This window comes from Anomalospiza imberbis, chromosome 28, assembly GCF_031753505.1.
Source record: "Anomalospiza imberbis isolate Cuckoo-Finch-1a 21T00152 chromosome 28, ASM3175350v1, whole genome shotgun sequence".
Classification (NCBI taxonomy): Eukaryota; Metazoa; Chordata; class Aves; order Passeriformes; family Viduidae; genus Anomalospiza; species Anomalospiza imberbis.
In genome coordinates this window covers 2,283,597-2,354,016 of record NC_089708.1, presented here as the reverse complement: position 1 = coordinate 2,354,016, position 70,420 = coordinate 2,283,597, and the positions used below count along the sequence as shown (strand labels likewise).

Below are 70,420 nucleotides of genomic sequence, written 5' to 3'. Positions count from 1 at the left end.
TTTATGTTTTTATTGCAGCCAAGAAGAATTTGAGCCAGAGGTCCCTTTGCATTTTCAGAGCTGAAATCAGTTTGGAAGGACTTTTTTTCCCCTCTCTGGTCTGAGCCCCTGAGCAGAGAGCTCTGGTAGCTCAAAACTTCTGAAATGGTTTTGAAAATGAGGCCAGAATTAACACGAAGCAGCAAAACCCCCGGGAGGAAAATGTGACATTAATTTGTGCTTGCATCACACTCTGATTTCATCACTGCAGGGTTTGGAAGGGGTTGGGAGTTAAAATGAAATAGTGGATGTAAAACTTGGCCTCTGCATCGGGGATTCAAGGGCAAGATCAAATCATCTCCCAGCCACTGCCACTTCCAGGCCTGTGGCTGTCACATGGGAGGCAAATCAACCTGAGCTCCATTCAGCCCTAAATAAATTTTCTATTTGAAAGGCTTAGCCAAAGTCTGGGGAGATCTGGGGTTGTCTGGGCTGGTGCTTTCAGTTTAATACTTGTCAAATCCTAAAGTTAATCAGGCTACTGAGAAGGTTTACGTGGTTCTGACCCCTGAACCCCATCCCTGCTCACAAGTATCTCTGTACCGAGGGTGTCTTTGCCATGGCAGCCGGGTGGATTGATGGGAAACGGGTTAAATTAAAAATCAAAATGAAAAATAGTGCATCAAAATAAAATAATCATAAAATTCCAGGGTGGTTTGGGTGGGAAGGGAACTTAAATCCCACCCAGTGCCACCCCTGCCATGGCAGGGACACCTCCCACTGTCCCAGGCTGCTCCAGCCTGGCCTTGGGCACTGCCGGGGATCCAGGGGCAGCCACAGCTGCTCTGGGAATTCCATCCCAGCCCCTCCCAGTCAGGAATTCCATCCCAATATCCCACCTAACCCTGCCCTTCCATGTTTAAACCCATTCTCCCTTTTCCTGTCCCTCCATCCCATGTCCATAGTCTCTGTCCATCTTTCCTGTTGCTCCTTCAGGCCACAATTATGTCACCTCCAACTTTCTCTTCTCCAGGCTGAACATTCCCAATCCATCCTCCGGATGAAGCATTTGGAATGGTTCCCAATTCCCTCTGACTTTGAGTCAAAGAGAGAATGGGGATTGGGGATGATTCCTCTGAAACAGGGATTGTCAGAACTCCCTGTGCAACCCCCCTGAGCTACTGACTGAGCAGCTGAATTGATGATTTTTTTTTTCCTTCTGACAGATTTTTCCCATTTTTCTCAGCCAAGCTGATGTAGCTACTCTCTTTAGCAGGACCCAGGACATGGATTTGTTACCCCAGGCTGGGCCAAGGCTGTGGAACTAGAGCTCCAGGGTGTAAATCAGCACGGCTGGGGACCTGGGCCAGGTTTTGGGAGGGCAGCCCTGGCCCAGGGTGTCTGTCCCAGACCCAGAGGGTTCAGGAGCCCTGACCTTCAGCCTCTCCTCAGGGGTTCCAGAGCAAAGGAACCCAGGCTTCTGGAACTCTGGCTCCTTGCACACAAATACTATCTCATTAGGGAAGTGGGTGCTTGTGCCATTCACATTCTCTGGACAGAGGGACAGAATTCTGTCTCTCAGGAGAAGCACAGAGAGAAGCAGAGAAAACAATCTTTGTCTCTGCTCCTTTGATTTTCCCCATGTGGGATGTGGTGTGGAGATTGTTCACCTGCAGTGATGGCTGGGTTGGATTCTGGTGAAGGTTGTCACGCTGTTCTTTTAGAAGTTTCAAAGTTCTTCTAAAAGTTTTGTATACCTTCTGATGTTTACATATTTCTACTGAAGTTCTCACACATGTTCATGTAAATAATGATTTTTTTGCATTCTTCTTTGCGAGTAGAGAGAATTAATAGACTGTTGGTTTAACCAGTGTAGTTAGAGAGGTGGCAATTTCATCCTCCAATCCACTGTCACTTTTAGAAGTCTATGTATTGCAGAGTCAGAGAATAAAACTCTCTTTTAGTTCTTTTCCTCCCTCTTTGGCATCTAACGTGCGTGTGTGAGTTATTTCGTGTTGTGGTGTGACAGAAGGTCGGTTGGGGTCAGTGACCAGTGGGATCCAGATGTGCTGGACTCTCAGCAGAGTCACGAGTTGTTAGTTGATAGGTAAGTAAGAGTAAGTATGTAGAATAGTACAGTATCTCTTTAAATAGTATATTAATGTAATATAGCACTGTTTGAATAAAGCAATCCTTCAGCCTTCTGAGCTGGAGCCAGACATCATCATCTCTTCCCTGTATCCGGGGTTCACTGCATTTTTGACTATAGGTGCTGATAACATCTCCAAGCTCCAGCCAGGCCTGGTCTTTGAACCAGCTCCTAGCCCCGACTCCTTTTCCTGACAAGCTTGGAAAAGCTCCAGAAACAATTAATTGGCTTCCTCGGGATCTGCAGGGTTCCTCTGTGTCCTGAGCTGAGCTTCTCTCTGGAGCAGCAATAACGTCCTGAAGGGACATTTCCTTCCCCCAGGGGCTGCGGCAGCGCTGTGACCTCCTGCTTCATTTCTTCAGGCCTTGTTCAGACTCGAAGACGCCGTGGGCATTAGAAGAAGAAGATGACATATTCCAGACAGAGTTTCTTATTTTAAATAGAATGTATGCATAACCATGATGTATGTATGAATATGCAACAGTGTATGGTTTTTAAGGTTATCCCTTTGTTCACAAGACATGCTTATCGGGCTTAAGTGCCCGAGAGCATTCGGACGTCCGTAATTCTTTGCTTTTTATTGTCTTGTAATTGTCCTAACTCTAAATTTTTATTACCCTCATTCCATTACTATTTTTATAACTATTTTATTATTATTAAACTTTTAAAATTTTAAAAACCAAGTGATTGGCGTTTTTCACACCACCATTTTTAATGGCCTGATATTGGTGGTACCAGCATCGAGAACAGGACGTGCCCTGGCTTGTCTGGCCCCTGCTGCTGGACCAAATAGCGGCCACTGTGGTGTTCCACCCCAGAGACACTTTTGGCTAGCTGGATGTCGCAGCTGGGCACGTGGAGACGAGTCCGGGCAAGCTGGAGCTCCAGTGGCCACGGGATGGAGCTTCCTTTCGCCCAGGGTCCGCTCCTCAGGTTTCCCGCTGTCGCGAAATAGAGATTTTTGGAATTCACTTAATTAACAAAATGAATTAAGCATTTATATTTTAGCTTGTAGGGTTATGTGTTGAATTTTAACCTTTTACTGAAGGAACCTCTACCATGGTTCAAAGGGCATAAGAAAATGCAAATTTCTGAAGCTTCTTGCATAAAAGAACAATACCCAGGGATGCAAAGAACCCAGGTAAAGAAGCCCCTCTGTCTCCAAGCCTATCAAGACTGACAGATGTTCACAGATAAGCACTGAGGGACCGAAAGCGCACGGGCAGAGAGGAAAAGTTCAGAAGTTCAGTCATGAGGAAAACTAAAATCTTCAGCCTCAGAAGACCCCCAAAACCCCCGTGCGACCACCACAGCAAACCACACGTGCCCAGAAGGGCGTGGACCTATTTAGCATGAGAGGCGAGGACAGGCGGGGCCAGGGGTTGAATACGCATGGGAAGCAGGAGTGATTCCCACCAGGAATTACAAATCCACGCACTCCTCATTTAGCCCTGGCATCGCTAAGTGGGGGAGGAACGGGAATTTGTCACCTTTCAACTCCTCATCGTCCAAAGGAGATGCGGAAGGGCCTCCACAAGGGCTGAGCAACACCAGGGAGCTCCAAGCCATGTTGGCTCAGATTATCGCAGCAATTTTATGGCCCAGTGGAACCAAAAGGTCCTCATTCCTCATCCCTGCTGCTCCTCGGAGTAAATCAATAAATAACTAACAGCTGGCAATTGAACTCCGTCCCTAATGGATCGCTGTCCTCTTATTAAATGGGTACAAATTGAAAATCAGCAGCAGCTGATCATCAAAAAAAAAAAAAAAATCATCTTGTCTAAGGGTTGGTTGACACTGTTGAGCCAGGGACGGGCAAAATGACTTGTACGATTTCAGAGCGTTTATTCAAAGTACTTCTCTCTTTTATAGAGAGCATCGTGACCGTTAATTCCATTGGTCTTAAAGTAAAAACATTTCACCTGATTGGTACGCGGGACTCGGGTCAGTGTGGCAGAACGTATCTATAAAAAATATGAACGGAAAGCAAGAGAATAGATTTTTTACTTCCTCTTGGACTTTTCCACAGTTTTTTTTTGGCTTAGCCTGGCAGAAATCTTTCTCTTTTCTCTCTGACTGAACTGAGAATATCCACAGTTGGTGGGCCCAGAACTGCTGGGAAATCCAAAATGTAATTGGATTATTGTATTGGATTATTGTTTGGTGTAAATGTTTTGGGATGGATTTTTTTTTTTTCTCCAATGGATTTGTTTCAAGGAGCTTCTGGATGTGGAACTCGAGGCTCTGGTCTGGTTAAAAAGGTAGGATTTTGGCAAAGGTTGGGTTTGATCTTGGAGGTTTTTTCCAGCCTTCGTGATTCTGTGAAATCCAAGCATCAGTGGGAAGAGTTTTAATGCAAGATAAGGAGTTTTAATGCAAGAGAAGGGTTTCTAATAATGAAAAAGTAAAGCTGTGGGAGGGTGTCTGGAGCCAGGAGAAGGGAAGGAAAAGGGTTCTTGGGGTGTCCAAGGAGACACCAGGATAAAAAGCAAAAAAACCAATTTCAGGTCTAAAAGCTGAAGTCCATCAGTGCTGCAATAATTTGGGGAAATATAATCCTGGTAAAATAAGAAATAATTTACTTTAATTCCTGGCTATAATTTGATTTTCAGCATTTCCATCCAGAAACTTCTGTGTTCAGCTGCTCCTGCCAGGGTTTGATTCTCTGTTCTCCCCTTTGCCCTGTAAATACACAGAAATACACCGAGTCTTTGTTTGGAACATGCTTTATAAATATCTCTATGGATTCACCAGCATTTCCAGGAGGCTCAAATTAGCAGGGGCTGGATCAATGGATGCAGAGCTGAAATTCTGCTGTGTTGTCTCAGAGTTCAGAGCTGGCAGCAAAACCTGCCAGCCAAGTTTGGGACTGGGGGGATATTTCAGAGGAACTGCCCCGTTTGGGGGATTTCAGCTGGAGCAGGAACAGAGCTCAGGTCAAATATCCTCCACTGCAGGGAATTTGTTCTTTCCAAATTTCTTTTGGAATGAAAAATGCTGGGGGAAGTTGTCTAATTTGTCCACCTCTCCAAATCCTGCTGTTTCTTCATGCAAACAAAGCCTGGCTTTGTACTTTTGTCTCTTCCAGAGGAACTGCTCAATCTCTTTAATGAAAAAATAAGGGGAAAAGAGCCAACAAAGTGACAAAATTCCCAGTGATTTCTGTGGCTCACTGCCACCAGCACTTGCACCAATCCATCCCAAAGGCTCAGCTCATCCTTGAGGCTCGCTCTCCATCCCCCTGCCACGCAGGAATGATTTTCCCCTGCTTTTCTGCAGACAAAGGGGTTGTTGTCTGTGCAGCAGATTTGGGATGGCAGAGCTGGCATTGGGAAAATGGGAATTTTGGATGCATGTGGCTTCTCCAGACTGTTGTGTTTGGTGACACCCATTTTAATTTCATTAACATTTGATTGTAAGGGGGGAGGTGAACATGATTTCACAGGCTGAGCATGTGGTGGGTCAGCTTTGCCTGGGGATTGGACAAATCCACAGATGGGCTGTGAAGAGAGGGGAGAACTCTTGGAGAACGGCTCCGAGTGTTGGACAGCAGCTGCTTGTCTTGGCTTGTGAGCTGTGGTCTGGGGGTGTGTGTTCTGTTGCCATCTGTCAGGGGTGGGGCAGTTGTCTCCTGTTCATTGGGCAGTTTTTTCTTTATCTCTTCCACAGGCAATCCTCCCTCCAGGAGATCTCTTCTGTTCATGGTCCATTAATTATTAATTATCTTCTGTTCATGGGCCAGTGAGTGTCCCTGCATGGCTGAGAAAATTCCATCATCCCACTGGGAGATGCTCCGCCCAGGGGAAGAGCCAAGCATTCCTACCTGGATACAATCTGACCTTGGAACACCACAGCAGCCTTTGCCCACTGCATTCCCAGAGGAGCAGCTTTCTTCCCCACTGCATTCCCAGAGGAAGCCCAGGCCCATCCACACCAGCCCTGGAGCTTCAGAGGAAAACTCCACCTTTGTCCAGGATCCCTGCTCCAGCAGAAGCACAGCTGGCACTGCAGGAGGGCTGAGCATATGATTCCCATATCTTTGCCTGAAAGCCCCTTAATTTCAAAATTACAATAATTCAGAGGGAGGGGGTTTGCATTTTCCATTTCAGGGGAGGGTCCTGCCTTCCTTAGCAGACACCTGTCTGTCCAAACCAAGACATTGTTGGACTCCTCCTAAGCCCATCCCCTCCTCTGAGCACAGCTGCTGTCACACAGCTCTCCTCAGCCCTCAAAACCTGTCAGGAACACCCAAAATTAGGGCAGAGCTGTGTGCTGTCCTACTAATGCGCTGCAACTTTTGGGTTCCCTTCCCTGCCAGTCTCAATCCTGTAAAAACATCTCTGCGGGGTGGCAGCCCAGATTCCTGCAGATTGAGGAACTTGGGAGGAAAAGTCATCGCCTGGGGTTGTCCCAGGTTATTTTGGTTGAAAACTGGAGGTTCCTGGGTGTGAGAGGGAAAATCTCTCCAGAGGGTTTGGTGTGGCTCTGACCTTGCTGTGGTTTATGAGTGAGGAATTGAATAATTGCAGCTCGTTAATAAATGAAGTTTATCACTCATGACTCCTGCTGGTTTGGAGACCCTGATTTCCTGAATTAGCAGGAGAAATCTAGGAAATTGAGAAGATTTTCCAAGTTTCCTGATGAGAACCATGTAGGAAAAGTGGTGACATCCCCTCCCTTTCCAGGTATATCGGGTGCCATCAGCCCCATCCAGACAATTTCCATAATGAGCTTTCTTTCCTCCTCTGTTTTTCCCACTTTTCCTCCCAAGCTTTCCCATCTCTTCAGAACTGTCATTTTTAATCCAGTCCCCTGGAGCGTTTATTTTCAGCGTGGTGAATATTTGTGTAAATATGATGCACACAAGGAAGCTGCAACAGGAAAGGAGCCTGAACTGGGGGAAATATTTAGGTGAGGACTGGATGTGTAAAGATTTAATGAACACACAAAATTTGGAATAATTTCTTTCACAGTAAGAGAAATTCAAGTGCACAGTCAGTTCAAAACACTTTATCTGGTAGGACCCCAGCCTGCTCAAAGGGAAAATGAAGTTCAGTCCTTACTTAGAGCATTTCAAAGGTAAATGTTGATTTTTGCCCCGCAGGCCTTGCTGTTATTTCTGGAATTTATCACACAGCTGATTCATGAAATTTAAAATACTTTTGTGTGTATTTGAGAATTAATATTTGGCTGTTGGTGGCTGACTCCTAATTAAAATGTTGTCTCTAAATGCCATTAAGAATATTAATAATTAAAGGAACAGCTGGAGTTGCAGTGTAATGAGTAACAGCAAGGACTCAGCTGCAATGCAGAAGGAATAAAATTCAGTGGAGGGGGATCCCTGATGGATATTTTATTCAGAATCCACTTCATCTCTATGCACAAAGCGGAGTATTTCAGTTCATACACCTTTGACATCAGGAGGGATTTCCCCCTGTTTTGGGAGAAGGAAATGCGGGTTTTATTTGAGAATAAAAAGTGGTTTAGAAGGTCAGGCTGTGACAATGTGATGCCATTTGTCCTTTGGGTGGGGGACACAGGTGCTGATGCGCTGCTGTCCCTGCAGGGCTGCCAGGGAGGGGGGCAGGGGATGTGGGGGAGATAAAACTGGGCTTAATTAAAGGCTTAGTCCATGCTGAGCCCCTGCTCCGACTGAGAAATTTCAATTTAAACCTGAAAAACCTCAGGCTGTGCTCAAGGGCAGGCGTGGTCAGGGGAGAGAAGCCTAAGCCTGAGCCTGAGCCCAGGGAAGATCAACTGGGAGAGGAATCACAGAACCCCCGGAGGGTTTGGGATGGAGGGCACCTTAAAGATCACCAAGTTCCTATCCCCAGATTCAAACCAAATCTGATTTTCAGGCAGTTTTAGGGAACTGGAATAATATTTGCTTCCAGTGGTTTGGATTTATGAACCTTTGTCTCCACCAGCAGAGAGTGATGCTAAATGGGATATTTCTCATGGGATAATTCTCATTTTCCAGCCAAGGAAAAGTGCTTGAAATTCAGGAATTGGCTGATTTCCACTCACAATCACAGATGCCATGGACACACGTGGAATTCTGCATCAGGGCTCATCCATTCCCTGAGTTTTCCCTCCCTGTGCCCAGTGCCTGGAGGCTCTGGCAGAACACAGGTACCTGTCTGGGGGGAAAACGGGGTCCCACCTCAAATGCTGAGCCCAGGGGGCAGCTCTGGGGTGTGGGAAGCAATTCCAGCCCGTTCCCATCCCACAGGCTGCCCTTCCATCAGGCAAAGGATGTGACTGTGACTGTGCCTGGCTGGGCGGGGTTTGCAGCCAAATCGCTGCCAATTAACCGGCCCTGTTAAATGGGAGTGTTGGGAAACGTTTCCATTTGTTGCCTCGGTGTCCACCTGCCTTTGATTAATGCAGAAAACAAAGCAAATATTAGGGCAGAACGTTCCTGCTGGGTTTGCCTGGCTGGTTTTTCATCCATCTCCCCTGGAATCGAGTGCCATAAATTTTCCAAGGCGGTAATTGGAGTGTGCTTCCATTTAATCCTGCCATGATTTTTAACCTTGACATGAAGTTTCTTGATGATGCTTCCCCCCCACACCCTTTTTTTTTTTTTTTTTTCCTGTTGGTTTTTCTTAATTGCTTGTCTTGGCAGCAGGACATTTCAGCTGTCCCAGTGTAATCTCCAATTCCCTCTGGGAACGTTCCAGCAGAGCTTTCTGCACAGTCAGCCTTTCTGAAAATAAAGCAGATCCCGAGGTTAACACGAGAGGAGCGTGCTTGGAGGTCACATTGGAAGAGCTTTTTTTTGTTCTCAGCATGTAGGAAGGACAAGATTGCCTTGAAATCCCTGTGCACCTTGAAAAGAAAATTATCTTAAAGAATTGCTTGGTTGTTTGAATCTATTTTTTGTTTCTAAAGTTATAATGGGGGATAGTAATAATAATAGTGATAGATAATGGAATAATCAAAGGCTTCACCTTAAATCCTGAGTTTATGTGAAGAAGAAATGCTTTTATCCTATTTGGACACATTAATTTACTCTTTCTTGTAAAAATAATCCAGTTATAAAGGTGAGCTGTGTTTAAAAAGGAATGAGGGTGACCCAGCTCTGACACCAAACACGATAAAATTCACAAAGATGAATGCTTTGAGATGAAGCAGCTGCTATGCCAGGGTTCTCTTCAGCCAGGCTGCTTTGAGACGTTAATAAAGAGATTGGAGGGGTTGGATTTTAGCTGGGAATCTTCTGTGGGAGACGTGGAACGGCCCTAGGTGTGGGCAGGGCCCTTCTCCCTGCAGGCAAGTCCTGCTGGGCAGATTCAGGGAACAGCCCTCGTCTGTTTGTCCCAGAGGCACCTGAGAGGGAAGAGGAGCTATCCCCTCTGTCCCAGAGCATTGGGAATTAACTCCAGCCTGTCCCCACTCCTGCCTCAGGGCTGTTGAACCCTTGGGCTGGGGGAGTTCTTGGACATCAACCCTCCTCCCACTTGCCACAAGACTCTGTGGAGATCAAGAGCTGCAGTGGGATGGGCATTTATTGTCAATAATGAGCATTGTTCAGTGTGGGAGAGGCAATTGCACCTTCCAGGGCCTGAGGGAGCCCACAGGAAAGGTGGAGAGGGAATACTGGAAGGGATGGAGGGACAGGACATGGGAGAAGGACTTCAGATGGGGAGAGGGGAAGATTAGATGGGATATTGGGAAGGAATTCCTGGCTGTGAGGGAGGGGAGGGACTGGGATGGAATTCCCAGAGCAGCTGTGGCTGCCCCTGGATCCCTGGAAGTGCCCAAGGCCGGGTTGGAGCAGCCTGGGACAGTGGGAGGTGTTCCTGCCATGGCAGAGGTGGCACTGGGTGATTTTGTGAGAAATGCTACTCACTTCCAAAAATTTTAAAAGGTTTATTAAAACCCTATCAAAAATACAGCAGAAGACGGAATAGAGCAAATATTACAGCACCGGGAGTAGAGGACTTTTCCCACCATGTTCTCACCCACACGATGGAGGTTTCACCTTTTTACCCCTTAGCCCTCCCAAAGTTCTGTCCATCGACTCCTTCGCTGTCCAGGGGTGGAGGTCTCTTCCTGACACCTCGATTGGAGGTCAGCTGTTGCCATGGTAATGAGCCGACCCTCCCAAATGTCCCAAACCCAGGCCAGCCCATAATAACAACGTGAGGGGGGTAAAAGATGAGTATAAATCTATAAAACTTCTCCTAACACATATACTCTTGGGATCTGGGTGTCGAGGTGACCCCAAGAGTGTAAAAGTCCTCGTTCCCCAGCCCGTGCAGCCAAAGGAGGAGTCTGAGTGTGCAGGGTCGGCTTCTCAAGGTTGTTTATTTTCCCTTATCTAGAACATTCTCTCTCTGCCCTGCTGAGCTCTGTCCAGCAGGTCGGCCATGGCATTCTGTCTGCCCTCAGGGCGGTGTTCACATTTTATACCCAAAACTCCGTGTGCCATGGTTACAGTAACGTGCCAATAGCTGTCATTTCTGTTGGGCAGTGTGTCTGTACCTGAAACCAACAGAAAAGTGTCACCATCACAGCAAGACATGGAGGGCAAGGAGAAAGAAGAGAAGGTCAGGACACGCCCAAATCCCTCCATCTTCTCCCCTTGAACCCCGTTCTAAAAACCCCCAAATTCCATTCTTTTTCACCCTGTGTTAATTCAGCAACCACACTGCTCAAACCCTTGTGGCTTGTAATTCCTCACACAAAGTTGGCAGTTTTTTCCACAGGCTAAAATCAAACCCACAGGTGTTTTTGACTCCGTGCCAAGGTCTGTGAGCCCCCTGCCAGGGTCTGGAGCCAGCCAGGGCAGCCAGAGGGATGGCCTGGACCCTGACAATATACATGAAATTTGCCTTTTAATTGTGGGAGTCAGCCGTGGCATTACTCATCTGTCACAATTTCAAGGTCTCTCCCAGCCCAGGACTCTGTGGCTCCCAGAGTTAAAGCACCACAGGAACATCCCAGGCTGGATAATTCGCTGGATGTGGTGGCTGCCACCCTCCTGCCAGTGACAGTGACACCGCTGTGTCACAGGGTGGGTGGAGCAGGGTGCCAGCCACAGCAGGGATTGAAATTCCCCAGCGGGGAGCTGGAGACTCACGGCGTAGATAAAACATTTGTGTTTTCTGGGGTGTGACTGGCCAGGCTGGGCATGATGAAGGAATGCTTCAGGAAGCTGAATCATTCCTTGCAGTGGAGTGATCCCTCATCATCCCCTGCCCAGCTCTGCAGAGGTTTTTGAGGAGCAGATTGAACATTTCCCTCGGAATGTCCTGATCTTTGCAGGATTTTTGGCTTCAGGCTCCTTCGAGGACTGTGACTGGCCCAAGGCTGACAAACCCGATATTTCCAACCCATCTGCTCGGAGCCTTTCCCTCCCTACAGAGCCTGGTGTGCTCCACCTGCCAGGGAAGGTGTGAGGCTTCCCAGGAAATCTCTGATCCAGGTGTCTTCCTGCTGGAGCAGCCCCCCACTCCCAGGAATGTTCAGCTGCTCCTTCCCCTTGTTCTCACAACGTAACCAGCAAAAACATGCAAGGGAGTTTATGAAATTGAGCTTGGGTGAGCTGGGAAATCAATTCTGGGGTTAAATGAGACATGTTATTAAAATGAAGTTGGTGTGTGCAGCCCTGGATGGGAATAAATTCAATCAAAAATTTAAACAACAGCATTTTTGCGGTGGGAGACAACTGGGAACAGCAGAGCTGCTGCTGCTTTGACACTGGGCAGTGTTTGGGAGGATCCAGTCCTGCACAGGCTGTCAGACCTGGACTGGAGTAATCCAATCAGTCATTTAAACAATGGGATTTGGGGGCATCAGGGACAATCAGGAACGATGGAGCTGCTGCTGGTTTGATGCTGGGCTTTTTGGGAGGATCTCACCCTGCACAGGCTGTCAGACCTGACTGGAATAATGCAGTAAATAATTTGAAAAATGGGATTTTGTGGGGTCAGAGACAACTGGGCGCACTGGAGCTGCTGCTGCTCTGACACGGGGAGGATCCAGTCCTGCACAGGCTGTTCCTGGGGACGATCCCCGTCTGGAATGAGCAGGGAAGAGCAGATAAAGCTGAGCTCAGGCTTGGGCATCCCTCAGTCATCAGCAGAGCTCTTCAGCAGCGATTTATCCCCTGAGCCGAGCCCATCCTGACAAGGTGAGGTCACCACGGGGTCCCTCTGAGCTGGGTTTGAAGCACCCAGGGCTGGCTCCCTGTAGGGGAGGATAATTCCCTCCTGTGGGGATGATTCCCTGCCTGGGCCAGATGGTGAAACTCACAGCTTTGGTTTGCCAGGATTTCCCTCTGCAGGCTCCCCTTGCTGCAGATCAAAAGGACTCCTCGTTGTGTGTTTTAATTTAAATACAGTAATAATAAAATCATTATTGAACTCACAATATTTACTGGTGCCTGCAGATACGATCAGCACCCAATATCTCCCTGACATCATACCAAATAAATCCACCCTTGCAGCTCCCTGGGGTCTCTGGTTGAAAACAAAGCTCGTGCTGGGGCTCCTTCCCTTCCCCTTCCCCTTCCCCTTCCCCTTCCCCTTCCCCTTCCCCTTCCCCTTCCCCTTCCCCTTCCCCTTCCCCTTCCCCTTCCCCTTTCCCTTCCCCTTCCCCTTCCCCTTCCCCTTCCCCGTCCCCTTCCCCGTCCCTTTCCCCTTCCCCGTCCCTTCCCCTTACCCATTTATTTCCCTTTCCCCTTTTCTTCCCCCAGTCAAAAACTCACTGCAGCTTTTGGGTGGATTTTAGGCATTTTTGGAGCAGCTTCCCAAACCTTTGCAGACATTTCTGGTGTCCCAGAGCTGCTGGTACTGAAATCCCCCTTTCCTGCCAGCAGCAGCAGCAGCTCGGGGGTTGTGCAGGGGATGGCTGGAAAGGTCACCCAGGGCCCTGCTGCAGGTCAGCAATTCCCAGAAAAGCTGAGCTTATGGAAAAACCCTCCCGTCCTGGGCTTGCAGGTGAACACAACATCAGGCACAGCCCAGCTCGGCACTTCCAGGCAAAGGGATTTTACAAAGGTTAATGGGAACAGCTCTGAATCAAACCTAGAGAGCAGCGAGCACCTTCCCTGCTCCCGCCCTGATGCCAGCTTCCCTCACAATCCTAAAATTCATGTACAACCCCAAGTTCACACACAACCCTAAATTCACATGCAATCCCAAATTCACACACATTCCCAAGTTCACACATAATCCCAAATTCACACACAATCCCAAATTCACACACATTTCGAAATTCACACACATTTCGAAATTCACACACATCCCAAATTCACACACAGTTCCAAATTCACACAGTCCCAAATTCACACACATTCCAAATTCACACACAATCCCAAATTCACACACATCCCAAATTCATGCACAATCCCAATTCACATGCAATCCCAAATTTGTGAGTTATCCGAAATTCACACAACATTCCCAAATTCACACACATTCCCAAATTCACGTACAATTGCAAATTCATGCACAATCCCAATATATGTGCAATCACAAATTCATGCACAATCCCAATTCACGTGCACTCCCAAATTTGTGAGTTATCCCAAATTCACACACAGTCCCAAACTCACACGGAACCCCAAGTTCATGAGCAATCCCAAATTCACACACAATCCCAGATTCTCTCCTTTCCTGTCCTCAGTTTAAACCCTCCAAATGTGAGTTTAGTTTAAATACACATTTTTAATTTAAAACTCCCTGAGAAAGCCATGTGGCCCTGGGATGTGCCTTGGTGGGTGGTACAAACCCAAACTGAACCCTCCTCACTGTGGTCAGGTACTCAAAAACACCTAAATGATTGAATACCATCATAAATATTCTGATTCATCTAAACTCCTTTGATTTGGTTTTTGTAAGACTTTAGTATTTGGTTTTTCAGCTAAAATAGGACATTTCTTCTTATTGCTCACAAAATAATCCCCATACACTTTGAATTATTAATTCCTCTTTGTGTCCTTTCAAGTTCCTTTCTCAAGAAGGGTTGAATATATTTATTTTCAGGAGGTTCTGTCCCCACCTGCTCAGGGGTTTGATACAAATTCCCTGCCTGTCCTTGCAGATTGCATTAAGCAGTCTGGGGCTGATGGACTCTTTAATAAAGTGAATATCAGAGGCAGATTTGATAAAAGACATGCCACTGCTAACGATGCTTAATGAAAATAAAAGCTTTGGGGTTTGGTGTCCTGCCCATCTACTTAAGTGGGATTGTACTTATTGGCCATCAGGCAGCTCCACACCAGCTCGGGCAGAAAATGGAATTTTAGTGTTCCAGTAAAAATAGAAAACAAGCTGGGGCTGGGGGACAAACAGGGATTGTCAAGAGCACATAAATCCATGGAATTATTGCACTGGCTCCAGCAGGGATGTGCTGGGGGTGATGTGGCTGGGCAAGGAACAAGTGGATGCTGGAAATATTCCTGCTGCTGGCTGAAGGTTTGATGTGTAACAGAATCCTGGTGTTTTCCCCAGTGCTTCTTACCTGATTCTGGGGAAATGGGGATGCTGGACATGGGTTTTCCCTCTTCTCATGAGGTTTTCCTGACTGGGCAGTCTCCGTGTCTGTGGCAGTTCCAGCTGTGTGACACAGGTACCTCCTGCACCCGCTTCATCTGCCCCACCCAAGTATTCCAGAAACCCCAGAGCTTTCTTTGTGTGCTCTGCACATTTCCCTGCACAAACAGGAATTAAATCCATGTCAATCCATAAAGCACCTCTAAATCTTTCAAGCCCTGGGGCTCTCCAGAACACAGCAATACTTATGACTTCCAAGAGAAATGTGTTATTCCGTGACTTTATTCCTTGAGCAGAGACAGCAGAATTCCTTCCCAATATCCCATCCATCCCTGCCCTCTGGTAGTGGAAGCCATTCCCTGTGTCCTGTCCCTCCATCCCTTGTACCAATCCCTCTCCAGCTCTCCTGGAGCCCCTTCAGGCTCTGAGCTCTCCCTGGAGCCTTCTCCTCTCCAGGTGAACATTCCCAGCTCTCCCATCTCAGCTCCAGAGGGCTCCAGCCCTTCCAGACAGGAATTTGGGTCAGGTGGGACCTGCTCCCAGGGTGGGTGGATTTGCAGAGCAGAGCCTGGCTGGAGGAGCCGGAGGTGTCCTCAGTGAGAGCCACAGCTCCCGGGAAAATGAGCAGTGCCAGCTGGGATGGCTCCTTCCCAAATCCACAGTGGCAGGACAGGCAGCACCTCCCACCTCATTCGGGGACTCAGGGTGCTCCAAACCCTCAGCTTCCTTCTGAACCTCCCACTCCCTGCCATGGCTGCAGCTGCTGAGGTGGGATTTGTAGAAATAGTTTGCTCAACCTGTCAAAACCCATCCGAACAAAAAACACAACGTGAGAGACACCCAGAAATGCCACCCTGCCTTCCCTGACGAGACACCAGGCAGAAAATCAGCAGTGGCCAGAAATTCCCACCTTCCCTAATCCGGAGCAGCTTCCTAACAGGTTTATTTCGGGTGCAGAGAGGCACATGAATTTTTTAAACCAATATTGAAGCTTCTCTTCTCCTCCTCTGTGCTGGGAGGGGCTCTGCAGATGGGCAGGAGATGGAGATATGGAAGTGTTGGGGTTTTTTTCCTCCCCTCTCTTCTCCACTTGGACATAATTTGGACATGTCTTTCATAATTTGGACATGTCTTTCATAAATGTCTGTGCTACCAGGCATGTTTTAAATAAGTGATGAGGAGCCCCCACTCTTCTGATTGCAGCGTTTCTAATGATGGCAGTGATTAAGGAAATTACTCCAAACCCGGGTCAGGGCGGCTTTTAAGGCAAGGAAATGGGACATGAATAAGGAATAGGTGGGAAATGTGATCATTCCAGGGAAACTAAACCCGTGATGTTGGTGAGAGTTGGAGCTCTGCACATTTCTGTCCCCACTCAGGCTAAATTTAAAGAGTTTGGGTTCAGGTTTCATCAGTGAGAGAGGGAAGTCTGGCTGCTGTTTTGTGGTGTCTGGACGGATGCTGAGATTTAGTGATAAATGCACCATTAAATCCCCCTCCCTTCCCATTCCCCGTGGGCTTTGTCCTGCCCAGACCCACAGGAATGAAATTCAGGAATAAAACTGCTTTTGGCGCAGGGGTGTTAATCCAGGACAAATTGTGGCTCAGAAGCTCCAATGACATCCTGGAAGGTTCAGCTCACCCAGGCTCCTGATGTGTCCTAAATCCGACCGCTGGACACCCCAAACCTGGAATCCAGTGGTTTTCCTTCATTTTAACCCACCTGTGTTTCGGCCAAAAAAGGGGGGAGTTACTCCACCGGGCATCCTGAGGTTCCCTGTCCTCATTTGCAGCTCTCTTGCTGCCTGTGCTCTGCAGTGGGTCATGAATATTTCAGGATTCTCTTCCATCCGTGCGTGCTGCAGCACACAGCTGATTGCAGCATGAAAAATTCACAGCAAAGTGCAGAAATCCCGAGCTGGGCTGATGGGGACGAGCTGGGCCTGGGGTCCCACCGAGGCTCCTCTTCTCATGAGCTGCAGCACCAGAGGAAACGGCCTCAAAATGTGCCATTGTGCCGGTTTTTAGGGGAAAATCCATCGTGGAAAGGTTTGTTCAGCCCTAGCAGTGGAGTCACCACTCCTGGAGGGATAGAAATCCTGTGGATGTGGCACCTGGGGACATGGGTGGCACCGCTGGGGATGGTTGGACTCGATGGGTTTTGAGGGCTTTTCCAGCCTCAATGATTTTATAATTCTCTCTCTTTCCCCCTTTTTGGGGGCTGGGCCCTGGAGAGTCCTTGGAGACGTGCGGGTTCTTGGTTTTCCTTTGCAGGGATCACTTCAGGGGTGCTCAAAGATCAATCCCAGCAAAGCACCAGTTACCGGGTGAGGTATGGACATCAGGGGGGTTAATAAATGTACTTTGGTGTCATTCCTGTGAGTCCTTCTTGCTGTTAGAGCCTAAAAAACACCGCCATGGGCCCCTGTCACAGAATCGCTGAGTTACTGAGGCTGGAAAACCCCTCCAGGGTCATCATATCCAGGTCTGGCCAAATCCCACCACACCCATAACCCACATCCCAACCCAGAGACTCTGTCACTGCCCAGGGAAGGGAGTGGGGCCCCCAGAGGTCCCCCAGAACAGGGATCAAATAAATCGACCCAAAACAGGGGGCTGAGCATCCCCTCTGCAGCCAGAGCAGCCCAGCGAGGGCTCTGAGATTTGGGACATGGGTCAGGGGGGAGGAGCCCAAGTCCTTCTTGTGGACACTCCAAGGTGAATCCTGGGGAACTGAGGCTGGGATGGAGCTCCCAGATTCCAGGTGAGTGAGCTGAACGTGCTGGGGGGTGGAAAATGCTGGATTCCTGTGCAAATCCAGGCCTTGTTCACAGCTGCCAGGAATGGGAGCACTGGAATGTGGGAGTCAGCCCCTCCCGTGACACCATCCCACCATGGAAAAGGGATTGTGGCCTTGGGATGTGGCTGCAGGAGCAATGTCCCTTGGGCAGGGGGAGTTTCCTGCTGTTCCCAGGTGTGTTTGGGGAGGGAAGGTGTCCTGAAGGGCGTGAATTGTGTCCTGAAGGGAATCGTGTCCCGTCCCAGTACTTCACTGGGAGACCCCACCACAGGGTTTTTTCATTCTCTGTTAAATCATCTCATGCTCTGAAGCCCCATCACGCTATGGGGCTGAGCAGGAGGGATTTTTGGGGTGACCTAATTTAGGAGCACGTTCAGGAATTCTCAGCAGCTCTTTACCATGCCTTTCCCACCACTGGGATCCTGGGATTTTCCTCTCCGTGATGGCTGCAAAATGGAACATGGAAAACACATTACTGCAGTGCACTCCAGGACAGGAAAAAAATAGATCCTGGCTGTGGAGCAGCTCATCCCTGTGTCCATGTAAGAACAGCTGTAAAAGGGATGTTTTGTGTGGCTGCGGCCCCAAGCAAACACACCTGAGCTCTGTCCTCACGTGTTCTGGCTGGAAATCTCCTCCAGGCTTTCCCAGCACTTCTTTCCTTGGTGGATGAGCAGGTTTTTGCCTCCATTTCCAAATTCCTGCTGAAATTGGGTGGAGGTTATAATTTCTCCTGTTACCTGGGGCTGGACACCCAGATCTGTTTTGTCAGGGTGTGACCCAGGGTCCTCCCTCCTCCCGGTGCTGCAGCTCAGCCCAACCCCATGGAAACCACTTTCCTTTCCCTAATGGCTCCTGCAGACACATCCATCAATATTTCAGCCTCTACTGTTTTGCCCTGAGACCTTCTAAAGGCCGGGGCCACGCTTTTTGTGGAATTATTTATGGATCTCGTGTCAGGAGCAGCCTGTTAATCTCTGCCACTTTCCTGAGGGTGGCTTTAGAGGGATGCAGGGACCCGGATGAACGCTGGGGCCTCCTGTTTGCTCAGCCCCAGAGGAGGCCTAGAGGCATCCAGCAATGCCATACTTGGGAAATTATCATTAAAGGGATGATTAATGGCACTTGTCAGCTGTTATTAAAGAAATTGAAGTGCCCGAGGTTCACATTTCAGCTCAGGGTGGGATTCTTGGGGCGTCGGTGCTGGGCCGGGAGTTGGTTGATGATCCTGGTGGGTCCTTTCCAGCCTGTGATTCTTTGGTTACTGATATTAATATTACTGATATTATTATTACTGATATTATTACTGATATTTCCAGCCAGTGGCACAGGCTGGCATGGCTAGAACCAGTTTTTGGCAGCACTGGGGACCATTAAACCTAGTTTGGTGGCAGACAACCAGCAAGGTGTGAGTTCAGGGACCATCAGCTGGGAAACCTTCACTTTGAATTTTCCCCATGAATTTTCACAGCCTTTTGTCTCCTCCTTTGTGCAGAAGGTGATGATTTGTGCATTGCTACACATTGCTACAAGGCTACAGAAAATCTGCTGGCACAGGGAAGCAAAATCCTTAATTTCACATTGCCAGTGACATGAATTATTCCCCTGGATGAGGGCTGCTAGGAAAAGGCTTTGGTTTAAACCTGACTCAGTTAGACCTGGCTCTCGCTGTGAGGAGCTCTGGCCTGGTGTGGAGTCACGTTTGGAGGGTTGGGATCAGTTTATTCCCTGTCTGGTGCCTCCGTGTCTGCAGATCCGACGTTCCCCGGACACAGCCCAAGGTCAGGAGGTGCTGGCAGTGCAGAATTGATCCCCAAGCCGCCTCCTTCCCCACATCCCATTGCCCTCTAACGGCCAGCACGGAATTTGCACAGCAAGAAGCGGACCCACGGGGCCAAAATCCTCCTAAACCATTTCATGAACAACAAAAGAGAGAGGAAACCCCAACAGAGTGCCTAGAAAGATTGAGGAAAATTATGAGGCAATATTCGGGCATCAACCCCGAAACAGCAGCAGGACAGATCTTACTGAAAACATATTTTGTTACCCATGCGTGGCTAGATATACAGAGAAAATTGGACAAATTAGACAATTGGCAAGAAAGGGAATGGGAGGATCTCTTCAAAGAAGCACAGAAAATATACACCAGGAGGGATGAAGAGAAAGCAAAGGAAAAGGCCAGAGTAATGTTAACTGCCATTAGAGAAGGACAAATTTGTTTTTATTGTAAGAAAAGTGGAGATTTCAAGAGAATTTGCCCCCAAAGGGAAGGGAACCTGAAGGTTTTTAAGAATGAGCAGAGGGGATGTAGAAGACTAAAGATGTCAAGGGCTCTGCCTCCTGGGGACAAAATATCATCAAAAACCCTTAATAAAATAAGTCCCCAAGAAGAAGAATATAAAAAGTGATCAATTCCGAGGGTGGGAGAGGAATTCCAGAGGAATTCTCTCTGTTGGGATGCTCTGAATTTCCAGAACTCCCTAAATACCTTCACAGAGAAGACTGGGTTTGGGGTGCAGGGAGAAAAGGTGTTGGTAGCACCACCCTCAGGTGCAGATGGAGGGAAAAGTGGGATGAAGAAGGGTGGAAAATTGGAATGGTTATCCCAGAGAGGTTGTGGATTTCCCATCCCTGGAAGTGCCCAAGGCTGGGTTGGACAGGGCTTGGAGCAACCTGGGATAGTGGGAGGTGTTGAGGTTGGAACTGGATAATCCTTCAGGTCTCTTCCGACCCAAACCATTCCAGGATTCTGTGAGTCTGTGAATTCTGAGGTTGAAAAGAAACAGGAAAAAAGACATTTTTGTCTTCCTGTGGAGTGAGGGAGAAGGAGGAGTGGAATATTCACTCATACAAAAAAAAAAACCCTAGCAATAAATGGCTTTTTTGGGGGCTGAGAGCAGGGAAAGGTGCAGCCCACGGCTCCTGCACAGCAAATTCCAGGTAATTTCGGGATCTTTTCCACCTGCAGTGGAGGCTTTTGAGCAGCAGATGTCACGTTTGTACAACACAACCAGAGGTTGTAGCTACACAAGGAGTAAGCAGAGTGCCCTGTGGCAGGAGGGGCTGGAAATCATAACCTGCTCTGGGTAGGAATAAATCAGATATAAGACTATATAGAAATTATAGAGAAAATAGAATATTTTCCTGAAGTTTCTACTCCCGGTCACTCTGAAGGAGGATTTTTGATCTCAGTCCAGGGCTCACCCTCTGCTCGGGGCTGGGAATGGAGGAGTTCAGGTATGAGCAGGTCAGGACCTGGATTTCTGCAGGAAAAGGCAGCCCAGGCTCCCGGTTTGGAGCTGAATCTCAGAAGATAATGAAGAAAAAGCAATTCTCTAGATTTGCTTCAAATCTCACTACCCCTGGAAAATTCTGGCATGCTCCCAAAGGTTGGAAATCAGGAAGAAACAGATTTGAATGTGGCAGAAAAGCTGAGTTGGAATATCCTGTCGAGCCCCATTATAAATGGAATTCAGCTTTCCTGGCTGACTTGGCAGGGCTGACAACACCTGGGAATGATCTTCTTGCTGCAAATTGGGAGTTTTAGGGCTCTGGCAACGTCAGAAATGACCCCACTTCACCTTGCTTTTCCTGTGCTTCAAGATGGGTTTTAAAGAACACAACAATTACTTCCTGTTCAGACAGAACTTTAATACAGAAATCTCTGTAAATACATTAATTACAGCTCATAAAAAATAACTTCTGGATTTTTACACCCCAGTCAAACCCAGGTGGAGATTCCAATCTGTTCCTGGCTCAAATAAAGCAGCAATTACCCGAAGAGGAAGGAAGCTCTGCTCTTCCAGTAACATCCATCCTCATCCAACACAACCTCAAAGGAAGGACTGAAATTCCATCACATCCATGTTTTGCAGGGAATGGCATCCTCAACAGGGAATTTAAGGACTGTGGAGAGAATCCAGTGCAAAGGATCTTCCCAGAGCCATTCCCAGTGTGTCTCCTTATTTATTCCATGTCCAGCTCAGACCCTGAGGACACAACTTCTCTCCCCAGGGCAGGAAGGTTTTGTTTTTCTCCACGACTTGCACATGGAGGATAAATCTTTGTATTGCTGAGGGCAGAGAGGGCTGGAAAAGATCCAGAACTGGAGCAAAAAGAAAAGTTTGCAATTCCCAAACCTGCAGCAGCCACACTTCCCCTGCTCCCCTCAGCTCTGGTCCCAGAGGAGCAGAGGAGGAGCAGCCTCATCCCACATTGCTGGCCCAGCAGCTGGGGGTGTTCAGCAGCTTTTGTAACTTACTCCCAGTTTACACCTCAGTGCAAGTGGTGACTCTGCTCTGCTTCCCTTGGACAGCAGCTCGATGTCACCCCCAGAGCTCCACTGCCTGAAACCCCAAATCTTTCCAAGCAGCTCTCAGTCAGTTCTTAAGGAGAAGAGGGAGATGGTCCAGGATACCTTTGCCAAAAGTGGAGGAATCGAGGGATAAATTGTCCCTGGAAACTTCAGGTGTCCCACCCAGCTCTGCTTGGGAAGCCTCAGACTCTGGGATTCATCGGGGGCTTTAAAGCCTGCATGGGAAAGGAGCAGTTAAATCCCAGCAGTTCCAAGGAATTCCCCAGAGAATTGTTATTGCCACCTGAATTACCTGGGGTGGAGGTGGGGGTTTGCCTTTGAGCACGGGCACTGGAGGAACTTTTCTCTCTGGAGCCTGGAACAAAACAGGGTTTAAATGTCTGAGCAGCTGCAGAACCTCCCCAGTCCCGGGCACCCTCTTCCTGCAGCATTTTCCTGCTGCAAAATCCCAGGAATTCCCATCTGTCCATGTGCAAGGGGGCAACAAAATACAAATACAAGGGGGCCAGGTCTGTTTCAGAAAACACTGAGCTATTCCCAAGATTTAAATATCGATATCCAAGCTCACACAGTGGGATTTAAATGTGGTTTATAATCGATACATGGGGAAATTTTATATTTTACACTTTGTATTTTACATTTTATATTGTCCTGACCTAGTGTTTGTGCAGGCAGCACCCTGCAGTTGTGTCACCAGAGTGAAGATGGATTTTACACCCTCGTAGCAGGGGCCTCAAATGCTGAGATGGTGAACATTTGAGGCAGGTATTTCCTTTTAATTAGGATGGTTTGGGTTTATTAATGAGAAATAGAACCAAATGTAAGACCCACCACATCTCTGCCATACAGGGACCCTGAGAGGCACCTGCAGTAGCAAAGTTGCTCATCATTTAAATTGTGTTTACACCTGAAATCCCTCTTGGTTTAAACTCCAGCTACTGAGTTGTGCTTCTGGTGCCTTTGAGGACTCACTCCCTGGCTGATGAGGGATATTTGTGCAGTTTAGGACTACATGGCCAAAAAGATGACTCCTACCCTAAAAATCTGCTTTGAGTAGCTGTGATTTTAATTTTTTCCTTTAAATCACAGTCAGAAACTGCAAATATTAATTGGAATCTGATAATGGGAAAGCTGCAGGGTTGTACTCACAAACTTCTCCTCCAGGTGGGAAGAGCCGGGTTTGGTGGCAGGAACGGGAGGTGGGGGACCTTTGGGCCTCAGGGCAGGCTTGAAAAAAACAGAATATAAACCACTTTAACCCTCTGTGTGCACTGTGTGTGCACCCACATGTTCCTTGGGAATGTGCAGGCTGGAGCTGGATATAAAAGTGCTTTAAGGGGCTGGGGGTGCAGGGATGCTGTCTGAGAAGACAGAGCCCGCTCTGGAGCTCAGGGATGTCCCTTTGGGATCAGACTGTCCCCAGGGGTTTGTGATGTTCCCAAATCCAGCAGGAAAGCAGGGACATTCCCAGAAATACTCACACTCTGACGCTGGGGTTTGTTCTCCTGAGGTGGAGGCACGGGAAGAACTTTCTTATCAATTACCTGCGAACGGGAACGGTCACAAATGGGGTGGAGCCCTTATCTCACCTCTTGCCTTATCTCCTGTGTTATCTCCAGCCTTATCTCCTGCGTTATCTCCGTCTGTCCCTGCCCTGCCCCGGCTCACTCGGGACCCAGAACCCGCCCCGTGCCGGCATTCCCAGCGCTGTCCCCTCAGCGTTTTGGGAATCTCGAGTTGGGATCCCCAGCGCTGTTTTTCCCCTCAGCGTTTTGGGAATCTCGAGTTGGGATCCCCAGCGCTGTTTTTCCCCTCAGCGTTTTGGGAATCTCGAGTTGGGATCCCCAGCGCTGTTTTTCCCCTCAGCCTTTTGGGAATCTCGAGCTGGGATTCTCAACACTGTTCCTCCCCTCAGCATTTTGAGAATCTCGTGCTGGGATCCGCAGTGCTGTCCCCTCAGCATTTTGGGAATCCCATGGAAGTGCAGTCCTTTGGGCTGATGGTTTGAGCCCTGGGGACAGTCCCCAGCTGTCCCTGCTCTCACCTTCTGGGCAGGTGGCACCAGCACAGGCTGTTCTCTGCAGCTCTGCTCCTGATCCACAAAGACCTGGTTGGTGGCTCCGGGTCCCCTCCTGGTCTGGTGGCTGTCAAAGATTTCAAATCATGGTCAATTTTAGTTAACAGAAGAAAAAACCTCACAGCTGAAGCCCTGCCTTACTCCTGCTGGTGTTTTGTACCCATGTCCTTGATTTCTTTCTTCCCGTTATCCATTAGGGATTATTAAGGATTGATCAAGAACTCCATTTCAACTCTTCCCTCCCCTCCCAGCCATAGGATTTCTGAAACACCTCCACAAAACTCATGGACCATCTTCCTTCCTTTCCAGAGTCTAATTCCCCCCACCCTCATTGCAACCTCTGCAGGGATTTCTTGGCTTTGGTTCGTGGGTTTTAGGTGGATGTGGGAAGGATTTACCTCTTGTGGAAGCCTCGGAAGCGGGTGAGCAGCACGGCTGCAGCTGCAGTGACAGCCAGGACAGCCAGCACCCCGACAGCCACAGCAATGCCTGGCAGGGACAGAAACAGTCCTTAAACACCAGGAAATCACTGAGGGCTGGGACAGAAACAGCTCCTAAAAATCAGGAATCACTGAGAGCAGGGACAGTCCTTAAACACCAGGAAATCACTGAGGGCAGGGACAGAAACAGTTCCTAAAACATCAGGAATCACTGAGAGCAGGGACAGTCCTTAAACACCAGGAAATCACTGAGGGCTGAGACAGAAACACTTCCTAAACATCGGGAATCACTGAGGGCAGGGACAGAAACAGCTCCTAAAACATCAGGAATCACTGAGAGCTGGGACAGAAACAGTTCCTAAACACCAGGGATCACTGAGAGCTGGGACAGAAACAGTTCCTAAACACCAGCTGACTCTGGATATGGAGTTCAGAGTCCTACACTAAAGAACTGCAGGATTACAGATGGAAAAGAGAAAAGCTGAAATCCTCAGGCATCCCTTCCAGCCAGGAAAGGACAGATTCCAAGCTGTGGCACTTACTGGTGAGGGCTGAGGAGCTGTCGCAGTTCGGGGGTGCCCACCCCTCCTCACACTGGCACTGCAGCTCGTGGTCACACACCTGGGGGCACAGAGCAGGGACACCCTCAGCTGGGGACACCAGCAAGTTTGGGGGCTCAGAAAGTTTCTGGGTGAGGATGCTGTAAAGTTTTTTCAACCTCTCAGTTTATTTGGGCTAAAATTTAGCACAAAAAGGAGCAGGTTTGAGTGTTAAAGGACAATCCTGATGTCATGCACCTTTTGCTTCTGCAGTGAAAGCTTCTGTACAGAGTTAATCAATTTATCTGTAGGTCCCTGAATGGTCAAATATGAGCAAAATTCTCTTCCCCAAACAAAAATAACATAAAAGGGAAGAGCTGTGATACTATGGCTCAGGGCAAGGTCAGACACAAGGGCTGTGTCCATCTCCTGGGCAAAAATATTGATGTTACATCAGGTGAGATGTGTTCTCATAAAAAATTTTAAAGTTTCTGACTCCCCAAATTTGACAGACTCGTATCAATGGTTTAAATACTGACAGCAAAGAGGTCTGAGGCAGATCAGCATGATTTTCTTGGGGTTTTAAAGTGAATAACATCAAATGCTGGTGTCTTACAGCATGGCCAGAGCACTTGGCAGAGCAGTTGGTGGATCTGAAGACCTCCTCAGCATGGACACACTCCCCATGGCTGCACACCTGAAATGAGAGCAAACCACAGGGATTTGCAGCTTCCAGGACAGGCAGAGTTTGCACTTTATCCTGTGAGGGGATGGAGAACAGCTCTGGAAATCCCTCAGATGCCCTTTAGGAGTGGGAGATGAGGGGTTAATTTTCCATTCGGGTGTTTTGTAGAAAGGGGAGTGACAGAGATGTGCAGACATCCCTGCTTCCCACTCAATCCCTCATCCCTCCCTTCCAGGTAGGAATATTCAGGGAAGTGACAGGAAACAGCACCCAGTGATGAGGGACATCCATTATGGGAATAATTAACTACAATAATTAAATGCATAACACATTAATGGACTCCTCACCCCTCACACAAAGCTGTGTTTCTGCTGCCACACATCTTTGTGTCAGTAAAGGGAATAAGGCAGCAGCCAAACCTAAGGAAATGGGAATGCTGCCAATTCCTGTTTGCTCTGCTGCTGGGTTGGGATAAAAGTTGGGAAAACAGATCAGCAGAAGTTTGGGATCTACTCAGTCCTCCCTGTTTAAAATTTTCCCTGTACAAGACAGAATTATATAAACAAGACTGAAAGAGGGGGAAGCAAAAGTTATTCTCCACTCACCATGCCATTGCCACACTTGGTTCCATCCAGGATCATCCCTGGGTCCTCCTCTCCACTCCTGGGGAAGCTGCCTTTGCAGGAATTAAAGGCCAGCAGGCTCCCATCCCGAGGCATCTCCCTCCCTCCAGAACAGTAGAGCTTTCCACACATTTTGTCTCTGGAAGGAGAGCAGGAGCTGTTACCCCAAGGACAAGGCCCAGCAAACCCCTCTGAGCTGGTCTCTCCTGCAGCCTGAATTCCAAGGAAATGGCTGCAGCAGGGAATGCTGGTGTGGGCAGTTTGGTTTGAGCAGGTGACAGGCTCTAAAATCCTGATGAGCTTAGCAGAGAACACAAATTCATTCCCAGAAATGAGCATTTAACTGGTATTCCTTCACTTCTGAGGTTCAAATTCCCCATCCCAAAATCCCTGGAGTTCCCTGCACACCCTCACACTGGTCCTCCCCAGCAGCCCTGCACAGATCTCTGTGCACACCTTTGCTCTCTTGTGGATGCCAGCCTGGTCAGGGAGAGAGAAACAGCAATCATTTCTCACAGTGGCTTGTGAGAATTTTTAGGGAGCTGTAGGAATGTGGTAACTCCTTGGTCCAAACAATCTGCAGGTGGTGTTTTTCCACCTTGCTTTTCTGTTCCTCTCAAGGAGGGTGTGTGAGAAAGATGTTTTTATTAAATAACCAATCAAATAGAATGCATCGTATCAGTCTATTTAAACCAAAGTTTCCTTTCCATAAAGGCTTTTTCTTTTCTTTTTTTTTTACACTGTGTCCTCGTCTGTTCTCGTGTCATTCTTGGCGCAAGGGTGACACTCGCTCACCTCATGATTTAAATCCACTTTTCTTAGAGATTATTTCCCACACTTTTCAGACAGAACCAGAAGGAACACAGGGCTGTGCCACTAAAACAGGGTGTTCCTGGCTTCTGTCTCCTGATTAGAGTAGGAAAGGCCTCTCTTCCCAAATCCCAGCACATTCCATAACCCAGTGCTTACTTTTTCTTGCACGGGAGGTGAGTCCCCTGCTCCTTCCTGCAGTATCCGAAATACGCCCCTCTCTCGTTCATGTGGTAGCAGGAGGCTGGGCCATCAGTGGCCTCTGCAGGGGGAAAAAGTGTGATGAGTTTGGGATCTCTGCCTGGCAGAACTGGGAATATTCCAGCTCCTTCGTTTGCTTAGGAAATGGCCTTTCCCAGCCAAGTGTCCATGGGCATAAATTACTTTCTGGCACTTCAGCCTGGAGGAGGGAAAGCTCCAGGGAGAGTTCAGAGCCCCTTCCAGGGCCATAAGGGACTCCAGGAGAGCTGGAGAGGGACTTGGGAAAAGGGACAGAGGGACAGGACACAGGGAATGGCTTCCACTGCCAGAGGGCAGGGATGGATGGGATATTGGGAAGGAATTCCTGCCTGGGAGGGTGGGGACGGGCTGGGATGGAATTCCCAGAGCAGCTGTGGCTGCCCCCGGATCCCTGGCAGTGCCCAAGGCCAGGCTGGAGCAGCCTGGGACAGTGGGAGGTGTCCCTGCCATGGCAGTTGGTGGCATTGGATGGGATTTAAGTCCCCTTTCAGCCCAAACCACACCCCAGCTTTATGAAATGCTGTTTTCAGAAGCACCAGACATGCCAAATTTGGCTGTTAATTTGAAGGACAGACATTTTCTCTTCCTATCTGGCCAAAACCACTTCCCCAGCTCCATTCCAGCTACCTCAGACATGTTCTGTAAAAGAGGAATGTGCTCCCCACTTCCCATTTCTCTGGAAGCACAGAGCACGCCATGCCCTGAGATCCGGCTCACGGCTGCAACCACTGACAGTGGGAAGTATAAAAGTCATTAATTATGCTACAAGCTGGAGTTTATTTTTATGGATGGGCAATTCCTGAGGATTTGGGGATGCAGAATTCCCTTCCCTGTCTATCCTGTGCCTAAGACAAGCTGATTGTTCTGGTGGCACGGGGTACTCACGTGGCCCGAAGGCAGCTTTGCACTGGCTGTCGCGGGTGGGACAGGTGCCCATGTAGCAATATCCCTCTCCAAGGTTGCAGGGGTGCCCGTTGACCCGGAATCGATCCTCGGGGCAGCTGGAGGAGTGCCCCGTGCACATCTCAGCCAGGTCACAGTCGTCTTTCACCGCTCGGCACACCCAGCCCGACTCCTTGAACTGAGGGAGGGAGAAAATACCACACTCAGCACCCAGCTCCTCCACACTGCTCACAACCACCCAGCTGAGGGCTGAAAACAGCAGGAAAATCTCCTCAGTGCGCAGGCTGTGTGAGGAGCAGGATCTGGCTCTCACGTCGTGTCGGATGTGTCAGTTCACAGGGTTTGCCTCTTGTGCCACAGCTTTTATTGCCAGGAGCAAACGGCCAAGCAAAGGGCTCATTTCTCCAGGATGGTGGAAGATTGAGGGAGCTGATGGTGGGGCTTTGGGATGGACTGGTGGGCAGTGACAGCACCTGAAGGAATGGCTGGAGCTGTGCCAGGGAGGGTCAGGCTGGAGATCAGGGAAAGGTTGGATTTTGGGAAAGGCTCTTTCCCCAGAGGGTGCTGGCACTGTCCAGGCTCCCCAGGGAATGGGCACGGCCCCGAGGCTGCCAAAGCTCCAGGAGAGTTTGAACAGCGCCCTCAGGAATGCACAGGGTGGGATTTTGGGGTGCCTGTGCCGGGCCTGGAGTTGGATCAGTGATCCCACATGTCCCTTCCAGCCCAGGACATTCCATGATTCCATGACAGTGCCCTTGTCAGTGCTGTTAAACAAAGGGGATCAGTTCTGGTGGAAGGTGAGCTCCTGCTTGATCCCAGCAGGGATGAGGAGCTGCAGAGGGGAGGCGTCTCACCTGGCCGGTTTACAGGGGAGGGGAGGGGTCTCACCTGGCAGTTCTCACAGGGAGGGGTCTCACCTAGCAGGTTTACAGGGGAGGGGTCTCACCTGGCAGTTCTCACAGGGGAGGGGTCTCACCTAGCAGGTTTACAGGGGAGGGGAGGGGTCTCATCTGGCAGTTCTCACAGGGAGGGGTCTCACCTGGCAGTTGTCACAGGGGAGGGGTCTCACCTGGCCGGTTTACAGGGGAGGGGAGGGGTCTCACCTGGCAGTTGTTACAGGGAAGGTTCTCACCTAGCAGGTTTACAGGGGAGGGGAGGGGTCTCACCTGGCAGTTCTCACAGGGGAGGGGTCTCAGCTGGCAGGTTTACAGGGGAGGGGAGGGGTCTCACCTGGCAGTTCTCACAGGGGAGGGGTCTCACCTGGCAGGTTTACAGGGGAGGGGAGGGGTCTCAGCTGGCAATTGTCACAGGGGAGGGGTCTCACCTAGCAGGTTTACAGGGGAGGGGAGGGGTCTCACCTGGCAGTTCTCACAGGGGAGGGGTCTCAGCTGGCAATTGTCACAGGGGAGGGGTCTCACCTGGCCGGTTTACAGGGGAGGGGAGGGGTCTCACCTGGCAGTTGTCACAGGGGAGAGGTCTCACCTGGCAGGTTTACAGGGGAGGGGTCTCACCTGGCAGTTGTCACAGGGAAGGTTCTCACCTAGCAGGTTTACAGGGGAGGGGAGGGGTCTCACCTGGCAGTTCTCACAGGGGAGGGGTCTCACCTGGCAGGTTTACAGGGGAGGGGAGGGGTCTCACCTGGCAGTTCTCACAGGGGAGGGGTCTCAGCTGGCAGGTTTACAGGGGAGGGGAGGGGTCTCACCTGGCAGTTCTCACAGGGGAGGGGTCTCACCTGGCAGGTTTACAGGGGAGGGGAGGGGTCTCAGCTGGCAATTGTCACAGGGGAGGGGTCTCACCTAGCAGGTTTACAGGGGAGGGGAGGGGTCTCACCTGGCAGTTCTCACAGGGGAGGGGTCTCAGCTGGCAGTTCTCACAGGGGAGGGGTCTCACCTGGCAGGTTTACAGGGGAGGGGAGGGGTCTCACCTGGCAGTTGTCACAGGGGAGAGGTCTCACCTGGCAGGTTTACAGGGGAGGGGAGGGGTCTCAGCTGGCAGTTCTCACAGGGGAGGGGTCTCACCTGGCAGGTTTACAGGGGAGGGGAGGGGTCTCACCTGGCAGTTCTCACAGCAGTCCCCGTGTGCACAGGCAGCTCCCGAGCTCAGCTTGCAGCTCTCGGGGTCACAGCACTCGTTGGTGCACTCCTGGGACAGAAGCAGCAGTCAGAGCTGGGCACAGGGACACCAAGCCACTGTCCCTGGCTGGGATGGAAGTCTGGGACCTGCCCTTGGCTTTACTGGGGAGCACCTTCCCTAAAATGCCTGGGTTTGGAGGTGGAAGCTGTGCAGGGAACTGGGGGTTTGTGCTGCGCTCTGGGGATGGCTTTGTCCCACTCTCGGTTCCTCTGTCACCCCTCCTGACAAAGCAGGGCTTCATCCTTCCCAGCACTCAGCACGTCCCCAGCTCAGCGATTTGATGACCACAATTTCTACTGCAGCAAAATCTGAGTCCACCTCAGGGACCGACAGAGAGCAGCTGCTGTCCAGCCTGGGCAAAGCCCTGTGCCTTTCCCAGGGATTCTCTCACTCCCAGGTACCTCAGGGGTGCCACAGTCACATTCCTCTCCCTTCTCCACGAATCCGTTCCCGCAGGACGCTGGGGCGATGATGCTGCTCAGCTCTGGGATGTTGGTCAGGCACCTGGGCATGTCAGCCAGCATGAACTTCTCGAAGCTCTGCAGGCTGCAGGAGCTGAATTCCTTGGGGATCACAGAGCTGTGTTGGGAAAACAGCAGGATTTATGGCAGGATTGGCATAGGCAAGGAGGAGAAACACCCCTTGGGAGAGAACTGGAACAGGTGACTGTCCCCACAACTCTTGGGTGTAAACAGTTTTCCAAATATACATTTAACATTTAATGTTAATTTGATGTTAATTTACTTTTGTTTATTTAATGTACATATAACATTTTAAATGTTACATGTACATAAATAAATGTAAAAATAAATAAAGAAATGTAAAAATAAATAAATAAATGTAAATAAATATACATATAAACATGTTTATTAATATGCGGGGACTAAAGTAGTTTTGAGTTGGCTTTTTTGTGGGGTTTCTGTCTGGGAATATCTGACAATGGCCTGGGATTTCATCCATTTTTTAAAACTTATTTGTTTTAATAATTTGAATGGAATAATCACACTGGACAGAAACACTGTCCCACTTTGGAGGCTGGCAGCTTGTCCAAATCCCACTTTTGGCCCCGTTTTTACCCCCAGCCCCACCTGACAGTGTCTGTCATGATGCAGATGTCGTCGCTGCACGAGCAGGCCTCGGTGTCGTGGCTCATGCCCAGGTTGTGCCCCATCTCGTGGGCCATGGTGGCTGCCACTGCAGCCTCGTTCCTGTTGTGGTCCTGGGGAGCCAAGGAAAGCTGTTTGTTATTTCCCTGTGTGTTTTAGAGCAAGCAGCAAAAACAGAGAAAACAAAAAACACGACAATTTTTCTTCAAGCGGAATTATCCTCATGATGCACGAGGGGTCACGTGGTGCTCAATCCATCTGTGCATCTATTTGGATTATATTTTATTATTTAATATTTAAAGACATTTATAAATATATATTTATTTTTTTAAAAAGGTATTTATAAAATAGATACCACGGAGGTGTGTATATCACGTGTTTGCTTTCTTTACCCCCTGCACTTCATTTAAAATAAAATCCCAGAATCCCAGAATGGTTTGGGTTGGAGGGGAACTTAAATCCCATCCAGTTCCAGGGTAGGGACGTTTTCCCCTACCCCAGGTTGTTCCAAGCCCTGTCTAGCCTGGCCTTGGACACTTCCAGGGCTCTGATTGTGAATTTTTACAGTCTAATAATGAACCGGAGAACTGAAAGTGCCCTAAACCCAACAATATTCACAAAGATTCTTCACTGGCAGAGTGAAAAAACATAGGAAAGCCTTTAAAAAAATGAAATAAAAATGAATCAGACCTGAATAATACCTGCAGAGTATAAATCACTGCATATGGATTTGAGGAAGGCCAATCCAATCGTGGTGCCCTCGAAGTCCAGGCCTCTGGAAGGAAGCACAAAGGCACAGTGAGATCAAGGGGGTGCCCAGGATGGGGCTCTGAACTCAGGCATCTTTTCCAAACCAGGCTGGAGGTTTCATCCCCAGCTCCAGATGGAATCTGACATCTAATCAAGTATTTAAGATCCCTGTAAATCAAAAAGATAATTGAAGCACTTTTCATTTTAATATTTACTTAAATTCCGTAGTGGTTCATCAGATTTAAAGCATCTGTGGGAGAGTAAAGAGCTCCAAATGCAGCAAAGGGCTGGGATGAGTCAGGACCTCTGGACACGAGACAGAAAAGTGAGGTCAGTGCTGGTTTAATTTGGCATTTCCCACATTTTTGGGGAAATTTAATTCATCATTCCCCTGGTAAACTTCATGTTATGACTCTTTTAGCTGTCAGACTTCACTGCAGTCCCCAGGACACTCAACTTTTGTGAACAAAATCAGAAGAGTCTTAGATGAGGGAAAAGTTCCCATCTCCTCTTTTTGCAGGGATTCTGTTGGAAGGATTGGATGCTGTGTCTTGGCAGGAATTTATTTGTACTCCATGACAGAAAAAAAATAAAATAACATAAAAAAAGGGAGAACTTGGATTCAATTTTTTGGCCTGGAATTGGTACAAGCTGGTCATGGAATGGGTGAAATCCAGGTCAGGTTTGTGCCACTGATTGGTGACAAATTTTAAGGAATAATGCCACTGATTGGTGACAAATTTTAAGGAATAAAAAGTGCCTTGATTGTGTTTGGTGAGTGATTTTTAAAGAATAAAACATGCCTTGAATGTGTTTGGTGAATTTTTAATGAATAAAAGGGATCTTGAATGAGTTTGGTGAGTGATTTTTAAGGAATAAAATGTGCCTTGAATGTGTTTGGTGGCCATTTTTTAAGGAATAAAAAATGTCTTGAATGTCTTTGGTGGCCATTTTTTAAGGAATAAAAAGTTTATTGTATGAGTTTGGTGAGTGATTTTTAAGGAATAAAAAGGGCTTTGAATGTGTTGTTGACCAATTTTTAAGGAATAAAAACATGGAGGGGAAGGGAAGGGAAGGGAAGGGAGGGAAGGGAAGGGAAGGGAAGGGAAGGGAAGGGAAGGGAAGGGAAGGGAAGGGAAGGGAAGGGAAGGGAAGGGAAGGGAAGGGAAGGGAAGGGAAGGGAAGGGAAGGGAAGGGAAGGGAAGGGAAGGGAAGGGAAGGGAAGGGAAGGGAAGGGAAGGGAAGGGAAGGGAAGGGAAGGGAAGGGAAGGGAAGGGAAGGGAAGGGAAGGGAAGGGAAGGGAAGGGAAGGGAAGGGAAGGGAAGGGAAGGGAAGGGAAGGGAAGGGAAGGGAAGGGAAGGGCACCCACGTGATGAGCTGAGCATTGTCGTTCCTTTTCCTCTTGAGCAGATCTGCCAGGCGCCACTTGGAGAAGGTGTCCAGGGTGAACCCTGCGTTCCTGCTCAGGGGACACTTGTCCCCATCTGTCCACACCTCCAGGCCAACCAGAGCCACGTGGGTGTTGATGGCTTTATAAACCTGCAGCAGAGAATTAATTAAAAATTAATAAAAATTAAACAAATCCTTGTCCTCGTACTCGGTCATTTTTCCACTCCAATATCCACTCCGGACCTCACAAAGCTTTTCCAAGCTCTGAATTCCAAAAAAGTCTCACCAAATAAAGCAAGAAATCCCATTTCCCACCACATTTCAAACAACTTTAAAATGGGGTTAAAAGGAATTTGACTTGACAAAGAAATCAAGAATCAATTTATTATTTTTGAAACAACCATTCACTTGACAAGTGATTAAAAAGTATCTTAAAGTATTGGTAGAAATAATTGAAGTAGGAGTGTAAATAATTAAAGTAGGAATGGAAATAATTCTTATTGAAAATCTCATATCTGAAGGCAAAGAACAGGAGAATAAATTACCATGAAGTTGAGCTTTCATTCATTCCTACATGTAATAATGGGAATTTATGATGTTTACAGTAGAAAGAATTTATAAACTACTTGGATTTCAATGGTTTCCAACAGAAAAATATCTTAAATAATTTGGATTTCAATGTCTTTCAATAGAAAGAAATTACAAAACACTTGGATTTCATTGCCACTTGTTTGTTCTCACCGTGTTGATGTAGTTGACTATTCCAAATATCCTTTGTCTTATATTTTTAACATCTTCATTGTATTTCTTGTACTGAAAAGGCAAATAAAGCATGTCAGGAAAAGGAGAGGGGAAAGGGGATTTATCAAGAAATAAACATCCCACAGAAGATTGGTTTGCAAACCATGCCATGCATAAAAAATTCATGCTTTATATAAAAAATTATGTTTGATGTAGGATTTTATCAGATGTTGGGTTTCAGTATCAGCCCCTTCCAAAATGTGAATTTCTGTGTAGGGCGCAGAGAAGGAGGTGGGCTCAATGATCCTTGTGAGTCCCTTCCATCTAAGGATTATCCCTTCCAGCTCAGGATATTCCCTTCCAAATCAGGATATTCCCTTCAAGTCAGGATATTTCCTTCCAGCTCAGGATATTTCCTTCCAGCTCAGGATATTCCCTTCCAAATCAGGATATTCCTTTCCAGCTCAGGATATTCCATTTAAAATCAGGCTATTCCATTCAAATCAGGATATTCCCTTCCAAATCAGGATATTCCTTTCAAATCAGGATATTTCCTTCCAGCTCAGGATATTCCCTTTCAAACCAGGATATTCCTTTCAAATCAGGATATTCCCTTCCAGCTCAGGATATTCCTTTCCAGCTCAGGATATTCCCTTCCAAATCATCAGGATATTCCAACAGGACAAGCACAGCAAGGTCTTTCCTGAATTCTTGTCATCTCCAGGTGGGAATTTCAAATTAAATCCTCTTTAGAAATCCCATTTCTCCGCCAGGCACAGAGTAACCTCGTAGCTCTTGGGAATACGAGTTGGGATACCCTGGGAAGGCTGATCAAACATGAAATAATAATTCCAAAACTCACCAAAGCGTTGTCTGCAACGACGTAGAGCTCCAGGTACTTCCTTGCTTTCAGGTAGGCTTTCATCTAAAGGAATCATTTATTTAAAATTACTTTAAAGAGCTTTTTCTATCCCAACCTCTGCAGTTTCAAAGCTGTTTATTAATTACTGAGGCGATTTCTTTGGCCAGGTCATTCAGAAGGGACTAGTTTGGGTTTAAAGGATAAGAAGTAGGCTGGATATTTAAATTTTTTTTCAGCTGTGGAAGGTAAAATAGATATTAATGGTGCACTGGGTGTTATTAGGTGTTAAGGTGCACCAGGCACCTGTTAATAAAAGCAGAAGGGTTTAACTCAGCTGGTGACTCTAAAATCTCAAATCTGGAATATTTTGTTCAGGTTTTTAAGATCTGACCCCGTTTCCCTGCATTTAAACAGCTTCTTTGTGAAGGTGCCACCAGACCAAGAAGGATTTGTGCTATTTAGAGTTTTCCAATGGCCACAAATTCCTTTTTGTGATGGGACAGCCATGTCCTTACCTCTGGATTGTTGCTGGACTTGAAGATGTCATTGATGGGGTCACTGGAGTCCTGTTCCCAGGAGTTGTTGACCAGCCCACAGGTTTTGATAGGCTCTTGTTTCAGGGCCTCATATTTATAAACCACGTGTTCAGCCCTGTCCGAGGCTCCCAGGGGCTCAATGAGGAACTTCTGGCCACGAGTCTCAAAATAGCCACTAAAAAATGGGTTGGAATGTGAGGCTTAAGATCAAGGGAGCATTTATCCCGAGCATATAGACCCTTGGAATATTCCAGCAGCCTGAGGCAGCGGGCAACGCTTTAGAAGCAGAAATTAATTAATTAGTGAGTCAACTGGAAGATTTGGGTGCTCTCAGTCAAAGAGAAGCTGGATTAGGAATTAATTTGATTTAAATTTTGGAGGGTTTTGCTGACAAAAGTGGTTGAAAAGTGGATTTAATTCCAATGGGAAATTCAAAGATGTTTTCATCCTGATTTGAGGTGAAAAGCTGAAATATTGTAAAGAAGTAAGAATAACTATTTTCCTCTCTTCTCCCTCTGTTTTTCTTTGGGAAACAAGTTTCCAAAGCCCGAATAAAAGATCACATAACTTCTTTCCATCCTGATTCTCTCCTATTGGAACATTTATCCCAGAAGCTGCACATTCTGCTCCCGGGACCCAACCCCTCTCACCTCAGTCCAGTGCAGGTGCTGATGCTCGCCACAGACTCAGCATCACCCTCCACGTGGCCTCCATAGTAACAGTGATCCTGGTGGGAAAAAAACCCAGTGTCAGCTTGGGGTGTCCATGGACTCCGTTGGATCCAGGGATTCCAGAAAACAAATTAAACTACCTACAAATTACACTGAAGTGCACTACTTGAGGAAATCTCCCATTAGGAGATGCTTAAAAGGAATTTTAGAAGTTCATGACCATTTCCATGTTGGCTGTGGACCCATTATTTTTATCCTTTAACACACAAATTGTGACAAAAACCAACAATTCTGGGCTGTGGTCAAAGCACAGCAGAGAAAAACAAGAATATTCCCACTTCCTGCTCCAAATTAAGCATATCTGCTGGGCTCTGCTCAGTTAAAGTCCACACCAAATGGTCTCCTTGAGCCCAAATTTCAAGAAAGGCTCTTTAATTACCCAACAATTAAATGTTTCAGTGAGATTAAAGTACAAGTATTATATTAAACATGGGTAGGGGAAACAGTTTTGGGACTTAATTGGCTTAAGGATTTAAGGTTTCTGTTTCTGTGTTCAAAGAGACTTCAAAGTCACTGAGGGCTTGTGGAAAATTTAACCCACAGCATTTTCCTGAATGGAATTCTTAAGAATCTGTATCCAAACCTTCATGCCCTGTGCTTTTTGTTTTCTTGTGAATTTTGGTTTAGTTTTATAATTAATTTTTCTTCCACCACAAAATGACAACTTTGTTACAGGGAAAAAGACATCCACAAAGGAAAAGTTACTGGGGAAAAGAGGAGGATTTATCTCCATCCTTTGGGGATGCAAGAGGAAAATCTCCTGACCACAATCCAATATCCCCAGGGTAGGAAGTCCCTGTTCAGCACAGGTAGGGCTGTTAGAGTTTGTCTTTATCCAGGTTTTTCACTGGATTCATTCAGGGAGTGGAAATAATTGGAACAATCAGGGGAAAAAAAATCAACCCAGAGTTATTTATGCACATGTATTTCATTCAGAACCCTCCTAATTGCTCCTAACAAAAAAAAATGGCTTTGAATTTGAGATTGTGTTGTTAAAACACATGAGCTTGGAGGAGAACTTCAGGTGGGAGCTTTGGGGAAGATCCATGCACAGTGAATTAAAAAATCCTTTCTGCAGCAAGTCCCGTTTGTCTGCAGGTGCAGAACTGATGTGTCAGGGCTCAGAGGAGGCAGCTGGGCTCACAGAGCGTGGCTGGAAACGTGATCCGGGAGGAAATGGGGCTTTATCGGGCTCGGGATCTCCCTGGGATCAGGGCGGAAATCAAGTCACAAGGCTGGGCAGGTGGAGCAAAGTGCACACGGCAGAGTCGGGAGATTGAAAGCTTTGGGATGGCCCTGGCTCCTGACAAAAGGCTGGAATTCGACCCAGAAATTGTTCAGCAGCCACGGAGGTGGTGCCTTCCTGGAAGCCAAGCCCTGGAGCTGACTCCCAACAAGCACAAATGACCAACCCCAGCTTCCCTGCCCTTTCACCCTAAATGGCTTCAAAGCTGGATTTCAAACCTTTCCTTTCTGTCTCATATCTCCCGTTATTTCCCAGATCCATGAATCTCATGTGGACCTCAAGACTGGAAGCAAGAGGGAAAAACCCTTTCTGTATTACCTTGATGCGAGGAGTTGTCGTTATTTGTCGGCCGTCAGCAGAATAAAGAGTTTCAGAATAATCCCCAGCCAGGAGATCCCTGCAAGGAGCCAAGCAGACATGATTCCAAGGAAATTGCTGCCATGTAGAAAGAGGTGATGACACAGCACACCGAGTATGTGGGGAATTCGAACAATTACTCAGGTTATTCTTAGTATCAGAGAAACTCAGGAAACAAAAGCTGCAGGGAGGGGAATTCTGCTTGCTCATAATCCTTACTCAAACAAAAAGACTTTCCTAAAAGAAGAAAGCAGTTGAAGTCTGCTGATTTCATTGGGATGAACTCATCTCCTGGCAGATCTGGCTACAAATGTATAATTACATATTGATTCTTTTTTTTTTTTTTTTTACTCTTTTTATATCTTCCTAAAAGCAGCACATCTGCAGTGACTCCCGTTTGGGCAACTCTCTTCCACTGCCACAATCTCATTTCTCTTCAAAGAACAGAATTTAGTACAACACCATTTCCCTTCCCCCAATTTGAATATTTGGATTAGATTAAAACAGGGGCGAGCAGTTAATTACAGTCTATATTTAACATGAATTCATTATGGCACTACTGTATTTGCACAGCCTCTGGAAAAGCACCCATTAACCCAGACTTGTTGGAGCGTGTGTTCATGTTCTGCTGGAGCCAGACCTTCAATTTCCAGGAAGATTTGGCCAATGCCAGGTTATATTTGGTTACTCCAGTTTTAAGAGAAGTAGTGCTAAGGTAAATATCTGTATGAGTTTATCTATCTATCTATCTATCTATCTATCTACTTATTTATCATTTATCTATCTCTATACCTGTCTATAATATGGTGATATATAAAAATAGAGCCACAGAATTATTAAGGTTGGAAAACACCTCCAAGATCATGAGTCTGTCCTAGACTCATGGAATGGTTTGAGTGGGAAGGGACCTGAAAGCTCTTCCACTTCCATGGGCAGGGAACCTTCCACTGTCCCAGGCTGCTCCAGCCTGGCCTTGAACATTTCCAGGGATCCAGGGGCAGCCCCAGCTCCTCTGGGAATTCCACCCCAGCTCCTCCCTACCCTCACAGGGAGGAATTTCTTCCTAATCTCTAGTTGAAGCCCTCTCTCGCTCAGTTTTGAACCATCCCCCTTGTCCTGTCACTGCAGGCTGCAATTCTGTAACCCACAGACTCTTCATGGTCACAGAAAACTTGTGAAATAATAGAAAAATATTAAATATGCATTTGATTTAGCAATTTAGGAAGGAAATGGGGGAGTAGAGGTAGCAGGAGGGGAAGTCCCTCCATCATGGCAATGTCTCATCCCAAGCACTTGTTCCACATTCCCAAAACAGTGACAGGATTCTTTCTCTCCCCTTTTCTTTCCTTGTCATCAAAATGCTGCATTTACCAAACCACTTCTGTTTCACAGGGCTCTGATTCCTGGGTTTTGGCATCCTGAACACCCTGCAGTGGCTCCCAGTGTGGAATAAGGGCAGAGCTGAACTGAACCTACCGATTTTTTCGGAGCTGCAGCACCACTTCCTCTCCGTTGGCTTTGATCCCATACTTCACTATGTCATCATATTTGCTCTGTAAACAGATTTAAGTGTCAGAAAATGCTCTGCTGCAGCTCCTGGCCTCACCAATGGTGTTATTGGAATGCCAGCCGTGCTCTTTTCCTCCGCTTCTCACCAAAAACAAGGATTCTGCCAGGAGCAGGATAAGTAGGAGATCACTCTGTTTGATGGGTTTTAATTAGAGGAGCAAATCTGACTTTGCAAATTCATTTCTGCCTTAATAAGCACAAATCCTGCGTGCTTTGGAAAGGGGCTGAGGGGATGTTTGGGTTCAGACACTTCCATAACACCCTCTGGAATTGCACAGACCATGGCTGCTTTTAATTATTGGTTTAATTTAATCCAAATCAAAGTGTCCACAGGTTATAAAAACTCTGAGTCATATCAAACCCCACATCTTTCAGAGACACAAGTTCAGAGATGGCCTTGGGGAATCTCTTCACACTGAGCACACCTCAGCTCCTCCTCACTAAACACCGCCTCGCTTCTCCACATTCTTTCTTTTGGAAGAGCAAGTGTTCGTCCAAATTCTCTTACCCTTGAAACCCAAGGGTGTTTTAGCTCCAGAAATCCTTCCCCGTCTCCCAGAATCACCCAAGAAATGATGTCCTTTCCTACCTCTGAGTTTGTTCCTACACTTCTCCTGCGCACTGCGTGCAGTTTCTGTGGGTAAACGATTTCATATTGCTCAGCTCCAGGGAACTTTCCTCTGCTGCTTCCTGGGGAGAAACACATGGGGATTGATGAAAACACAATTTTAATTTATTAAACACCCAATCTCATGGCTGGCCAGGTGAATCTTTTGGGTTCTTGCAGCACCTCGGGCTCCCCTGCTTTGCCTCCATCGCCCGACCCAAAACCAGAGGTTTTCACATCCTGGATTTTGGATGAGTTGTCCTCCCTGGCTACTTCCAGGTGTTAAAACATTTCTTGCAAGTCCCTTTGTGTTTCTTCCCCCAGCTCTGAGCAGTTCAAGTCCCAACAGGCCAGCCCAGCCATGCCAGTGCAGCCTTTCCCTCTGAATTTTCCAGTGACATGAATGAATGGATTTGGGTTTGTGGAATGAGCGATCTCCAAACCTTAGCACGTGACAGACAGGCCCAGACTGCCCCTGCATCAGTAAATGAATTTACACAATGCAAGGTTTGCAACAAGATTCCTGCTTTGGAAGGCTTTGGCACGTAAATAGTTGTGGCAGAACTCTAAGAGAGGGTGGTAATAAATAATTACAACTTTTACCTCTTGAATTGGGTTGAAGGAGGGACAGCAGAAGGTTGGGGGAGACATTTGGGCATGGCCAGGTAAAATAATGGGAGATAAAGAGGAAATCAGAAAAATCTTGAAGGTGCAAGGAATCCAGGAGGTTCCTTAACACCCTTTTGAGTGGTCTCATAAGGTCTGGAGGGGCTGTAAAGAGCTAGGTAAGGAAATGCAAGGCTGATAAAAAGAATTTCTTTTTGGTTTCTGCTCTGAAGCTCAGCAAATGCAGAGCAAAGTTAATTTGGGGCCTGCCTGCAGGGGTGTGTACACCCTGGAGCTCATCCTGGCAGCTGGGGGCCAGGTTTTGGGAAAACAGGGTTGGGCAAGGGATGTGTTGGCTTGCACCAAGGCAAAAGCATCTTTTAGATACCCCTGAACTCTTTAATCTACTACAAAAGGGAATTTCATCTGAATTGGTGAATTCTTGAGGGCCTGTATTTCAAAAATAAACCAACAACAATAAAAAACCCCCTAAGCTGCCCAGAAAGGCAAGAAATCTCACAAAAACAAAGGAACAGAGCACCTCCCATGGTAATTCCTGCCCCAGGGCCAGGTTTTTCCAGGAGAGAGGCCTCCAATTACTGTAATTTTCTCTCTGGAACAGGAGAGCACATCCTCGTGCAAATTGCCACAGTAAAACAAACAGACCCCTTCTTTTATCACTGATTTATTTGATTCAACCCTTTCCAAAAGTAATTGCAGAGCAAACCTGGTTGTATCTTGATAAAGCTGTTGATTTAATGGTGTAGAAGGATCCTGTGTCAGCTGAGCTGTTGCACCGAGCACGTGCTGGGAGCAGCTACCAAGTGTAACTTTACTCCTGCCACTCATAACCGTGGTTTATTGGGTTTTTTTAAGCAACTAATTATGTTTATTTTCCAAAAAATCTGCTGCTTTTCAGATTTCTCTCCACAGACCTCAAGTGTGTCCTTGTGCAGCAATCCCAGGAATATTTCAGGCCTCTTGGAACAGAGATCCCAAATTTTATCTCTCCACACCCTTTGTGCAACTCCAGCACAGAGAGTTCAAGTTAAGGCAAGGTTTAAAGGGAGGCTCAGGACTAAACTCATCCTTTCCCCACAGTCTGATCCAGACAGAATTTCGAGGAAAACTGGTTGGTTTTGTTTGGAATGAATCCTTTATTCAAGGGAGTTTCTTAATCAGTGCATTGTCTTTGCTACCTTCAGGCTTTGTCTCCAGCTTGAAGGAGGAAAGAAATTCCTTGGGCCTCCTACAACAGCTTGCAATAAGGAACAAAAAATTGTGTGCTATTCCAAAGGCCTCAAACAGCAAAATAATCATAAGGGAGGATTTTATTGACAATGAAGTTGTGGTTTTGTCAAGGTAAAAAAGATAACACCTTAATGGTGTGCACATTTTCAGATATTCTGTGCAAAAAAAAAAAAAAAAAAAAAAAAAATTATAGATTTGTGCCTGAATGATAATTATATGTTTAATTTTGGATATAAATCCTTTACATGTTTGTGCAGGCCAAGCCCTGAAAAATTCCATTCCCTGTTGACAGGAATTAAAAGAAATTGTGGGGGGAAAAAAAGTGGGTCTGCTCAGGTGGAGTCACATGAATATAACCTGAAGTATTATGCAGACAAATGAAGGGTGATCAGTACTTTAAACCAGGTAATGTTGTAATTGAATTCATACAGAAATCTGTTATTTTATGGCCAAAATGCTGATAAATTGGTGTGATTAGGTGAATTGGCCTCTCACTTGCAGGGAAAGTATTGCTTTAGAGGCTCACAAAACCAACCAGTTGTGGGTCTTTGGGCAATTTATGGCCACTTTCCAAACAAGTAAATGCTGCTCTAACTAAAGAATTACAGAGAATTGCTTTGAACAGAAAATCCCAAATTTCCCTGACTCCATTTCCTAATGGCTTTAACTGGCTGTTCCTCCCTATTATCTACCAGTTAATAATTAAAACTTCATACAGCATTATCCATAGCTAAACTGGTAAAGGACTAAAACGAAAAGTGCAGTACCTTGTTGGAGGAGATGCAGCAGAAGAGCAGAAATGAGGAGGATTTTCATGCTCTGGGGTGGTCAAGGCTCCCTGGGGTGGGAATGTGGCGATCCCAGCGTGGCCCTGCTCGGGAGCTGCTCTGGGCTGGGACTGAGAGCAGGACGGGTTCAGCTTTATTCCTGCTCCTGCAGGAGGAAGTGTTTGCTCAAGGTGTTGCACAACACCCAAGTCACAGAGTGTTACAGCAAGGGGAGTTCCTGCTGCTGGATTTGTGCCCCAAACATCGGGACAGGGATCAATCGCTGCTTTGGATTGGCTTCCCTAAAAACGGGGAAAAGAAAATGATTAACACCAATAAATCAATAAATCAATAAATCTGGAGATTGGAGCTGTCATTGAATTATAGAATGGTTGGGCTGGTCCTAATTCCATCTCTTCATGGCCTGGCTGATAAAAGCTGAAATAAAACCAGTGGAATGTCAAGGAATGGGAGAGTTCCCAGGACATTTGGGGTAAAACAGGTCAGCAGGGCTGGGGGTGAAGCTGTGCTTTAATTCTGGGTATTTACCCCTGAATCTGCTCAGTGAATCACTGAGAGAATAAACACTGAGCAGAGCCTTTGCTGCCCTGTCATCTCTGTTAGTAATGTTTGCTTCAGGACTGGGTGATTCAATGGAGGAGGCAGAGCAGTGAATGATCCAGGTGAGCTCTGTCCAATAATATTCCAAAAATCTCTGCCAGAAAAGGACCCCATTGACTCAGTCAGCTGTAACAAAGGAGTGATAAAATTGCTCAGGCTACAGGTGTCAATACGGAACTGCTTTAGAGAAGGTGAACTTTTCATGGGTTAAAATAGGGGCTACAGAGTACAGAGAACTGGAGTGGATCATCTGGATATAAATTTATATTCTTATAAGGCAGTGTCAGGAATAAACATGACAAAGTAATTTATATATTCATCATTTATGTGAATTTATAAATTAGTAAATATATGTGCATAAATCTACAGGGGAACTATATCCACAGGTGAATTTTGCTGCAATTACTCTTCTCATATAAGCAGTAGTAAATAACTATTTGTCTGTTGAAAAGTTCTGGTTTTTTGAACATTTTTCAGCCAAACTTTCCCCTTAGATTTTTGCCCAATCTCCAGACGTTCTGAGACAGACTGGGAGCTGCAAACAGATGGGTTTGGGCTTTTATTAAGTGTAGGGTGGTGCTAATTGATAACAATTTTTGGCAGCTGCTTGTTTGTGACACTTCAGTCAAATATTTCAACTCATGTTGCCATCCCAGGTTATGAAAGGGGCCTCCAGGGAAAGAATTTGTGCAGGATTTGGACATCTCCCTGCCCAGGTGCTCATCTGAGTTGCTCCAAATTAGACAGGAGCTGTGTCATGAAATTTAGGTTGGTGCCTTTTAAATTCTGTGGAGATGAAAGATGGACAATTCAGTGTTTTAAATGTTCTATGAATAAAAATAAGCTGGGCATTCTTGGACTGCATTCTTGCCTCGCAAAAAAAAAAAAAAAAAAATTAGGAGAAATAACTGTGAACAACTGGTTTTAAAAACAAGTGGCTGCTGGCCAAGCGTTGATCTCAACTCATTCTCTCAGCATGACGCACGTGAAAATGATGTGTGACCCCGCCATCTCCAGAGTTAATGCTCTTAATAAGCTGTGCTTTCCAGCAGGATGGAAGGCCGAGTTCCATCCCAACACAGGGCTGGCAGGAAGAAGGGAATGTGAGGTGATGGAGATCTTGGGGAGACTTGAAAGGAAATGGGATGTAATTTCCTTTAGTGACTGGAGACGCTTTTGATGTTTCCGCCCTCGCTTCAGCGATTCGGGAATAATCTGATCCTGGCTTCTTCCCCTGGTGGTGCTCACAGAGGTGTCCCTGAGGGCTCATCTGGCTTGGGATTTTTTTAGTCCACTAAACAATTGGGCAAAGTCCAAGTGAGCAGTTTTCATGTTCCTAGGGGGTAAAATTGGAGGGCAAGTTTGTCTCAACACCTAGTAACTGCATATTGGTGGGTTTAACCCAAGTGCTCCCTGAGCAAAGGGTGAATTTCACCCCCACACTGAGGATCTGCACAAGTCCTGCCGGGACTGGAAGTAAAAGGAGAGTTGTATGGGCAGCACTTGGCAGAGCTCAGGACAAATCCAGGCGTGAATCACTTCTCTGCTTCTGCCTTGTCCCAGAGGTTGTGTTGAACAAGATTTGGAAAGGTACTGAAGCACCAAACAGGGATTTTCAGGAGTAACCAAAGTCTCCTCCAGCAGACCCACGTTCAGCCACCCCTGAGACACAGCTTAGCAGCTGAGGGCCAGGATTGTGCCTGGTTCTGCTCCTGGTTCTGCTGCCCCCATCCACCCTAGCACCGCTCAGCAGCTCTGCCCCAACACCACATCCTGTTCCTCTGGGAGCAAGGGGAGGGATGTGGGATTGCACAGGCAGCCACGGCTCTATTGCATCACTGCTCAGTCACCTGCCTTCCTCCTGCCTCCATTCCCTTCTCCCAGCTCCAGCCCAAGCCCTCCTGCAGGTTCTTTTTCTCCAGAATACAAATGAAAGCACACAGCTTCACCTCTGTGTTCCAGCCCTTCGCTCCCCTTGGCTTCCTCCATCTATTCCCAGCTGCATTCCAGTGTCCCCACAACCTGCCTCTCCCTGGAGCCCCATCCTTCCTCTCCACTTCCAGAGTGATCCAAAACCCATTGGAGTCAACAGAACACTCTCTGTAGCCTTCCAGGACCCTGGATCCGCTCTTGGATAACTTCCGTTCCTCTTTAAAACCTCTTCTTTACATAAAGCTTTCCCTTGTGCTTGCCTCTGTTGTCTCACACATTCCCAAAGTGAATAATCCTCCTTTTCCTCAACGACCAGCCCTCAATGTTTTGCTTTCTGGGGTTCTGTTGAAGGAAATGATCTAATGGTTGCTTTTGACCTGAGTGTTTGGAAAAGTTCTTTCCCTTCCAGTTGTTCATTATCTGCTCCTCAGCTTAAATGCAACACTGGCTCTGTTTGTAGTACCTGGCTTTAATATAAAGTAAATATAATCTTTTCTCACTTAAATGATGATTCAAACTACCTTAGTAAGCACCAGCTGAGTTATTTTTGTTGTGTATTTAATCAGGTCACAGTCTGTCATCTGAGCCTGACTAATGAAACCTCATCACAAATATTTTACATCTCGGCAGCACTTTTTGCCATGAGAAGATCACAGACATATTTGGTGTTACGAGTGTGTGGCTTCCTTCCTTCCTTCCCTTTTCTTTGAAATGAAAGGTCAAAAATCAGTTACTTCATCTTCCCCCTTCGTTCGCTGCGTTTTGCTTAATTATCCTGCCCCAGGGTGATGGAGGCTGTGCAGCTCCAACCACTGCAGGCTGCAGGGAGTTAACTGAAGGCACAGGACCTTGCCATGGATTTCTCAAGAGTCATGAACTTCTTGTAAGTTCTTAACTCGAATAAAGTGATTTTTTGAAGGTTGAATTCTCCTCAGAACACACCTGCAGCCCATTTCTGGCTGTGGCCCCTGTTGTGTAATTGTGTGCACACGTCCGAGCTGTTTAATGTTCTCCACAGCACGAGTGACAAAGCAGATCATGGTGAATTGAGGAGCCTTTTTTTTGCAGCTGGTGCTTCTGGTATTGTTTATCCTGGTCCTACGTGAGGGCTGGCTTCCTTTTCCCAAGGGACAGGGAATTCTGCCTGCTCCTACGTGGGGTTGAGCACAATTCTCTGCTGGCTGGAATCCACCAGGGCTCTGCTGGCCACGTTCTCAGAGTTCAGAGGGGTGTGGGCAGACCCAGAACCATGGAATGGTCTGGATTGGAAGGGACTTTAAACATCATCCTGCTCCAAACCCACTGCCATGGGCAGGGACACCTCCCAGTGTCCCAGGCTGCTCCAGCCTGGCCTTGGACACTTCAGAGATCCAGGGGCAGCCCCAGCTCCTCTGGGAATTCCATCCCAGCCCCTCCCCACCCTCACAGGGAGAAATTTCTTCCAAATATCCCATCTAAACCTACTTTCTATCAGCCTGAAGTCATTTGCCCTTCTCCTGCCCTCCAGGGCCCTGCCAATAGTCTCTCCTCGTCCTGCAGGCCCCTACAGTTAATCATGGGAGGCCACCCCAAGGCTTCTCCTCTCCAGGCTGGACAATCCCAGCTCTCTGTCCTCCCAGCAGAGCCACTCCATCCCTCCGATCACCCTGGTGCCTCCTCTGGACCCTCTCCAACCCCTCCAGGTCCTTCCTGTGCTGGGCCCAGGGCTGCAGCAGCTCTGCAGGTGAGGCCTCACCTGCGTGGATCCAACCCTTGGCCTTCATGAGGTGAATCTGGCCAGGCTGGACGGGGCTTGGAGCACCCTGGGACAGTGGAGGTGTCCCTGCCCATGGCAGAGGGTGGCACTGGATGGGCTTTAATGTCACTCCAAGCCAGATTATTCCACGACTGTGCCCATCCTCTCCCTCTCTCACCCCCATATTGCCCATGGAAGGCTTTGCAGCTGCTTTTCCCCCACGTGTGGCTCTGCCTCAGTCCGGCCCTGAGCTCCTCTCCGACCCCTCAGGAGCTCAGGACAGCAGCCCAGGGCATGCCGTGTTTGTGCCCTGGCAAACAAGAAAGGGGAAGCAGAACCCTCTCACCTGGATAATCTCAGTCTCCAGCCCGATGGACTCCGCTCTTCCCACGCACCGAGAGCAAACAGAGATCACTTCATTGAGTCGTCCCGGCCCGTGCTCAAGGCCAGAACAGAACAAAGGCACGTCTGTCCAGCCTGGGCTCCCTCTGCAGCACGAGGCTTTTCCTGCCATTGCAATCAGCGACCAAAATCCCCCTGTGGACAGGGAGCCACTAGCTCTCTGCTGGGGACCAGCAGAGAAGGTGCTTGAGGAAAACATCCCTTCAGCTCCAGGTGTCCATGGTGGGGTGGGACAGCACCTGAGTTACCCCGGGGGTTCCTTGACACGGTCCTGTGAGGTCTTCGGAACACCTTGCCCAGGGAAGCTGAGGCTCCCCTGGATCCCTGGAAGTGTCCGAGGCCAGGCTGGATAGGGCTTGGAGCAGCCTGGGATGGTGGAAAGTGTCCCTGCCCATAGCATGGGGTGAAAAAAGATGATCTTAAGGTCCCTTCCAACCCAAACATTCCAGGATTTTAAGATCAGAGGGCACTGAGCAGGTGCAAATGCAGTTAGGCCTCCCTCGCACCTCCCTCTTATTAATAAAAACCAGACCCCAGACTAACAGTACCCACCTTCAATGTAAAGCTTTATACACTTACAAGAAACACTTAAACCACTTGGACAATTGTGTGAATTTGAATATTTTTGAATATTTTGAATATATTTGAATTTAAATATTTGAATATTTGAATATTTTGACCCCAGACTAACAGTACCCTCCTTTAATGTAAAGCTTTATACACTTAAAAGAAACACTTAAGCCACTTGGACAATGGGGTGAATTTGAATATTTTGGCCTGTTGGAGTATTCCCATCTTAGGGATGAGGGAATTGGATGTTCAGATGGCATGGGGTTCTCTGCAATGCCCACCCAGCCTGGTGGAAGCTCCTGAACCAGAGCTTTGGGCTGTGTGGAACCGAGCTCAGGATGAGCTTCACCCCTTGAGAGGGGACACGGACTCAGGGAGGCATTTCCCAGCTGGGTTTGCTGGTTTGCTATTTTACTGAGCTGCTGGTTTGATGTTTCGATGGCAGCAACCCTAATGAAAGCAAAATAAATATTAAAAAAAAAAAAAACACATGAGAAATGTAAAACTGAGAAAGCAAAGAGAAAAAACTCAAATGGATTATTAGTTTGTTTGTGTGTTTGTTTTTTTGAATCTCCTGGTCCCTGTTATTTTTGAGGCTTGGTTGATGGCTGTGAAGGCTGGGAGCTGGCAGTCCTGAGTCCTGATCTGAGCATTCCTTTTGCCAAAGAGGCTGCAAGCTGTCCAAAGACAGGAGGTGAGTTAAGGCAGGTATTTAATCCTGGTTTACTGGAACAGGACTTTGGAGAGGTGGGGACTAAGGCCTCAAAGCCTCACAGGAAGTTCATAGTGGCATAAAGAATTGTTTTCAGGCCCTAAGTCTTCTCTTCAATGAGGCAGCCTAAGGCCTTCACTGATGATTTTGTGTTGCTTCTGGGCACCTGAGAGAAAACCGGCTATAAAGGAAAAAAGAAAAATGAAAGGAAAAAAAGAGAGTGAGAAAGACAGAGAGAAAGAGAGAGAGAGAGAAAAAAGTGAGGAAGGAGAGGAGAAGGAGAAGGAGAAGGAGAAGGAGAAGGAGAAGGAGAAGGAGAAGGAGAAGGAGAAGGAGAAGGAGAAGGAGAAGGAGAAGGAGAAGGAGGAGAGAAAAATAAGTCCTTGAGTGGAATAGATGAGAAATGAAGGTAAATGAGTAGAGATTTGGCCATGGAGGGATTAGTTCTACAGGGACAGCTCCTGGAATCCAAACACCCACAGAAAGTGATCCCTCACCTTGTGATCAGAACTGGTTTCTGTGGCTCACGTTCCTGGGCCACATCCCCGTGCCCTGGGAGCAGGACAGGCCCCGGGCACCAGAGGAGGAACAAAGGCCAAGCTCAGCCCTGTTTGCTCACTCCACGCACTGTTGTCTTCCATCAGATAAGCCCCTGGCCAGAGGATGGAATATTTCCAGATCCAAATCAGCCAGAAAAGAAGTGAGACTGCGAGACAAACAGCAGAGCTCTCGAGTTTCATCTGTCTGAGGAATGTTCCTGTCATATGATGGGGACCAGGCTGCCATTCCCAGGCACCGGGAGCCTTCTGGTTCCATCCTGCTCCGGGCTGTGCCTCTTGCTGCAGGTGGGTTTTCCTGCAGTAGGATTTTACCCATGAAACAGCACAAGCAAGGGAAACAGCAAAGGGAAATTTAGGTTGGATGTTAGGAAGAAGTTTTTTACTGAAAGAGTGATAAAGTTCTGGAATTGTCTGCTTGGGGAGGTGGCGGAGTCACCATCTCTGGGTGTGTTTAAAACAAACCTGGATGTGGCACTGGGTGCCAGGGTTTAGTTGAGGTGTTGGCCTGGGTTGGACTTGATGATCTTGAAGATCTCTTCCAACCTGGTGATTCTGTGGTTCTGATTCTGTGATTCTGTGGAACTGGCAGAGGGGGATGAAGGAATCAGGTGCTGGGAGGAAAAGCTACCCCTGCCCTGTCGTGGCTGGGCTGTGGCTCTGGAACTGCCATGACAGGAGATGTGGGAGGGCTACAGGTGACAGGAGCCAGCCCTGGGGCGACACTCTGGGGGCAGGAGACTGGCAGGTGGCAAAAGGTGGCCACATGTCCAGAGAGGAGCAGGACGTTATTCCACTGGCCTGCCCTGACAGAGAATCAAAAACTTTGCAGCTTTTGTCTTTATTTTGCTTTCTAAGCTGGAACAAAGCCAGGATTTAATGGATGTCATTCAGCCAAAATATATTTACCAGCTTTTCCTGCTTTCCCTGTGACTTTTGGCCAGCTGGAGTATTTTAACTGGAGGCAAAGCAAAGACTGCTTTAAAGTGCTGTGGGTACGGGAGCAGTTTTTAACCAGCCTGTCCAAAGAGTGCCTGTGCTGAGAGCCAGCCCAAGTGTGCACAGTGACATTCCAAAAAAAATCTCCTCCCCAATTATTACCTGCAGAAGGCAAAATTCTGAAAATTAAATGGAGAAAACAAACTTCTAAAAGCAATTAATTGATTTGGCCAGTTTTACAGAATACCACATTTATGACCTGGTTGCTTTTGAGCTGTAAATCCATTTTTCCTGTTATTTTTGCTGTTTCATAGGAGAAAACAATGAACACCATTTTTACAGGGCAGAGTTAATGAAGGATTTCAAAGAGAAGGCAGGAATTTCACTCCAGCTTCACACATCTCACCAGCACTGCAGGAGATATTCCATGTGCTCCATGGCAGGAATTCCAAGGTCAGTGGCTCGTGCTGTCATTGTCTGTCCTTGTTATATCCCAGCTCGTGGCTGTGGCTTTGTAAAGCCACCACTCTCCCTCAGGTCATTTGTTTGAGGTTCTGACAGCAGCAGGAAAGATTCCCAAATCCCTGCTTTGGATGAAGGTGCTGTCAGCAATCACTGGGCTTGGCAAACAGTGGCAGAGATCTTGGGGTGTTTGCTAATCCTGGTCTTGCACAGCCATAAAAGCATTAATAAAAAGCAGAGAGAAAACCTCAGGAATTTCTCTCCCGCTGCTCCCAGTCCAAAGCAGGGGTGGCTTTGAATTTGCACCGCTCTGAAGGAGGAACGGCAGAGGCTCTCCTGGATTTGGAACCTTGAATCAAATCAAAAAGGTTGGAAAAGACCTCCAAGATCATCAAATCCCAGCTTCAACCAAATCCCACCACTCCTGCAAACTTTGCTTGAGTTTTGGACACTTTTTGGATGCTTTTTGGACACTTGTTCCCTTGGTGCCACCACCGTCCCTAAAGTGAGCTTTTTAAGGGTTTCCTGCTGCCAAGGATGAATTTTTCACATCCACAAAGCTCGTTTTTCACATCCAGCCTATGAACTGGTCCTGTTGGCATTGCCAGCTCAGGAGAAGGATTATGGAGAACATTCCAGAAGAAGGGTGCAGCTAGGCTCTTTTCCAGGAAACAGTGTCAGGATGAGAGGAAATGGCCTCAAGTTGCCCCAGGAGAGGCTTAGATTGGATATTAGGGAAAATTTCTTCATGGAAATGGTTGGAAAGCCCTGGAATGGGTGGAAGAGTCCCCATCCCTGGAAAAGTTCCAAAAATGCTTGGATGTGGCACTGGGGGATGTGGTGCTGGACTTGATGATCTTAATCTTTCTGGTCTTTCCCAGTCTCAACAATTCCATGATTCAATGGGCTTTGACTTGTACAGAAAGACAGAATGAAATATCCAAAGAAACCAAAGAAATGTCAAAAGAAACCAAAGACATATCAAAAGAAACCAAAGAAATGTCAAAACCAACCAAAGAAATATCAAAACAAACTCCAAAAAAAACCCCTGAAATTCTGCTGTGAACTTGAACCTGTGGCTCCTCACCTGAATCTTGGTTTCGTTGGAATCCAGAGCCAACTTTTGGAGCCTTCCTGGTGTGTCTGTGTGGATAAGAGAGGAGGAGAATGGCCCGGAGAGGATTAAACCCCTGAGCAAATACCCCGGGCAATCTCTGCCTTTGTGCCTGTGGCCATTCTGGGTTAAACATTTCCAAGCGCCTTTCTTAAAATAGATCAGGAAGAGATTTCTGAGCTTGGATCTGATTCCCACCAAAATTAATGTGTTTTTTTTTTCCTCTTGTTTTCAATCATAAAAATGTGATAAGGACACAGTAACCTTGGAAGCTTTTAAAGTTACAAATCTGAAGCCAGATTTTTTATTTTTTAAAATTTCATAAAACTTCAAGCAAATATTTTTCTAGAAAAATATTTTGGTTTTCTTCTGAGCATCTTGGCCTTGGGCAGTCCTGGGCTAAAGGTGCCAGAATGCGCCAAGAAAGGCTGATTTTGCTCTATTTCCACATTTACTGGTGCCATGAAGTGGTAAAACAGAGTTAATGAGAAAGAAATATTCAGGAATAAGATGTTTGGAGATGCAGCTGCCCAAGCACTTAGTAAATGAACCCTGTAGCTTCTAAGGACTCTTTTCAGGTATGGAACATGAAAAAAAATGAATAAAAATTTTATATTGTTTATTCATGTTACAGGCACCCAATTTCATGAAAGATTCCAGGGTGAGTCCAATAAGGACATGAATAAAAGTGGAAAAATATCAGAGGAAATTCTGTTTTCTTGAATTGCAATGGGTTCTTACTCTTTAATACATAAATAACTCCTAGGATTTTATTCCTCAGTATAGGCTTTGATTTATTTTGCACTTTATTTTATATTTATATTGCATTTAACTTCTTATATATATTTTTATTGCATTTTAAAAGCAAAACCCCCCGCTTTTTAAATTTCCTGAGTATGAAATTCTACTGCATGTGATGAAACAGTGTCAACAAAAGTTCCTCTGTGTGTTTAACCATTGTGGCTGTCATCATTCAGGAGAATTTGCAATCAAGGGTCGGGATTTGTTATGGCAATTCCTCAGATTCTGGGATGTGGCACTGGGACCCTTCAAGGGAATTGCTGTGGCACCAAGAACTGGACTTTGGTCATGTTGGAAAAGGGGCTGGATCTGGTTCAGCCCCTGAGGAGGGGCCAGGATGGAACTGAAGTAGGAAAAGCCAAGGGATGGTGGAAAAGATGGATCTTCTGGGTAATTTATATCCATATGTGGGAAAACTGATGTGATTTTTCATCCCCAACTCCCACTCCTTTCTGCAACAGCCAGAGGTGTCATTCCCAACCACAGAGCTCTCTAAATTCTCTAATTCACTACGGCACGAAATAACTCACGCATTCACTTTAGATGTAAAAGAAGGAAAAGAGGAAGTTTTATTTCTGACCTCGTAATATATAGAATTGTAAAAGTGACAGTGGATTGGAGGGTGAAATTGTCACCTCTCCAACCACACTGGTCAAACCAACAGTCTATCAATTCTCTCTTCTTACAAAGAACAATGCAAAACAATCATTATTTGCATAAACACATGTGAGAATTCTAGTAGAAATATGTAAACCTCAGAAGGTATAGAAAACTTTCGAAGGAACTTTAAAACTTTTAAAAGAACGGGGTGACACTCTGGTTTCTGCTCCTTGGAGGTGTTTTAGTCACTGCCGGAGGAGCAGTTTGGTGGTGTGGAGTCACCAAGGCTGGAAATGACCTCCAGGATCATTGAAGCAAATCCCCAAAAAATGAGACTTGAGAGAGCAGCAGTTGGGAGTTGCTCCCAAAAAATGAGGATGGGAGCAGCAGTTTAATGCTCATTTTCCCCTCATTTTTAGCAGATAACCCCGGATAATGCAGGGACCTGGGGGGTGTGAGCTGCTCTCCAAGGCCTGGCATTGCTGAGAAGATCCTTTTGGTGTTTATCACCAGATAAAGTCCAAAGTGGCCAATTCACCCAGAACTCGGGGAGGTGCAGCTCTGCAGATCCAGGCACGTGGCTTTCATTTTAAGCGTGAGTAATGCCCGAAATCCCAGACTTTTAGGAACCACTCATGCTTACCATCAAGCACTCATGGGGAGTTTGCAGGGTCAGATCATTTCCCTGAGCTTCTGTTGGATTTTGCCCTTTTCTGACCCAGAGATGGGGCAACTGAGAGGCATTTTAAAAGCTTTTATTCCATTTTCAGTCTCATGTGAAGGATGAGACAATGCAGATGTTATAATCCATGCCATCACAATCAGAAGCCAACTATTTCCTAATTACAGTACACTATAAGCGTAAGTATCCCACACTTCTCCTTGTCCCATCATCTCCTAGAAGAGCCTGACCCCCCTCAGCACAAAATCTGGTTGCAGAGAGCAGCCTGGATCCATCCAGTGTTCTCAGGACACTCCTGCTCCCAGGGAATGGTGAATGAACCTGAATTAAGAGTTGATTTCTCTGTCGTTATTCCCTGACCAGCAGGGACACAGAGGTGAAAGAGCCGAGGGTTAAACATTTCCCTTTAACCTCACATAATGAGCTTTTTGTTGGTGTTATTGTCATGTTCTGAGTAATCTCCTGCCCCTGGCACCCCACCTTTATCCTGAGGAAAGGAAAAGCCTGTCCTTGGAAGAGCAGGAGCTCAAGTGAACAATGCCAAGTGCTGTCCCTGCTCAGCATCTCCGTAAGAGCTGGAAAATTCCAACAAAAGCTTTTGTGTGAGGGGTGTGAGAAAGCTCTGTGCCCATGGTGACATCTGGAGAGTGAACCCATGGCAGTTTATCCCACAAACAAAGCAGGAACGTCCCTGCAGGGACATTGGCTGCTCCTGGTCCTTTTTTACGCCCATTAGGGCAGAAATGTCAGGGAATCCTGGAATGGTTTGGGCTGGAAGGGACCTCAGAGCCCATCCAGTGCCACCCCTGCCACGGGCAGGGACACCTCCCACTGGCCCAGGGTGCTCCAAGCTCCAGCCTGGCCTGAACATCACCTCAGATGGGGGCAGGTTGAGCACCATTGTTTTCCCCCATTTTTGACCTTGTGCAGCTGGATCTGGTGTGGGAAATCCAGGGCTCTTGAACAACTGACCAATGTGATCAAGCAGAAGTCGTTTATTGTTTACATTGCACACATTTTTACAGATTCTACAAGCTACTAAGATCACACTGCTTGATTGGTGCCTTTGCCTTGCTCCCTCATTTTCTGCCTCCATTTCTCAGCATCTGTGACTGGTTACAGTCCAGGTGTTTCACAGTCTTTTGTTATCCAGTTCTTGCAATCGTGGTATTCGATTTCTCAGCTTCTTCGTTCTTCTTTTAGCACAGTTTATGTCTTAGCAACCTTGATGAATTCCAGTGCCCTCAGCAAATTCTGATAAGAGCAGCTACAGGCTGGTGCACACGGAGTTGTTCAGATACTTTGCTACAGCCTGGCATTCCAGGGAATGCTGCAAGGCCATCCCTCCCCACGAGCAATCCCTGCCCCAGCAGGCACCGGTGACACCAGTGCCTGTCCTCGGCCGTGGACAGGCAGTGGAGCTCACCACACCTGGACTTATCCTAGAAACCTCATTCCCACTGCCAGCTTTCCCTGATAAACCCCCTTGGAATGGCAGCCAGCCTGTGATGGGAGGGAAATCAGCAGCCAGGTCACTCAGAGAGCTGCCAAGATAACGACTTCTCCAAACAGCTCTGTTTGTCCTGCAATTTATCCAGTAAATTGGCCTGCCTGAATGGATTTGATGGGATATGGATCACAGCTTGCAATGTGTCCCCAGCTGCCACATGTGCCCCTGATTGAACCACAGCAAACCTGAGCCTCAGGAGGTGATATCTGAAATATCTGAAATTTACTCAGCACAGGTCAGAAAATCCATGCTGAGAGCAAATTGCCATGACAGCGGCACTGGCCAAAAATTTGGGCCATGAGTTCTCTGCCACCTCGTTGTTATTGCACTCGTTAGAGTTTCTTTGGATTCATAATTCCCTGGAAAAGTTTTGTCAAGAAATAGTGAGGTCATGGAGGTCAGTACCTGCCATTCTTTTTGTTAAAATCTTAAACTTTACACCCCACTTCTGTGCCCTTTTTAAACTGAACTTTGGGATTTTATCCTTCCAAAACTTTAAGGAATGGGTGGAGTTATTTTAGGGCATGAAGCATTGAAGAACTTTTTGTTCCAGTCTGGTGTCCTGTGCTCCTGCCTTGTCCTCACAACCCCTGCCCATGGGCACACCCACCCAGATGGCAACAGCAGGTCCCTAAAAATCCATTTTTTGGGGGCTGGGATGCATTTCCTGAATGTTTCCTTCCCAGTCCTTGCTCCCATACGCGGCAGGGACACACAAAGGCACCATCCCTCCCTTCCTCACTCACACTCTGCTCTGTTTCTCACATAAACTGAGCTTCTTTCATCATTCTCTGAGGGGAAATATCTGAATTACAACAATTTTTTCCCTGTCTGTGCATTGGTGCCACCCTGGCACAGAGCTGAGGTGGCAGGGAGCCTTGGGGACACACAGGGGGACACACTTGGAGGTGCCCAGGGACAAGAACAGGTGCACACAGAGAAGAGATTAATCATTTTTGACCCAAAAGCTCTCATTTCTAGGGCAAAAATAGAATAAATAGCATTTTTCTTCTGATCAGGAACATGCGTTTAGTCCTTTATGTGAGCATTTCTGAATTTCTCCCTCACCCATCCATGTTTTTCATCCAAGAACAACCTGCTGAGCATCAAACTCCATGTTTTACCCAGGAGACACCAAATGTGAGGCTTCGGTAGCAGGCTGCAGCTTTTAAAGACATTTAAAGCAGTTTTGGAGACATTGACATTTTCCCTGTGACACCAGAGCGCTCAGGCTGAGCTACCTCAATTAGCAGTTTAGTTAATTAATTGCATGAGGCTGGCCAAGCCATTTTAAAAGCTGCATAAATGTGAATAAATCTGTTTTACAAGGTGGGAAACAGAAGAGCCAAGCAATGACAGAGCTACGGGGATGGGCTGTGGTGGGGATAACGTTGGGATTGGTGCTGAATTCCAGGGGCAGGTCCCAGGGGGGATTTGGGAGTAAGGATAGCAGGTTCCCAAATTCCCTGGGAATACAGAGCCTAAAAGCCAAGGATGACAAGTCGTTTTACTGAGCTGGGGGAGGAATTAGGAGAATTAGGAGTGATTCAGAGGCCACATCATCCTTCTCGTGCCCCGAAGCGTGGCATTTCAGGCTTCACACCACATCATGCTGTTAAAACTTTAGAAATTGATGTAACTTGAGGATTTCAGTGTGGCTGAAGCACTTCAGAGAAGTTTTGCAAAACTGAAATTTACTCTTGCAAATATCTTGAACTGCACTCCGGACTCCAGCTTCCCTTTCACACAGGGCTTTGTTCACCATGGACCAGGACAAGGTGAAACAGAGGAAAAGCCCAGGGGGAGAAGCTGAAGTGATGGCAGAGAGTGAACAAAGCCAGGCCCCCACTCTCCACAGCTCCAAACATTTTTATAAAGTCCTTAAGATAAGGATTGATTGCAGCCTGGGCTGTGGGGCTGAGCTGTGCCAGGTTTCACGTTGCTGACTAATTCCCCTCGCTGGTTCCAAGCCACTGACTCCAGATTTGCGTCATCAAAGGCGCTGAGTCCGAATAAGCGCGGAGGAATTGCAGCTGAAACGTTCCCTGGAGGACTTTGTGTAAGGAGGAGGCTTTGCTGCTCTCAGCTGTACTGATCTGCTCCCATCCCCACACCCCAGGGTCAGACCCACCTGCAGCCCCTGGCCCTGGGCAGGATTATCCCTGGGGACAGGAGAACAAGGGACACCTGTGTCCTCTGGCATCTCCGTGTTCCTCTTGAACGGAGATGAGGAATTGGCCTTGAATAGCTCCTTTAATACCCCTTGAAGTCAGGAGTTATTATGGCAAGAAGAATCTTGTTTACTTTACCCTCCCTGCATCTTGGGCAATTGTCTCTGGTTTCCTCATTTTGGGTGTCTGACAGCACTGCCCGTTTTCCTGGGGGGCAGGAAAGAGGTACAGGACATTTCATTCTCTTTTTTTGTCATCCTGCTGTCCTTCAATGAGAAATTCTGCTGTTGACAGCTCAGCTGTGCTGTTATTGATGCAGGAGATCCCATTGCTGTTGTTTGCCAGCATAACTGCTCACTTCTATCCATCATTTTCAACAGATGCCAGGTTTTTAACCCTTGATTCATATTTTTCCTTTCAGAACAGCAGATTTCATGCACATCTCACTCTTAAATATTGCAGATTTTCTGACAGCAAACTCTAGGAGTGTCAGTTATTGCAAGGATGATAGAAAAAAATTATAATTTTACCAGTACCAATTACCAAGTAATTGTACTCCACTGAATCCATAATTCTCAGTGGATGCCAGGTTTTTAACCCTTGTTTCATATTTTTGTGGCACTTTCAGAAAAGCAGATTTTATGCGCATCTCACTCTTAAATATTGCAGATTTTCTGATAGCAAACTCTGAGAGTGTCAGTTATTGCAAGGATGAAAGAACAAAAGTAATTGTACTCCACTGTATCCATAATTCTCAACACATGCCAGGTTTTTAACCCTTGATTCATATTTTTCGTGGCACTTTGAGAAAAGCAGATTTCCTGCACATCTCACATGTAAACATTGCACATTTTCTGACAGCAAACCCTAAAATTGTCACCTATTTCAAGGATGAGAGAACAAAACTGTGCTCCATTAGATCCATAATTCTCAATAGATGCCAGGGTTTTAATCCTTGGTTCATATTTTTCCTTTCAGAAAAGCAGATTTCATGCACATCTCACTCTTAAATATTGCAGATTTTCTGACAGCAAACTCTAGGAGTGTTAGTTACTGCAAGGATGACAAAACAAAAGTAATTGTGCTCCACCGTATCCATAACTCTCAATGGATGCCAAGTTTTTAACTCTTGATTAATATTTTTCCTGGCACTTTCAGAAAAGCAGATTTTCTGCACATCTCACCCTTAAATGTTGCAAATTTTCTGACACCAAACCCATGGCAAGGCTGAGAGAACAAAACAGGAACACTGAGAAATGACTGCTAAAAATAGAACAGTCGGGAGAGAGGAAGGATGTGGGAGGAAAGGAGATGAAAGAGAGATTACTTCAAAGCTTTTCATGAGGCTTTGAGAACGAGCTGTAAAAAATCCTGCACAACATAAGGTGAGGGCACCTCCTCGGGATGAGTCAGTCCAAGGGAGGTTTGTGCCCTCAGGTTTGGAGAGAGGTGAATCGGTTCCCTTAGAAAAAGCCACGGAGCCACCGAGTGATGCCTTAGGATTTCAGCTTTTATATTTTCTCTCAGATCCTGTCACTGCCCACCAGCCCATCCCAAACCACCACCATCAACTCCCTCAGTCTTCCAGCACCCTGGAGAAAATAAGCCCTTTGGTTGACCATGTTCTCCTGGCAATAAAATGGTTTTCTCATTTTTGGGCAGACATAACAATTCCTCTCCAGGCTGGGAACCAAGGACACCTCACTGCCTCAGGCCCCAGAGATGGAAACAAAAGTGAGTTGGGGGCAGCAAACTTGGGGTCAATGACTTCATCACCTGAAGCTGGAATTGGAAGATGAACCCAAATATGCCAATGGACCAAACTTATAAAAGTGTGAAAACTTGTGACCCATCATCCATTTTTGCCCTAAATGTCCCTGAAGGCCCTTCAATAAATAGAAATGCTTTTTATTCCCTTAATCTTGTCTGGCCTCTGGTTTTAGGTAGCCCCAAAAGGCATCACCAAGCTCCTGTGCCCTAGCTGTGACAGCGCTCGGAGCTGAGCAGGGACAGCTGATGGCACAGAAGTCACTTCCCAACTTCCCAGGTGCTCCTGGTTTCTCGTTACCCAGGGGGATTTAAAACCCCCTGGAAAGGTCTCTCCTCCCTGGGATATTTCAGGCACGGAGGGAGGGATTCATTGGCTGAGGGCAAACTTTGGATCATTTCGTAGCAGCGTAACACTTAAGCAGAGAAAGCTGAATTTCCAAACTTCAATGGTTTTGTGGAGAGTGGGTTTACCTTAAAGCATAAAATCTTGGATTCCTGGAATGGTTTGAGTTGGAAGGTGTTGGAACCCTGGCTGCTGAGAATTTCAGATTTTCTGTGCTGGCAGACACTGACCCCCAGGAGAACTCTGCATTTGACCTGAGGCCGTGAAGAAGGCTTCCAGAATGGAGTGACAGAACTGGGATTGTGGGGGTGGAGTTTCGATAGAAGTGTGTGACATCACATGGTGGGAAACTCAGAGTTTAAGGTTTTAGATTATAGTAATATATATATATAAAGCAAGATGGAGGTTTTGGGGTGGAGGCTGATCCTTCTTCTACAACTTCTCCTTCTCCTTCTCCTTCTCCTTCAGCTCCTTCTCCATGGGTTTGGGTGGTTTTGTGTAATTGGATAAAAAAGCCGCATTGCGGGCACGGATGGTTGGTTATTGGGTTAAAAGTAAAAATAATTTAGGTGTCATTTCTTAATTGGACATTTTATCCTTAAAAAGCCTTGTAGAGAGAGAGACAGGGCTCCTTTTTTAGTTTGTTAGAGTGAAGTGCTGTAGAACTCAGGGTCTGTGAGACTATAATATAAATAAGAACTGATAAACATCTGAGTGCAACAAGAAAAACCATCCCGATTGAATCCCGACCTTGGCAGAGAAAAGAAGCAAAAGAATCCTCAGGAAGGGACCTTAAACCTCATCCCACTCCTCCCCTCCCACGGGCAGAGACACCTCCCACTGTCCCAGGGTGCTCCAAGCCTCGGACACTTGCAAGGATCCAGGGGCAGCTCCTGTGGGAAAGCTGTGCCAGGGCCATAAACCAGAGATAAAGGCGAGCACAGGGCAGAGATCAGGATCCAGCCCTCCCTCTGTCCCGGAGTGTCCTGTGAGCGAGACGTCACTGTCATTTCAGTTCTAACGGCATTTTTATTACCTGCTGATTTGGGCTAGACAGGAACTGCTGGTTCCTGATATTCCCATGTTCCACAAACCCTCCCGGAACAGCCGTTGGACTATGTTTGGGAAACGTGTGAAAATCACATTAAATTTAAATAATTTCTTATTCATATTTGGTTCAGCTGCCTCAAGGAACAGGGAATACTGGAGCAGAGAAAATCCCCTTTGAGCAATTAGTGAGTGGTTACAGTACAAACCCCTTAAAGGTCTTTTCAACCTAAATAATTCCATTTTTCCATGTTAGTGCTCAGCTGTTTTGGTAGGTTGGGACAGGTGATTTGCTTGGGGACTGAGGATTGGAGCTTGTACTTTCCGAGGTGGCTTGAAAATGCCTTTTTTTGTCTGTTCATGCCTGTGGAAGGGGATCTGAAGGGGTGCAGGCTGCCCTCGCTGTAAGCTCTGGTTTTGATATTGCATGGATTAATTAATGAGGGTGTGGATTAATTAATGAGGGAATGGATTAATTAATGAGGGGTGGTGTCTTCCAGCAGGTCTGCAAGAACAGGAAAAATAACAAAGTGAAACCTCCTCTCTCCATTGGCCATTCAATGTCAGAAGGGTGGCTCAGGGTGCGTACAGGACCAGGGCACAGCTGGGTCCCCTCGGTGTCCCCGTGCCAGGTACCTGTCCCAGCATTGTCCCTGTCCCCTCGGTGTCCCCATGCCAGGTACCTGTCCCAGCATTGTCCCCTCGGTGTCCCCATGCCAGGTACCTGTCCCAGCATTGTCCCTGTCCCCTCGGTGTCCCCGTGCCAGGTACCTGTCCCAGCATTGTCCCCTCAGTGTCCCCATGCCAGGTACCTGTCCCAGCATTGTCCCTGTCCCCTCGGTGTCCCCGTGCCAGGTACCTGTCCCAGCATTGTCCCCTCGGTGTCCCCATGCCAGGTACCTGTCCCAGCATTGTCCCTGTCCCCTTGGTGTCCCCGTGCCAGGTACCTGTCCCAGCATGGTCCCCAGGATGTCCCCTTGCCAGGTACCTGTCCCAGCATTGTCCCTGTCCCCTTGGTGTCCCCTTGCCAGGTACCTGTCCCAGCATTGTCCCCTCGGTGTCCCCGTGCCAGGTACCTGTCCCATCATTGTCCCCTCGGTGTCCCCATGCCAGGTACCTGTCCCATCATTGTCCCCTCGGTGTCCCCTTGCCAGGTACCTGTCCCAGCATTGTCCCTGTCCCCTTGGTGTCTCCTTGCCAGGTACCTGTCCCATCATTGTCCCCTCGGTGTCCCCGTGCCAGGTACCTGTCCCAGCATTGTCCCCTCAGTGTCCCCATGCCAGGTACCTGTCCCAGCATTGTCCCTGTCCCCTCGGTGTCCCCGTGCCAGGTACCTGTCCCAGCATTGTCCCTGTCCCCTCGGTGTCCCCGTGCCAGGTACCTGTCCCAGCATTGTCCCTGTCCCCTCGGTGTCCCCATGCCAGGTACCTGTCCCAGCATTGTCCCCTCGGTGTCCCCATGCCAGGTACCTGTCCCAGCATGGTCCCCAGGTTGTCCCCATGTCAGGTACCTGTCCTGTTGTTGTCCCCATGTCAGGTACCTGTCCCATCATTGTGCCAGGTTGTCCCCGTGCTGGGTACCTGTCCTGCCGTTGTCCCCAGGCTGTCTCTGTGCCAGGTACCTATCCCATTGTTGTCCCCTCGTTGTCCCCGTGCCAGATACCTGTCCCAGCATTGCCCCCATCATTGTCCTTGTGCTGGCTACTGGTACCATCGTTGTCCCCGTGCCGGGGCCCTGTCCCAGCACTGTCCCCTCATTGTCCCCGTGCAGGGTACCTGTCCCATCATTGTCCCCAGGTTGTATCCGTGCCCGGGCCCTGTCCCAGCACTGTCCCCTCATTGTCCCCGTGCAGGGTACCTGTCCCATCATTGTCCCCAGGTTGTCCCCGTGCAGGGTACCTGTCCCAACATTGTCCTCAGGTTGTATCCGTGCAGGGTACCTGTCCCATCATTGTCCCCAGGTTGTCCCCGTGCAGGGTACCTGTCCCAGCCTTGTCCCCGGGTTGTCCCCGTGCAGGGTACCTGTCCCATCATTGTCCCCAGGTTGTCCCCGTGCTGGGTACCTGTCCCATCATTGTCCCCAGGTTGTCCCCGTGCAGGGTACCTGTCCCAGCCTTGTCCCCGGGTTGTCCCCGTGCTGGGTACCTGTCCCATCACTGTCCCCAGGTTGTCCCCGTGCTGGGTACCTGTCCCATCATTGTCCCCAGGTTGTATCCGTGCAGGGTACCTGTCCCATCATTGTCCCCAGGTTGTCCCCGTGCAGGGTACCTGTCCCATCATTGTCCCCAGGTTGTCCCCGTGCAGGGTACCTGTCCCATCATTGTCCCCAGGTTGTCCCCGTGCTGGGTACCTGTCCCAGCCTTGTCCCCAGGTTGTATCCGTGCAGGGTACCTGTCCCATCATTGTCCCCAGGTTGTATCCGTGCAGGGTACCTGTCCCAGCCTTGTCCCCGGGTTGTCCCCGTGCTGGGTACCTGTCCCAGCCTTGTCCCCGGGTTGTCCCCGTGCAGGGTACCTGTCCCATCATTGTCCTCAGGTTGTCCCCGTGCAGGGTACCTGTCCCATCATTGTCCCCAGGTTGTCCCCGTGCAGGGTACCTGTCCCATCATTGTCCCCGGGTTGTATCCGTGCAGGGTACCTGTCCCAGCCTTGTCCCCGGGTTGTCCCCGTGCAGGGTACCTGTCCCATCACTGTCCCCTCGTTGTCCCCGTGCCGGGGCCCTGTCCCAGCCTTGTCCCCCGGTTGTCCCCGTGCCAGGGTCTTGTCCCGGCGCTCGGCAGGATGGAACTCCCGGCTGTGCGCTGTGTGTTGCTGCCATCCAGAGCCTGCTCAGGTGAGCTGCACTGGGGCTGTTCCTCTGCTGCTCCCGCCCCTGCCAGGTAAAGGCAGGGAATGAGAAATGCCATAAATAAGGGCTGAGGTCCCAAAACAGCTTCAGTTCCCAGCCACAGCTGGAGCACGAACGGTTTCATGTTGTATTTTGTGTTCTCTCCTCCCCCAGTCTGGCTTCAGTGAGGGAAGTGTGATCTCATCAAAGAGAACTGCAGGAGGTCCCTGCTCAAAGATTTGAGTTTTCATCACCTGATTATCAAATGTCTCATTATTATTAAATGTAAATTAAATATATCTTATTATTCAATGTATTATTAAATGAGTGAAAAGCAGGATTAATTCTGGCTGCTGGTGAGGGAAGGGAAGGGAAGGGAAGGGAAGGGAAGGGAAGGGAAGGGAAGGGAAGGGAAGGGAAGGGAAGGGAAGGGAAGGGAAGGGAAGGGAAGGGAAGGGAAGGGAAGGGAAGGGAAGGGAAGGGAAGGGAAGGGAAGGGAAGGGAAGGGAAGGGAAGGGAAGGGAAGGGAAGGGAAGGGAAGGGAAGGGAAGGGAAGGGAAGGGAAGGGAAGGGAAGGGAAGGGAAGGGAAGGGAAGGGAAGGGAAGGGAAGGGAAGGGAAGTCCAGATTTACTGCTGGTGTAATTCCATTAAACTTCTGTGCTTTGGTCCATCCCTGCACGTGCCCCTCATCCTCACGGTGCCCAGTGCACGTTCCTGTGGTATTCCTGGTAATCCTGGAGCTCAGATAATCTCTGTGGGCTCAGCGAGCCCCGCATCTGCCCGGGAGGGTGGATCCAGCACTAACTGCTCCTCCTGCCGTGTCTAATCAATGTTTTGGGAATTCACAACACCAGAGCCCACAGGAGGGAGCCAAATACTTTGTTCTCAAGGAAGAAGCAAATCACCTTTTTGTTCAGTGTCTTCATCGGATGTTCAGAGGTGAAAAGGAGGAAAAAACGATGGCAACATTCAAAAACATCAGTGGAGCTTCATGTAGAGGGAATTCACATTTATTCTGGCGACTGCCTAAAAGAATTTAGGGACAAAAGATCATCCTGAGACATTTTATGCAATCACATCATGGAACCATGGAATCCCAGAATGGTTTGGATGGGAAGGGACCTTAAACCTGTCGGGTGCCACCCCTGCCATGGGCAGGGACACCTCCCACTGCCCCAGGTGGAGGAAGGAGGGCTGCTTTCCAGAGGCAGGGAAAGCAGCCTGGGATCTGGAACCTCCTCCTGTGCCTTGTTTTTATTTTTTCCCTCTAAGCAAAGCTTCAGTTTGGTTTGTGGCTGTTGCTGGATGAAGAAAGTACAAAGCAAGGAAAGCTTTCAACAGGCTAAAAATAAATTGTTATTGTCATTTTTTATGAATATTTCACAGAAGGATGGGATTTTTTCAGCTTCACTGGAAACACTGGGCACAACTTTTCCATATTAAAAGACATCCTTTTTTTTCTTTTTTTTTTTTTTTTAATTTTTTTATTTTGTATTTGCTGAATTCCGTGAGTTTTTGTGCTGCTTGCTGACATCTGACATTGCTTTGGGATCACACTTCGAGAAGAGCTTGGGCACACATTTGCTTCTGCTTTGGGATGGAGGAACCTTTCCCAGCTCAAAAGCTGATTCCTTTTATCTGCATCCCAAAGTGATAACACCAAGGAACAACCCATCCATCAGCCCCCAGCTGGGATAACCACAAGGAATGACCTGCTCATCTTTGCTGTCACCATTAAAGAGGTGATTGGAGCTGGAAGCTGGCAAATCTCACTCTTCCCTCCCATCTCCCTGAGTAATGCCAGTGGGATTTAATTCCAAATCCATATTTCCTGATGTGGATGGAAAATGGGATCGTGCCTCTCACAGATTATGCTGGAGAATAGCAAAAAATCCCAGCTCCTCCAGGAACACAGCACATCCACGGGATGCTGTGGAGACAAAACAAAGGGTGTTTCATCCATTTGATCAGTGATAATGAACTCATTTGGGACAGCCAAAGTGCCCACACACACAAAAATGCACCAGAACAAACAACGAGGGAATATTCTGTACATAATTCAGAACAGCCACGGGATGGAAAAGAAAATAGACATGTCCTGGGCAATGTTTTTTCATATGTACAAGGAATACATTCCTTTCCCCTGTGCTGGAGTTATGAATTTGTCAGGGTTCACGTTTTTCCTTTTATTATTTCTCATCCTTAAAGGTCATCAGGCTCTAAAAGGTGGGCCTAGCTGCATCTGTGCTCTAATCCAGCAAACCCCACGTGGCCAAGGACTCAACCCCCTGAACGGGACCAGGGGCATCCTCCAGCTCTGCCCTCAGGTTCTGGGGTGAGTGACAGGATGGATTCTGTGAAAAGCAGGGCTGGGATTTCATGGAATACATGGCATGTATTCCATGAAATGGAATGGCAGAATTCATGGCAGAATTGTGGGATATCCTGAGCTGGAAGGGACCCCTGGGATCATTGATTCTGCACAGGCACCCCAAAATCCCACCCTGTGCATCCCTGAGGGCGCTGTTCAAACTCTCCTGGAGCTCTGGCAGCCACGGGGCCGAGCCCATTCCCTGGGGAGCCTGGACAGTGCCAGCACCCTCTGGGGAAAGAGCCTTTCCCAAAATCCAACCTTTCCCAGATCTTTAGCCTGACCCTCCCTGGCACAGCTCCAGCCATTCCCTCAGGTGCTGTCACTGCCCACCAGCCCATCCCAAAGCCCCACCATCAGCTCCCTCAATCTTCCACCATCCTGGAGAAATGAGCCCTTTGCTTGGCCGTTTGCTCCTGGCAATAAAAGCTGTGGCACAAGAGGCAAACCCTGTGAACTGACACATCCGATACGACGTGAGATCCAGATCCTGCTCCTCACACAGCCTGTGCACTGAGGAGATTTTCCTGCTGTTTTCAGCCCTCAGCTGGGAGGTTGTGAGCAGTGTGGAGGAGCTGGGTGCTGAGTGTGGTATTTTCTCCCTCCCTCAGTTCAAGGAGTCGGGCTGGGTGTGCCGAGCGGTGAAAGACGACTGTGACCTGGCTGAGATGTGCACGGGGCACTCCTCCAGCTGCCCCGAGGATCGATTCCAGGTGAAAAGGGAGCTGTGTAAAACCAGACCTTGCTGCTGTTCCCAGAAAAGCCCTGGATTAACCAGATTTTACCAATTCAGTGCTGGCCAAGGGTGATTTGCTATAGATGAGGTTCCTTTGCTGAGACTAAAAAAGGTTCCAGGGTGCAAGGCCCCATTCTTCCCCAGATGCCTCAATCCTACAGATCCAGCCTGGGGAGGTGACACAATTGGTGGCTTTGCCTTGGAGCTCCATCTCTACTCTTCATATTCCACTCTGACACCAGCACTTGTCCACTGATTTATTTTTTTTAACATTCCCAGTGGACATTAAGACAATTTTTAGGAAACTGTGGGTGCTTTGGGAATCTCCACAAAGGCCAGACCTCCCAGCTTGCTCAGGTCCCTTGTGCTGCTCCTGTTTGTAACTTTATCCTGGAGTAAACCTTCTTTACCAAACCTTTTGTGAGCCCCAAAGTCCTCCCCTCTGAGTGGGAGGGAGGAAAAGGGTTGTTAAACCCCTTGTGTGGTTTGGTTGTACTTTTTTCGTAAATATAACTCATTGATTTTACTTTCAGCTCCCTGCTGGAAACTCTTCTGTGCTGAGGGTGACACCAGGTGAGATTGATCTGCAGGTACTTCCAGCCATCCCCAGCAGTGCCAGACCCATCCCTGTGCCACTGGAGTTTGGTCTGTGGTGCTGGAAATCCATATTTTCCAGCAAGGTCTGGATGCAGCCCTGGGCCCCTGGCACAGCCTGGGTTTGCTCAAATCCCTTCTGGAGAGAAATCCGTGTTGTGCTGCCCTTCACTTGTTATTAATCATCTGCCTGAGTCAGAACCCGTAACCCTGAGCCTCTGCTCTGACAGCAGATAACGTGAGCAGCCTTACAAGAAAGAGCTTGTGTAAGAGGAGGAGGGATTTGGGAACCTTTTGGCCGAGTTGATTTGTCCAAACAATGCTTTGGACCACAAAGTTTTCAGGGAAATGGCACCTTCTAGCCCAAAAAAGCTCCAATCCCTCAGCTGGGAACTAAAGCTGGCACCGAAATCCCTTCCCAACCTCTGGAATGGCTGAACTCAGGTTTAATAGTGAATCCCAGGTCCAGGAGTCTCCATCTTGTTATGATTTACAGGGAGACACAAACTGGAGAGGGAATCGTGTTCCTGTGAGCGGGGTCATGTTTGTTATTTGAAGCCAGCTAGAATGTGCTGTAATTCATTTGCTTCATTGTTCTGGGGTTTGTTTGCCCTCCTTTTTTTATTTTATTCTCTTCCCCCAAAGCAAAAGCAAACACTTGCACTGCTGTGTGAGGGACTGGGAACGTCCCGTCCCCTGGAGGCACCAATAAGACCAAGATTAATTTTTATCCTGACTCTACAGAGCCAGAATCCCAAAAGACACCAGTTGGGGAGCTACATTGGGCTTTTTTCCCAGTTTAAGGAATAACAAGGTGTGTCCAGGCCTAAAAGAACGCTTTTATTGCAGTTCTAGAGCACAAAGCCAGGCTCAACCCTTCTTGCTTTGGTTTTGAGGCCCTCCCAGTGAAACCATGGCTGGCCCAGGTTTGGATATTGGACAGTGTCCAATTTTTTATGAAACGTCCCCATGGAAGAACTGGGGATGATAAAGGACATTAAAGCCGACTTTCAGTTGATGGCAAAATGCCCCAAGAGCTCAAGAATTGGCCCTAAATTGGTCACAGCTGAAGAAGAGATTTGAGTTGTAGCTACACAGGGAAGGGAATTGGCTGGAAATGGGGTTTGTGCTTCCAAAGTGGGGGATCCATCCATGTGCTGAAAGGGTCTTTGCTCCTGGAAATGTCAGATATTTCAGTGATGAGGGGGAGGCAGGGAAGCTTCTGGTCCCCCCCATCATCTGTTGGGAGACTGGGAATAAAACACAGCCAAAGTCACTCAGAAAACTGGTGACAGCAACTAAATTTGGGTTGATTTTCTCCCATTTTGGTTTAAAACTGGTGAAGCTCTTCAGAAGTTTCTCCTCTGCTTTAGAATTTTGGGTTGGAAGGAGGTGGGAAATGGGAAGTCGGCAAGGAGAGGAAAGACTTCTGCCTAAATCCCCCAGATTAATTGTTGGACTTCTCTGTGGGGTTTAAGTCCATGGTTACAACTAAAAGCTTTTCTACTGGAGGCCAAGATGTGAGATAGAAAGATGATCCAAAGCATCAAAAGAGAGGATGGATTAAATGGAGAATAAAAAGGGAAAGAAATGAGGAACTCTTGTGGTTGCGTGCTAGGAGCTTTGGAAAATCATGCTCAAATTGGAAGCATGTGCTCTAGAAAGTTACAACATAGGTATTGCAAAAAATGCATTTTTCCCAGAGGAAGGGGAGGAATTGGGATTCAGAATTATGAAATGATCCGGGGCACAGCTCTGGCCTTCTGCACAGGAGAGCAAACTGTGGATGGAGATCGTGGAGGCGATGGTCCAGCACAGCAGGTAACCTGGGCAACTCCAGGAGTTGAGAACTGAGAACATAGGAGACAACTGGGATGGAGAAGGACTCGAGCTCCGGGCTCAAGGGGGCAATTCCTGGTCTAATTCAGAGTTTAGAGACATCTCCGGTGTCTGTTTGAGTCTCTGCTGAGGCTGGGAGTGGCTCCCACACAAATGAGGTTCAAATGATTGTGGTTATTCCTTTGGTTCCCTGTTTGCAGGAAACTTCCTGCCTGCGGACAGGGGATGTATCAATGAGGAGGGGGGGAGCTGGGGCCTTGTTCATGCAGAAATCCATGGCTGGGAAGGGCCCTCCCCTCCTTTGTGTCAAAGATATGGCCAAACTCAGCATTTCCAGCTCCAGAACCAATCCTGTGCTAAAATTTGGAGGGACTTGTAGCAAGTTCCGAGCAGGAGGATTGAGGAAGGAGGAATCCAGAGCTGGATATGGAGATTAAAACCGTGATTTGGGAACATCTGGAAGGGGCTCTCCCATCCCTTCCCCATGAGCAGAGCTGGAGCAAGAGCTCCTGTCCATGTCTCTGTCCCAGCACAGATATTCCCTCCCAGCACAGATATTCCTGCTGTGCTCTAACAGCCAGGATTCCCAGGTAATTTTTGGTGTAAAAACACCACAGGAGGTTGTGTCCTTGCTATTCCCAACCTGGAAGAGGCAGCTGAGTTGGAAGGAACAAGGAATTGGAAGTTGAAAGCGAAATGGAGAGATTTCCTGGAGAAATACACATTTCAGGATGTACAGCGAGGTCATGGAACCCCAGGTTTGGGTGGGAAGGGACCTTAAATTCATCCAGTTCCACCCAGGGACACCTTCCACTGTCCCAGGCTGCTCCACACCGTGTCCAGCCTGGCCTTGGACACTTCCAGGGATCCAGGGGCAGCTCCTCTGGGAATTCCATCCCAGCCCCTTCCCCCCCTCACAGGGAGGAATTTCTTTCCCACATCTCATCATCAGCTCATGTGAATCAGCATTTCTCCAGTGGAATCACCAAACCCAAAGGGACCTCAGCTCAACTCCAGGCCACGTGGGGTCTTCAAACTGAAAAGCCTTAAAAATGAAGCTGGTGGAGGTTTTTGGGGGAAGTGACAGAGAGGAAAATGGGGAGGGAAATACAATTCTGGGCAGGCAGTGGAAAAGGGGGAGAAGAACCAAGGAAACGGGCAGAGACCAAAGGAAAGGGATGGAAAAAGTGGGAGATGCTCAGGTACAACAGCAGGAGAAGAGCTTTGCCACGCGTTCAGTGGAGCTGATGCCATAAAAAAGTAAAATACTTTTAATTAGGAATGAAAAGTAGAGCAATTAATAAGGAGGGAGTACATTTAATTGGAATGTTCAAAGTTCTTAGGGTGAATTATGGTCACAGACTCTGCA

General features: G+C 47.7%; 1 protein-coding gene and 1 long non-coding RNA gene across 3 annotated transcripts; one reads left to right on the top strand and one right to left on the bottom strand.

The window, feature by feature from the left end:
• Positions 1–21,064: 21,064 nt before the first annotated feature.
• LOC137463423 (zinc metalloproteinase-disintegrin-like NaMP) lies at positions 21,065–46,837 on the bottom strand. Its single transcript, XM_068174608.1, has 25 exons — positions 46,735–46,837; positions 42,718–43,019; positions 40,076–40,176; positions 39,394–39,470; positions 37,879–37,957; positions 36,234–36,310; positions 35,563–35,758; positions 35,048–35,110; positions 34,186–34,257; positions 33,425–33,594; positions 31,996–32,080; positions 31,288–31,418; positions 30,601–30,778; positions 30,119–30,208; positions 28,049–28,244; positions 27,083–27,185; positions 26,096–26,252; positions 25,422–25,502; positions 24,809–24,887; positions 24,225–24,315; positions 23,794–23,893; positions 23,231–23,293; positions 22,899–22,976; positions 22,042–22,104; positions 21,065–21,964 (listed from the first exon to the last, which is right to left on the bottom strand). The coding sequence occupies exons 2-25, from the start codon at positions 42,764–42,766 to the stop codon at positions 21,932–21,934; spliced, it is 2,412 nt and encodes an 803-aa protein (XP_068030709.1). The 5' UTR covers positions 42,767–43,019; positions 46,735–46,837; the 3' UTR covers positions 21,065–21,931.
• Positions 46,016–52,460, top strand: LOC137463424 (uncharacterized). 2 transcript variants are annotated; one of them, XR_010993914.1, is made up of 2 exons: positions 46,016–46,153; positions 50,528–52,460. It is a non-coding gene; the product is annotated as an uncharacterized lncRNA (long non-coding RNA). The 2 variants fall into 2 exon arrangements; XR_010993915.1 differs by lacking the exon at positions 46,016–46,153 and adding an exon at positions 49,075–49,389.
• Positions 52,461–70,420: the final 17,960 nt, after the last annotated feature.

What these genes read in the sequence shown, in the direction of transcription:
- LOC137463423 (XM_068174608.1), bottom strand. Translation starts at nt 42,766, where the DNA reads ATGAAAATCCTCCTCATTTCTGCTCTTCTGCTGCATCTCCTCCAACAA. An exon ending in GACAATGCTCAGCTCATCAC is followed by an intron (nt 32,081 to 33,424) that starts GTGGGTGCCCTT and finishes GCTTCCTTCCAG; the next exon opens with AGGCCTGGACTTCGAGGGCA. An exon ending in ACTGCTGTGAGAACTGCCAG is followed by an intron (nt 28,245 to 30,118) that starts GTGAGACCCCTC and finishes TCCCTCCCTCAG; the next exon opens with TTCAAGGAGTCGGGCTGGGT.